The 72089-nt window shown below is 38.7% G+C and overlaps 1 protein-coding gene across 9 annotated transcripts; it reads right to left on the reverse strand.

The window, feature by feature from the left end:
• Positions 1–6887: 6887 nt before the first annotated feature.
• ANKRD50 (ankyrin repeat domain 50) lies at positions 6888–56983 on the reverse strand. 9 transcript variants are annotated; one of them, XR_006280692.1, is made up of 7 exons: positions 56806–56939; positions 56054–56355; positions 54411–55662; positions 31733–31962; positions 12665–16212; positions 11598–11683; positions 6888–9654 (listed from the first exon to the last, which is right to left on the reverse strand). XR_006280692.1 is itself a non-coding variant. In XM_043512957.1 (7 exons), the coding sequence occupies exons 4-6, from the start codon at positions 54887–54889 to the stop codon at positions 12668–12670; spliced, it is 4254 nt and encodes a 1417-aa protein (XP_043368892.1). In that variant the 5' UTR covers positions 54890–55662; positions 55808–55943; positions 56054–56355; positions 56806–56938; the 3' UTR covers positions 8899–9654; positions 12665–12667. The 9 variants fall into 9 exon arrangements, 7 of the variants coding, with proteins under 7 accessions (XP_043368892.1, XP_043368891.1, XP_038255675.1 ...); XM_043512957.1 differs by lacking the exon at positions 11598–11683 and adding an exon at positions 55808–55943 and having other exon boundaries at positions 8899–9654; positions 56806–56938; XR_006280691.1 differs by lacking the exons at positions 11598–11683; positions 56054–56355 and having other exon boundaries at positions 6888–7423; positions 9546–9654; positions 56806–56983.
• Positions 56984–72089: the final 15106 nt, after the last annotated feature.

The following is a 72089-nucleotide window of genomic DNA, read 5'->3' on the forward strand; positions in this document are numbered from 1 at the left end:
TCCGCAAACCTGTTCCTGAGCTCTGTTTCTCCTTCACTAGCCCATCTTTTCCTCTTCTGGTTCTCTTAGTCACATTCTTCCACTGTCCACTTTCCTCACCTGGCAGTATCACCTCAGAGTTCTTTGGTCCTGCTTCCATCTGCAAGTCTGAGCTCTTCTCTTCAGCCTCCTCATGTCTTTGCTCCATCATTCACTCAAACCCCCTTCTAAATTCAACCAGAGTTTCCACCTGCATCTCCAATCCTTGGATCTTTTCTTCCATCATCTCTATTAGGTGGCATTTCATGCAGACAAAATTCTTTTCAGGTACCCCTTCCAGGATCATGTACATGCTGCAGCTTCTACACCCAGTCATCCTCATTGTGTCTTCCACTACTTGGGTCACTACCACTGCTGCCAATGTATCTGTCATTGCCTTCTCACCTAAGTCCTGTTAGTCTGGGAAATACAAACCAAACCAAACCCCCAACGAGCACGAAAACGCTACCAGACCACCACACAGTCCTCTCACTAGCCTGTCTATTCCTTTGCCTGGCCTCTCTTAGTCTTCCCCTCAAACTCCCCTGTTTACAGTTCTGTTTGCTGGCTCCTGTGCCACTGCCTAACTGGCTGGCTACCTTTAGAGGGCCCCTGGTCAGAGAAGCCCCGCTCCCTAATCAGAGGGCCCAGCACACTGCCCCTACCAGCCTCTATAAATACCATTACAAATACAAATACCTTCTCCTCCAACAGAACTCCCACTCAACTCCCCTGTTTATAGCTCTGTTTGCTGGTTCCTGTGCCACTGCAGCAGTGCTTTTGAAGTACATTTGGTATTTCCCCCAGAGAATTGGTTGTGGCTCGGCTTTAAATTGGATCATACTGCTCAAACCAGTCTTCTATAAAAGATAGTGAAACTTATCTTAAGTGACTGCCCAAGGAACTAATAAAACCTAGTAGCTTTATAGATCTGTTGTTCTAATAAAACTTCTCATATGGGATATAAGATGTCTACATATACAAAATTAGAGTATTTTACATAAAATCTATTGTACAATAGATTAATTCAATATGGCAAATTTTAGAAATGCTAGAGGGACATCTTTAGCTTTTTCTTAATGATTGCTAGAGATCAGATGCATTCTTTTCACATTGGCCTCGCTGAAGTTTGGCAATCTTCTTCCTCCTGCCAACCCTACCTAATAGTTTGGCGAATTTGAAAGTGTATCTGAATATTGAATTGCAGACAATTTTCTAACATAGGTTTTTTGGGGCTGACTAGGTTGGATAGAGTCATCTGCATTTTTGCTACCAGGCACAATTTCAAATAAGTCTTCAGTTTCTTAACCTCTTTTATTTTGTAATATTTGCACTCATTTTTCCCTTTGGAAACCTCTAGCTTTGCTGGAGTGTGCACTTGTGTGACCTCTCTCCTGTGTTTGTGCTGACCAGCATTTGAAAATTTAATGGCTCATACACAAATTAGGTTTTGATGTATAAATTGCTCTCCACTGGTTCAGTTTGTTGGGTTGTCTGGCTCTGATGTGAAGTCATTGTCCCCTGATGTCTGGCAAGCAAGGATACATTAATTATGCATTTCTTTGTCTTGAGAGTGACTTTTGTCTCTTTGCTAAAAAGACTCAGTTGTTCCTAACTTTCTGGGTACAATAAGACTCTCTAGTAGTTATGTGTTTTTTCTTGCTTGCTGTAAAATAAAGTTTTCACCAAACATGTTTAGAAGTTCTTTTGTTTCAAGGAACATTTTTTTCCATTCTATACTGTATAATTAGGGTGACCATATGTCCCGATTTTATACAGACTGTCCCAAGTTTGGGGTCTTTTTTTATATAGACTCCTATTACCCCCCACCCCCTGTCCTGATTTTTCACATTTGCTGTCTGGTCACCCTATATATAATATTAATACAAATTACCCTAAATGCATGCCATGGCAAACACGATTGCTTAAACAAATGCAGTTGGGACTTATTTGCTATAGGATCTTGATATCAAAACACTCATTAATAATAATAAAAGCCTTTTATGGCTAAGTCACTTTTCTGATCTGACGCAGGTCAGTGGTGACCAAAAGTAGTAGTCATTGTCATCATCATCATTATCTGCCAGCTGTTCAGCAGCCTTTGTATAATGAGCTGGCAGTTTCAAGTCAGTTCCTATGAACCGACATAATAAAAACCACCATAATTATCATGAGACCTAGTTGAACAATATTCATTGAGACAGGTTTCAGAGGGGTAGCTGGGTTAGTCTGTATCAGTAAAAACAACGAGGAGTCTTTGTGGCACCTTAGAGACTAATACATTTATTTGGGCATAAGCTTTCGTGGGCTATAAACCACTTCATTCATGCATCTGATGAAGTGGGTTATAGCCCACAAAAGCTTATGCCCAAATAAATTTGTTAGTCTTTAAGGTGCCACAAGGACTCCTCGCTGTTTTTAATATTCACTGAGGGTCGGATTCTGCCACCCTTACTGTAAATGGAACCTTACTGTTAGTAGCCCTATTGAAATCCATGTGACTATTTCAGGAGCAAGATACTATCTATTGTAAATAGGAATAGCCCTGAATAATTTAATTTCACACATTTAAAAAATTATTAGATGAACCATTTAAAAAACTATTTCAAACAGGTCTTAATCTCCACAGAGGCCACGGAGACTGAACTATATCTCACCCATCCAGAAAAGAGTAACAGGACAGAGTGGGAGGTTTTCACTCTTATCATAACTGAACATATTCTGTGGACAAAATGAGGACTTTATTTACCTTTGCTATCAATTATGTATCTATCTCTGGCATTAACATTCATTTTTAGGATAATCACTTCTGGAAAGGGCAGATAGTGAATTGAATAAAATAAAATAAATAATAACTACTTCTTCCCTTTAATCATGCCTGTTCTTTAATGGTTCAACACACTCTTTTCTGCTCTACTGTTTATAGATAAGAATAAGTGGAAGGACATACAAATCTCCCTGTAGATATTCTTGTCCTATATCTGAAAAACTTCAGATCTCAAGATTCATTATCCTGTACAAAATCTTGTCTCCCATATTGTAAATCTCTCTTAATTGTCAGAATCAAACATTAAATGCAGATCATTAAATCTACACAAAGTTAGACACCTAATCAAGATGAGGGAACCATTAAAAATCACCAGGACAGGAAACACCACATAGTATTTTGATTTTTATTATATTCATAACAAAATATAAGAAAGAAATGGCACAAAAATGAAGGTTGAGATGCACAGTTGATATCATTTGCCATATCGTTTTGAAAAACCCAAACATTGGCGAAGCCAATTCTCAGTTACATTATAAAACTTGGTGCATTAAAATGGATGTAAAGAGGTCTTTATGTAACTGAGAATCAGGCCCTCTTATGTATAATGAATACTTACTCTGCAAGAAGATTGAGGAGACATATGATTGCTCTCTATAAATATATCAGAGTGATAAATACCAGAGAGGGAGAGGAATTATTTAAGCTCAGTACCAATGAGGACACAAGAACAAATGGATATAAACTGGCCATCAGGAAGTTTAGACTTGAAATTAGATGAAGGTTTCTAACCATCAGAGGAGTGAAGTTTTGGAATAGCCTTCCAAGGGAAGCAGTGAGGGCAAAAGACCTATCTGGCTTTAAGATTCTACTCGATACGTTTATGGAGGAGATGGTATGATGGGACAATGTGATTTTGGTAATTAATTGATCTTTAAATATTCATGGTAAATAGGCCCAGTGGCCTGTGATGGGATGTTAGATGGGGTGGGATCTGAGTTACTACAGAATTCTTTCCTGGGTGTCTGGCTGGTGAATCTTGTTCATATGCTCAGGGTTTAGCTGATCGCCATATTTGGGGTCGGGAAGGAATTTTCAGTACTTGTTGCTTCTGAAGGACCAAGATTTTTATTTTAAGTCACTCAGGTACATTTAGCCACAATTGCACCTGTAGATGGTAAATCAGTATTCTCTCATCTGATTGTTAAGTAAAGAGCATACCAAAAGTGTGTCAATGGTTAGAGAAGGAAAACCACAGAAATAATATACAAAAGGTGAATGAAAAACTACTTACAGTAATTATGTTTGCCCTTTTTTCCCTCCTAATCCTACAAACCAACAAAGTCATAAGTACAAGGACTGGAATGAGTGCTTACCAGGAAACAAGGAGGCAAACCTAAACTGTCAATGACAGAAGGCAGATAAATAGCAGAGTTCTTCCTTGACACTCAGAAATTTCCCACACTAATATACATAATTTTGATTCTAAAGAAGGGAGCAGAATATGATTAGAGTGGAAGAAGAGGTTATGACAATTACTGGAAATTCTTCCTTGTTGACCATCTCTTCTTCCATTTGTAAATGTACAAAGAGTCGATGTAGCAAGGAATACCATAGGGCAGGCCTACATTAAGCAACAGCCTGAAGAACTCCTCTTTTGGTGGCCTCACTGGAAGAAGAAAGCCTGTGTTCGAGTGGGATGCAAAAATATGCTCAAGTAACAACATGACTTGGCCTCTAGAGAAAATGTGCTTTTACATAACAAAAAGAACAAAGAAAATCACAAATACACCTAGACATAGTACTCTGAAGTTTTGATCCCTTTGCTAGGCCTTTAAACAAGCCACGCACTGTTCTTCAAAAGATTTTAGCCCACCCTAGTAAAAATTCATAGCCGTTTTTGTGCTCAACAAATGCAGATTTTGTTCCTGGAAATTCTGATTTGGGTAAAATCATGTCTATGCAATCACTTCATTGGCACAGAGGTATGAAATAACTGGAACACTCTTGGGGAGAAGGATATATGAAAAAATATATTTTCCAAAAAATACCAAACCCCTTTCAGATATAAGGGAATTATAGTAATTGGGGTGTTTAGTTTACTAGCCTTCCTGACAGATGTAATGGTATACCGGTCATCTTGAAAGAAAGTACAATGAAGTTCTTCTTTGAGTGATTGCACATGTTCATTCTACTTCAGGTGTGTGCATGCCCAGTGTATCAGAGATTTTTCTCTAAGCAGAGTGGCAAACGTGCCCCTCAGAGTGGTTCCTTAGATGTCTCACCATGAATGAAAAAGCACATCAGGAATGACCTCCTATCCCAAAGATGCAAAGAGACTAGACTGTTTTGGTAGGAAGATTTATTCCATAGCTGGGATAAAATTTTGCATCTTTAACTAGCAAATCTTATTGGCTGGATAAAACTTCAATTCTCGTTCTGGGCGCCGATGGATGCTTTCCTACTCTTTCTTGGAGAGACAAGCTTCTGTATGCCTACCCTTCTATTCTTATCCTACCCAAGATGTTATCCAAACTCAAGCAGGATCATGCTCACATGATGCTCATAGCACCAGTTTGGCCTTGCTACCATTGGTTATCCAGTCTGCTGAGCCTCTCTGCCAGGGCTCCTATGACAGTACTTCAAGATCAAAAGAAGATCTCCCAGGGCCACAGATGTTACACCCCAACCTGTCTATTCCGTCTCATGGCTTGTCTGCTCCATGGTTAATTCCTCAAGAGACAGAGTGTTCTGCAAATGTGCAAAACATTTCTGAACAGCAGGAAGCCATGTACTAGGTATGCTTACCTGATGAAGTGAACACTTCTTCATAAGGTGAAAGCAGAGAGGTGTTTCACCAGTCCTGGCCTCTATCCAACATGTTTTGGATATGTTTCACCTGAAACAGCAGGGTCTATTGATTAGTTCCATCAGAGTTTATCTGGCAGTGACCTCCACTTTCCAATCATCAGTTGTGAACCACTCAGTATTTTCCAACCCTATGTCTATCAGATTCTTAACAGGTCTAGACAGGTTATATCCCCATGTCAAGAATCCCATTCCTCCCTGGAACCTGAATCTGATGCTGGAAGAGTTAATAAGTCCACCCTTTGAACCCACATCTACTTGCTCCTTACTGCATCTCTCTATGAAAGTAGCATTTTTGGTACCAATTTTATCTGTAAGAAGAGTAATGAAGTTACGAGGGTTGGTAGATGACCCTCTTTACACTTTTTTTTTGCTTTAATAAGGATAAAGTATATTTATGTCTGCATTTGAAATTCCCGACTAAAGTAGTTTCACAATTCCACCTCAATCAAGCCATATACTTACTGACATTCTTTCCTAACCCTGCTCTCATAAGGTTGAAGAAAGGCTCCATGCCTTGGATGTTCAAAGGACTTTGTCAAATTTGGATCTATAGTCATTGTTCAGACAGATTCCAAAACACATCTCCAGATTTAACTGCTCGGGGGTGACTTGAAGTGAAATGGATGTGCCATCACTTGAAGAAAAAAGTTACTAACCTGTTCTGTAACTGTTATTTGAGAAGTGTTGCACATATCCATTCCATTCTTCTTCCCCTTTATGTCAGGATCTGTCCTTTAAGAAGGAACTGAAGGTGGCTCCACCCTTCATAGCATTGTGTAGCAGCACGAGACTGCTGAGGATGCATGTGTTTCCCCTTATGGGCACCACTTAAGAAAAAAAATCTCTGACTCTGGTGCACGGGGCATGCACACACTGGAACAAAAATGGACATGGGCAACACGTCTCGAAGGAGAAGTTTTTTATTCCTGCTGGTTTCAAGGCTCCGTAAGAATGTGAAATACTAAATCTGAAGTCACTGGAAGCTGCTGAGAACTCAGCATTCTTGAAATATCAGGAAATAAACAGGTGTCTAAATATGGATTTAAGAGCTAACTTTGGGCATCGTTTTGAAAATGCTTGCCTCAAATGCTTACGACCTTTCTAAATCATAGTCTAATTTTCATTAGGTTTTATTAGATGCTTAAATAAATACTAGTCAAGTTTTCCTAATTTTTAAGAACCTTTTCCTGAAATGTCCCAAGAAAGGAGGTTGTAAAATAAAACAGATAGCTGCTGAAAAGCAAATATATTTATTATGCACTTTCATATACATAGGGTTTTTCGCTTAATATAATACAAGGAATAAAATAAAAATTTTACAATGTGAAATTCATTCAATGTACATTATAGGCTATATACAACCCAATCCAGGGAGGAAAAAAAAAAGAGTCTATCTGCAAAAGTTAACTGAACAGATCAGATGGAGGATATTAAGCATAACACACATTTGCATAGCAGATTAATGAGGGAAACAGCCTTTTATTTTTAAATCAATGGTAATACTTTCAATACTGATCACAAGGAGGACACAAGGGCATCACTGTACCTCAATACCTTTTTAGTTCTGACAAATTTCAATACTTTTCTCTTTTGAAGATTTTCTCCACAAGTAAATGGTATTGATGTTAATATTCACAAGACAGTCTTTTCTCTAGCTTTCCCATCATGAATTTGTGATCACTTCTGGAGACGGTTGTTGGACAGACTGCGTGAAATGTGAGGAGGAGGAGATAGGACTAGTCGCATAGTGGCTTGTGAAAACAAGATCTGAAACAGAGAAATATTTGACAGGCTAAATTCTGGTCTGAGTTACAAGTGTGCAATCCCACTGACTTCTGTGTAATTGTACAGACAGCAGGACATCAGACAACATTTTAAAAGTCCAAATTGAATTGCTAACATTTGGGGGATATTAGTTTTACTTTCTTAGCATGGTACAGACCACATAAGGTGTAATATTAAAATCACACAAAAAAGCAATGCGGAATGTCTCACACCCTCATCAAAGTGGATATTTTAACAGAATAATTTATGCTCTATTCCAAAGCAATACTGAAAAGCTGCAGGAACTGTTATTTTGATTCTGAAAGTAACTTTTCAACAGGTCTTTCAGTTGATTTATATGTGGGGTTTACCCACCAACTGTTTCAAATGTAAATATTATTCATACAAAAACTTGAAGCTGTCTGGAAACTGTAGCCCATTGTGAAATGGGCCCTCTGACCCAATGTGCACTTTGTAACAAAAACAAAACAAAACAATAAAATTAAATAAATATAATCCCAACGACAATCAAGTAGTAGAAAATGTAAGCCTTCAGGGATATCTTTCTACAGAACAAAACATACACCCAATAAAAAAGAGAAAGTTGTGTTCTTGCACAGTATTGCAAATGCACTATACTTAAGGTTCATAACAAGTTTGCTGAAACTTTCTGGTACTCTCTCTTTACTGAACCATTAACATTCTTAAGGCTATTCTGCAAGAGTTCCATTGTGTTTATTTTATAAATATCCCACAGGGACAAAAAATTAAATACTCAAAACATTCACTTCAGAATTATCAATATTGCTATGGTGTCAACTTCTAACATTACATTTTACTACACATCATATGCCTATGAAAGATTTTCTTTTTACATTTGATAATACGAGTGAATAAGAACGCAATGCATTAATTAAAAAAATCAAATTTAATTATGTTCTGATGACTGTTCACCACAGTAGTAAGCTATCGAGATCTTCAGTGTCCCATAATATACAACATATATGCATCCAAGGGCCATTTATCTAAATTTATAAATAGATTATCATCATGACTTTGGATCACACTATTCAGGGAATGCACAGAATCACAATATGAGAAAAGTTGAATTCAAGTCTTTAAAGAAAATACTTAAAGAAAACGTTAACTTTTATTATCTAGAGTCAGACTATGTAATAGTAAAAGGTGCAATATACTTATATTTTCAGGTGTTAATCATTTTTATGACTCATGAGCGATAGAGTTAGAGTTGTGCATGTTCATCCCTTGTAAATGGAGAAAATTTCATAGTGTACACTGTTACATACAATGGATGTTTTTGCTTGCTTGCACAAATATTATACAGGTGTAAATTCACTTACTTTAATGGAGTTATTCCTGAGTTCTTACGGAGGTGTAAGTGAAAGCAGAATCAGGCCTTAAATTTTAGCACATTACACTTAAGCACCTAATATTGAAATTAATCCAGTTTTTTTTTAAACATACTAGACTATTTAGTATGGACTAAGTTTTGCCCTTGGATACACATGCATAGCTCTATCGTTTTCAGTGGTCGCCAGTCTGTACATCCAGATATCAAGCTGTAATTGTAGAAATTAGATTTTATTACAAAAAAATCCCAGAGGTGTGGTGTATGGTTATAATCTTGCATCTCTATCATTGAACAGAGTAGTTTTATAGACAGAACATACAAGTACTGCAAGTTCATCAAATATTGTTACCAGATTTGTTTTTCTTGAGAGAACTTTTGAAATACACAGGAAAATGACCATACATTATAGCAATGCAAATATGGTACAAACTGTATGTTTAGTTTCTTTTGCCACAGGAAAATAAAATAAATACAAAAAGCACCGTCCTCCCATACATAGTTCATCGTGGCACATGCACATTTATCAAGCCTTCTGGAATAGGATATCAGAAATCCTTGATCTTACAATTTCTCAGGTGTTGTCAGGGAAACACAGCATATATTATTCTGCAATTAAGAAAAAAGTGCTTATTCTGTGTATTACGTACAAAGTACACAAAATAAACTTCTGAAGCACAGAGAGTTACACTGAGAAGGCAGCCTTAAAATTTAGGCACATTACAGTAATTAAGGTAATTGTACTGCGGTAATCACATTCTTAGTTTTCTAGGTGGACTACCAAGCATTATATGCTTTCATCCCAGGCAGCTGATTAAACCATTCCAGGCAGAAACTCTTCTGTTCATAGCATCATGGAATTGGCCTAAAAGTGCAAAATTAAATAGTTAAATGTGAGAATATTACATATACATACAGTATATTCAGAAAGACAACTACACACATAGTTTCTAACTAAAGATATTTAGAAATATGAGTCTTGAAATAGACGAAGATTTTCTTTAAAAACAAAAATACACAATTGCATTCACCAGCCATCCTGGCACTCATATGGCTCCAATACCTATGGAAACTTTTGAAAATATTGCCAAAAAAAGGCAACAAGTGGTGACAGCTGGAGTTCCATTCCTGGAAATTCTTGGAGATTAGACTGGCAATGAGATTCTACATGATGAAGTAATATTTTCTAACATGATGCTCCATAGGTAATTCACTCAAAATAATCAAGATTAATCTGTGAAATATTTTTTGGGGCAGGCACTGAGCTGAATTTCAAGAAGTATTCAATCTCTGTTTTGCTGGTTAGTGGAATTTTTTTTTTTAATTGGGATGTGGCTAAGAAATAGAGAAGACTTCAAAGTAAAAGATAGTTTTGAGGCTGCACCATGCAGCTGTCACCACAACAACTGATATGCAAATTTACATTTAGAACATAGTTGTAAAAAAGGATTAAAAATGCAAAAGCTGCTCTTTCACTTATTTCACTTTAACACTATGCAGGTGGGCAGGTGTTAAATGGAAAAAGAGCTAAATGAACAGAGTCAACATGCAGTTATAATATTACGCATGGGGTTATTTCACAAACTTTTCTTGTATTTTAAATCTATTTAAGTCACACAATTCTAATGAGTTAGCAAATTGAATGATTGTATCTACACTCCTGCAGAGTTTTGTTCTGGTGGATTCAGTTTGGTGGAGTCCTTGACACAGCTTCCACAGTTCCATCATGTTGTTTCAATTTCATTTCTCTTAGTTATTATTTAAAGACAGTGTTTGGGGTGCTCACATTATAGAAGAGTTATGAAATAAAGGGACTTATTATGCAGCATGTTAACCTTATAAAATATTATATGCATCGGGGAAAATTTTCAAACACACAAAAGTGCCTTAGGAACCTAAGTCCCATTTTCAAAAATGACTAGCATACTTTGGAGTCTAAGTCCTGTTGACTTCTAATGAGATTTAGTAACCTAAGTAACGTAGGTGCTTTTGAAAATTTTACCCCAAGACATCTACTACAAACTAGGTTGCAGCTATAGTTGCTATATAACTGAAGATAGATAGTAATACTGAAGTTTTATATAGAGGCAAGCTCTGAATGGCCTTTGTCTGTGCCATCAAGTTGTTTTAACTGGTTAGCATTAGAGTTACATCAAACATTTGGGGAAGCAGCTTAGGATTTTGTATAATACTTTGGCTTTCTTCCCTTTACAATAAACCTCAGGAACTAAACTTGTAGCCTAGGAATAGTAGGAAGGGACAGACATGTCGGTGAAAATGACTTCTACATTCCAAGGCAGCCTGGGATAAAAACTCTCTTCTTTTTTTTGCTAGAGCAAGATGTATGAACGTCTCACCATCAGGTAACTGACACAAAACTAATAATTCATGGAATATCAGGGTTGGAAGGGACCTCAGGAGATCATCTAGTCCAACCCCCTGCTCAAAGCAGGACCAATCCCCAATTTTTGGCCCAAATCCCTAAATGGCCCCCTCAAGGATTGAACTCACAACCCTGGGTTTAGCAAGCTAATGCTCAAACCACTGAGCTATCCCTCCCCCCCGGGGAGCAACTGTTCACAAAAAAAATCCTTGTTGACTTGCTGCAAGACTAAGCTAGCTAACAAGAACATTTTTGTTTTAAGAAGGAACAAATCTGGTCTGTCAGCATTCTAATGTTAATGTAAACAAACAAAAGAAATATTATGGGAAATAAGCAATGTATATGAAGCTTTTCCATTTCAAAGAGATGCTGCTCCTCTGAAACTCAAAAGTTTATTGGGATCATTTTTAATAAAGTCAAAATACCTTAAAAAAACCTCAAACTTCATCAGGATGTAGCAGGTATAAGGATTGGAGTAGAGTGAATTAACTAACTAATTCCTGGATAATTTCTGTAGGGGAAAAAAAGCTATTGAAAGCTGCAGAATTTCTGGTTGAAAATATATTATGTAGAGAGTGAGAAGCCAAAATTAATTTCATTTGGAGTCTTAGATTATACTTAAGAACTTCTGTATGAATACACAATTCCCACACTCAGAAAACTAGTCCAATAATCTAAAATGAGATGCATGAAGGCCATTTAGAATCCCATCTCCTTTAAAGGGGCATTGTTCTGTACTTCTCTCACTGCAGGATATAGGCCACATTAAATATTTCAATTTAAAGTTGTACAGAACTTATTCTAGTAACTTGAAAGAATATTTTACAGTTTCTTGAAGAGTGTATATGTAAACAAATGAATTTCAGCGTAGCACTGAAAATATAGCAAGGTATTTTAATGTTATCCTTTCAGTTGAAAATAATGCTGTGAATCAAGTCTGTATGAAACATGCTACTTATTCAGCTACTTATCAAAAGTACTGGAGCAACACCTTGCCTTTAGCTTTATATCAATTTACAAAAAAGTGTACTGATCATCCAATTGTTTTATGCTGATGTTTTGAAAAACATTTGATAATGCAGAAATCCAATAAGCATGTGAAAAAAATCTGACACTTCACAATTTTTATTAAAAATTTGTAATTCTTTAAAAAATTTACACTAGTTATATTTTATTTATTTAAAATGCACATATTTTGTCTATGGGTTGTCTACATGGTGCATTATTGTATACCTGCTAAGCTGCAAGTTCTAGTGAATACAGTGTGTCACAAGCTATCCATGTGGACCCTGCTGGCGTGCATTAAAAGCTCCCTAGTGTGCAGTGACATAATACTATTTGGGACTATGTCAACATGCACTAAGGAATTTGTAGTGTACGCCAGCAGGGGCTCCGTGGACCATGCAATACAATGGTGTGCACTAGCACTTACACCCCAGCTGGTGCACACTAATGCACCATGCAGACAAGTCCTATGTGATAAGTGGTTTACCTATTACAGTGGTGTTTCTTTCTTGTAGTTGAAGCTTGGGTCAGTTCCCTCAAGCTGAAGTTTTAAGGCTTGCTTAAGGCTTAGTTCTGTATCTGCAGGATAGCCTTCCAAAACTTCCTGAAGTCCTCTCTCCTGTCCTGTTCGTGGGACGGAAACCCTACCAAGAAAAACCTGATTGCTTTGAAGGTGATAATTTGGGTTTGTCATTATTCCATTTCGCTTTTTCTGTTCCCCACTCTGTTGGTGAATTAGGAACTGTTGCTGAGGTCGACAAACTTCTTGCTGAGATGGAGGGACCAAAATTTTGCATTGTGACTCTGCTGGCATTGATTTAAGTGACACACTGGTCCCAGATTTGGCAACAGGTATTCGTTTATCAAACTGAGTCATTTCATATTCTAAAACTTTTGGTTGGGAAGAGCTGCTCTGCTTGATCTTTTTCCCAGCAGATCCAGATTTGCTGGAGTTTTCTGTTTTCCCCCCTTTGTTTGCTTTAGTTGATTTCAAACTGGGTTTTACTTGGCTCCATTCAAATTCACTACTTGGTGAATTATGATTCTGACTTAAGGAATGAGTTGTGGAAGAAGGAGAAACAATTGACTGCCTGCTTCTGCTACGAGGCAGTGAATGCTGCTGTATTTGTTCTGTAAATGACATACTATGGAAACTATCAATAGGCACTGTCTGAGCAGTTGCTGTAGATGATGTAGTACGCAGAGAAGAGTTTTTGGAACTTTTCAGGGAATTATTTGATAAAGACGACTTCTGGCGGTCCACTGTAGAATCTGGAGATTCTGAGGGAGAACTGAAAGCATGAGCAGGCCCATTAGACAAACCACGCATAGTAGGCTGCATATCTCCTCCACCAGTACTCCCTGAACTATTTGATTTTATTGTTAATGACTGCATTTTTGAAGAGACTGATTGCAAGGGTTTTTGCTCCATTGTGTGGACTGGTGATGGAGTGCAGCCATTTAGACTAGATGCACCATATTTTTCCAGTAATTTAATAATCTGAGAATGTCCATTTTTTGCTGCAACACGCATAGCAGTACGTCCAAATTGATCTGCATGATTCGGATCAGCACCCTGCTCCAGTAATATCTGCACAACATCAATGTGTCCTTCTTGTGCTGCAATGGAGAGTGCAGTAGCACCTTGATTACAGGTGTGGTCAACTAAGGCTCCATGCTCAATCAAAAGCCGAACTACTTTCACATGGCCTTGCCAAGCAGCAGATTGCAAAGCAGACCGCTTCTCATTGTCTGCAGCATTCACATCAGCATGGTATGTTATCAGTATCTGCACCATCTCCAAATGGCCCTGCCAGCAGGAAACATGGAGTGCTGTCCTTCCTTCTGCATCGCTTGCTTCTACATTTGCACCATTTTCTAAAAAATACTCAGCCATTGTAAGCTGGTTTTCTAATGCCAAGATGTAAAGTGTTGGCCGGCCATCAGCATCTTTGTAGTTTACATCTGCTCCATGGTTGAAAAGTAGTTCAACTATATCTCTATGACCTTCTAAAGCAGCAACTCGGAGAGAATTTCTCCCATCGTAGCCTCTCTGATCAATATTAGATTTATTTTCCAGTAATATCTGTACACAATCATAGTGACCTTCTTGTGCAGCCAGTATGAAAGGAATACGTCCATCATTATCAATTTCATTTGTTCTAGCACCTTGTTCTATAAGTGCTTCACATATCAACCTGTGACCTTCAAAAGCTGCCATGTGCAAAGGTGTCCATCCTGCATCATCTCTATGATTTTCATCTAGTCCTCTGTCCAGCAGAGTCCGTACTACTTCAACATTACCTTGGGCAGAGGCTATACTAAGAACTGTTCGCCCTTCACTATCAATACTATCCACAGCAGCACCCCAAAATAAAAGAGTATTTACAACTGAAGCATGGCCCATAGAGGCTGCTGCCAGAAGGGGTGTACGACCATTATTGTCAGTGTGATCCACATCAGCTCCTCCTTCTAGAAGTAAGTCAACAACATCTACATGTCCTTCGTAGGCAGCTACCAGCAGTGGAGTCATACCATCTTTGTCACAATGATCTACTTCAGCACCACGGTCAATTAAAAGGCTAACCACTGAAGCATGCCCCTTACTAGCAGGTACACAAAGTGCAGCAACAGACAGAGCAGTCCTTCCATCCACATCCTCATGATTTACCTCTGCACCATGGTCAAGGAGGTGCTCCACAATCTCTTTATGTCCCATGTATGCTGCTGCAATCAAAGCCGTTCTACCTTCATTATCAGCTTTGTTGACTTCAGCTCCATGTTGTAGCAGATTCAGCACTATATCTTCATGTCCTCCCCATGCCGCTGCTCTCAAGGCTGTTCGACTGTCAGCATCTGCACAATCCACTTTGACTCCAGCGTAAAGGAGTGCAGAAACCACTTCTGTGTGTCCACCCCAAGCTGCAGATCGTAGTGCTGTCCAGCCATCATGATCAGTGTGATTTACATTAGCCCCACATCCAATCAAACAATTGACAACCTTGGTATGTCCTTGTCGAGCAGCTAAAGTAAGTGCTGTCTGCCCATGAGTATCTTCTATTTCTAAATCTGATCCTCTAGAAACAAGTAAGTTAACAACATCAAGATTACCACTATATGCAGCATTAGCTAACAGTGTTCTCCCATTTGAATCACACTGATTTACTGATGCCCCATTATCTAACAGGGTCCGAATGGAATCTTCTCTTTCCAGAGCTTGTCGTACAATGCAAGATGTACGGTCATCTTCACTGTTGACATGAGCACCAGCTTTTATTAGCAGCTGTAGTACTTCCTGCTCTTTCGGGATTAATGTGGACAAAGAGTCTTTGACTGGTGTGCCATTCCATATCATCCACAAAGCCAACTCAGAAGTCTCTAACTGCAAATTTGAATTAATTAGATGCAATGCAAATTCTTGGGCCTCTAATGGTGTCAAATCCTTTGCTCGACAGGTGTAACTCATTGCTAACATTCTGTGTCCCTCTGCTGCATTACATAAATATTTCTGTGTACAGTGCTTTACATCCAGCAGCCATTCTGCAAAACTGTAATGAAACAAAATTTTAGTATTTCCTAGCCCATCAACAAGAACTTTTGACAAAACATCTAGTTTGCGTTGAAAGTCTTCCATAGACAATGTCATGTTTTTGGTCCACACTGCATGATACAATTCTATTGTAGTCAATGGCCTACAAGCTGCAAGAATTACATTCAGAATGGGCTGGACCTTTGCAAATTGTTTTCTTACAAAAAGCCTCTGACAAAGCCAGAGATATAGGCCATTTAGTGTTCCAGGAATGTCACGGATCTCTCTTAACATGATAAAATTTTCCACAACTCCATCTAGGACACGTTCTAGATATAAAAAGCAACCACTGCTTTTGATGTGAAGCTGGTTTAGCATTTCTGCAGTTTCTTTTGTGAGATGTTGTCTCAGTGCTTCTTCTTGATCTAAACGATGGAGAATATACTGCTGCACATCTTTCACAATATATGCCTTTCGGAGATCATCTAGACTTATTTTTCGAAAACCTATTAAAAAGAGACAAGAAAGATAAAGGTCAATGAACAATTCTATGGTTTAGTTTTCTACTGGTTTTGGTTGTTTAATATTACAAAAGAAAAAGAAGGCTTTTGGACACGAAGTTTGGGAAACAGGAGAAATGATGTATGTATCAACACAGTATATCTGAAATTCAATGATAAATATCTAAACTAATAATAGTAGCTGGGAACTGTGCTATAATATATAAAGAAGCATATTTTTTCATATTCCACCAAAAGAAAAATGTACATTGGTAAACAAAACTCAACTGGACCATAGGACAGGGATTGTGACACTGTCAGACAATGCCAAGCACACTGACAGCACATAAATAAATAATTGGAAATAGTTTAAAAAAAAAAACCTGATCCACACCCTTAACATATCAACCCATTCTATATTAGGAATATGAGAAATTTAGGAACATAGTTGTCTTTGTTTGTTTGACGGACCATCTAGCCCAACAGCTCAGCCTTTGGTTCATCTTGACTCCACTTCCCACTTTTTAAGAATACTCTTGAATTCATTTGAAAGTTGAAATCTAGTCTTGGCTTCACAATCATCTACTTAATAATTTTAATATACTTATTATCCTTTGTGTGAAAGAGTTCTGCCCAAATTTCCATTTACTCAAAATTTCTTACTTTTCAGATTATGACATTTAATTTTTCAACCTCTTAGAAGTCCATAATTAATCATGATTAATCTGTTGCATAATTTGGGGATTTTCTATTAGGTCACTTGACACCGCTTTTTGAACAAGAAAGACTTTGTTTAGTTTATTTGAGCATAAGCTTTCACTTGAAGTGAGCTGTAGCTTACGAAAGCTTATGTTCAAATAAATTTGTTAGTCTCTAAGGTGCCACAAGTACTCCTTTTCTTTTTGTGAATACAGACTAACATGGCTGCTACTCTGAAACCTGTCATTTGTTTAGTTTAGATTCTTTAGATTTGTTCCCCTCACCTCCCCCAAACCTACACTGAAACTCTTCAAGGCAAAAAACTGTGATACCACAATGACTTAAGCAAATGAGTAGTACTAAAGTCAAGGGGTACTCGGCGCATACTGAAGTCAACAGATGCAATGATGAATTCATATTACATGAGGATGATAAAGTAGTTTCTAGTTCATTAACTGAGGAGGATGTTACACTTCATTTACTAGGCATAATCATTTAAAAATCAGTAGGACTGGATAACTTACACCCAAGAGTCCTAAGAAGAGTTGGCTGAGGAGATTTCTGGCCCACTAATATTTTTAATAAATCTTGGTGTAACGTGCCAATATTTAAAAAGGTAAGCATGATGACCCAGATTATAATAATCAAGTTAGCCTGACATCAATTCTGGGCAAAATAATGGAATATCTGATATGGGGTTCAATTGATAAAGAATTAAAGGTTAGAAATACAATTAATGCCCATCAACATTGCAAACAAACCTGATTTCATTCTTTGATGAGATTACAAATTTAGCTGATAAAGGTAACTGCCTAGATATAATATACATACATTTTTGATTTAGCACCACACAAAACAGTCTGATTAAAAATAAATAAATACTCTACAGTACTGACAGAGCACACGTGAAATAGATTAAAAACTAGCCATTTGACAGATCTCAAAAAATTGTTGTCAATGAGGAATCATAATCAAATGAAGTGTTTCTAGTGGGGTTCTATCTATACTAGGGATCAATACTAGGCCCAATCCTATTCAACATTTTATCAATGATCTGAACGTAAACATAACATCACTGTTGATAAAATTTGCAGATGACAGAGTGGTGGACTGTTAAATAACGATGTCAGTCATACCGAGTGATGTGACTCACTTGGTAACTTGGGCCCATTCAAAGAAAATACATGTGAAAAAGACACTCCTTGAGCAACACAAGCTACATTGTCCTAAGCACTGTTCACACCAGCGCTATGTTGGTGGGAGAGCATCTCCCGCCGACACAGCTTCCGCCTCTCTCAGAGGTGGAGTAATTATGCATCTTCACCACACACACTACAGCTGTGCCAATGTAGCGTTGTAGTATAGACTTGTCCTGAGAAACTTAAATCTGTTTAATTTATCAAAAGAAGAATGAGAGGTGACTCGATTACAGTCCACACATACCAGGGAGAAAGTACCAAGTTCTAAAAATCTCTTTAATCTAGTGGATGAAGGCATGACAAGAATCAACGGCAATCAACTGAAGCCAAACAAATTTCAATTAGAAATCAGGCCTTTTCTTTTCTTTTCTTTTTTTTTTTTTTAAAACAGTGACAGCGATAACCACTGAAACAAACTACTATGGGATTCGCCACCTTTTGATATCTTCAGATCAAGATGGTGTCTTTTTGACTAAACCATGTCTTCCAAAAACAAATTATTGAGCTCATACAGGAGTAACTGGGTGAAATTCAATAGTCTATGATATAAAGCTAAACGTCAGACTAGATGAGGCCTTAAAAACTCTATGAACCTATGACTATTCCTGTGCTTAAATCTTTGCAGGCCCAGGGAATCTGACATGATGACCTTGTGTGAGTGTAAAAGTACAAGTAGAATCTAAAAAAGTACCTAACAGAATAACACGTTCAATAACACGTTAATATTTATCTTCCTCATTAAAACATAGTAAGCTATTTGCCTTTTTAAAAGTTGCTAAACACTGGGGTGAGGATTTCAGTAGTTCCCCACTATTCTGTATTATCTAAATAACCTTGTTCTTTAAAGTGCTGACTGATTTCTGTATTTAGCAAAAATAAAATTTCAACACAAGTATTAAAAACCTCTCTAAAAAGGATGACTAATCTGAATCTTAAAAAATGATCCAGGCAGGTAAGAACAATTATAATTACTAGTATTGCCCTCTGAAAATTAAAATTTTAATATACTCTAATGCTGAGAGTTGAATACGCTGTACATTTCAGAAAGAATTAAGCATACCATTTTAATATTTTACTCGATTTTTGTTTGAAATTAATGCAGCTATTTTGATTTGGAACAATATTATAGTTATATACTGTAGAAAAAGATAATTCACTCACATTAGAGGAAATTATGGTTAACAACAAATGCATAATGATGGAGAATTTCCAAGTTAAAAATAAATACAATTTACTGCTCACAGCTTAATCTCCTTTAACAGCCTTCAAAATATTGAAAGCAGACACTATCAGAGAGATATTTAAATATCTTTTTAATCCTATAAATTGCACAGTATATGATTCTGCAAATGAAGGTTGTAACGTAGATCAATTTCCAACTTCTTCAATAGTACATTGAACCAGGTTTCCTCAATGTCATGTGGTCCCTTTGGCTTCCTCTCTGTTCTTAAGAGGAAGAAGGGAAATTATTATACATACAAGAATGCTATACTTGGAAATATGTCAAAACTGGACTCTTGGAAGTTTTAGTAGCCAGCCTATTTCCAGAATGTAGCAGATGGAGAGAATGTAGTGTATAAAAAAATTCAGTTACATGTAGCACACAATCGATCTCTGTCATTTGAAACATCAGCCTTGAGAGTGCCAAGTTTTGTATTTGCCACAGATCCAGTTTTTTTCCTTAACAATAAAACATAAAACTGCTTGCATACCATTTTTCTGGAAGCTACCGAACTTTAAGAAACACCAGAAGTCACAGAAACAGCAATTTAAGTTGCTGAGTAAAAAAAAAAAAAAAATTCTAGGCCACAATTGTACCTCACCATTCCAGATAGAGACAGTAACCTCATCCATGCACAGTAACAACTTGCAACCATTTTCTTAGAGTCAGCTAATCTGCCTTAAAAACTTTATTTTTGAAACCAAAAGTGGTCATCAAACCGCAATTTATCTTGGGGGAGAAGCAATCATGTGGTAACCAGTTCAATCCAGTTTTGACCATTATTCCACAGAGCTAATAGTTTGAAGTGATACTATGAAAAATGGCATTGTTTGGATCTATGTTTGTGTTTAACATGACTTCCAGATCTAAATACTCAGTTTACAAATTTGTTCTAGCTCCAAATTCAACTTGGAATCTAAGACTTAAGACTTTTCAAGCACCCTCAAAAATGGTTCCGCATCCCATATTAGGCCCTCTGTGGTACCTGTGCAACCCCAACTACCTTCATTGAGGTTGCATAACTAATACTGACTAGAGTTTAGTGAACAATTCTGTTAATACTGCTGAAGAAAGAATGTAGTCTAGTTTAGGGATGCAATTTCATACCTTTTGGAGCTTAGGACTGGACGTAACTACACACATTGACATGAAATGCAGCTATCTCTAGAGTGGAGGGTGGCAGCAAGCCAGCACACAGCCTGCATCATCACAGTGCTATAATGAGGGATAGATATTCTGGGCAAAATAATCAGACTAAAACCCTTACTCTCGATAAAGGAACCAGAATATCTTTCACCTCCAAACAAAGCAGAAAGGATCCTCCTGATTCCACCCCATTTTTTTTAAAAGTTTCATAAGAAAGCAGACTGCAGAATACTTAAATTAATGGCCTTGGAAGAATGATGGACTGAGCTGTCTCTGTCAGGATCTTAACCCCATACTTCATAGAGATTTAGGTATTTTAAATTGAAGCTCAGACTATGTCATCCTCTTTATCATATATAAATGCCATTCTGAAAAATAACTGAAAAAAGTCAGAGTTTAAAGCCAGGAGGAACCATCAGATCATCTAGTCTGACCTCCTAACATCACAAGACACCACTCTAAAACCAACAACCAAAATTAGACCAAAGAACTACAGCCAACAGGAAACTAGCCTATTATATGGCACAGGCAGAGAACAGGAAGGACAGGGGTGCAACCAGTGCCAGAGTCTCCTGCAATGATAGCAAAATGATTAAATTAAATATGACCAGATAATCCCAGCAAGTGACTAGCATTCCATGATGCAGAGGAAGGTGAAAAAATCCTAAGGGTCACAGCCAATCTGACTTGTGGGAAAATTCCTTCCCAACTCTACATATGGAAATCAATTAGACCTCAGCATGTAAGAAAGAACCATCCAGCTGAGAGATCACGCTTAGACCCACCCAGAGCACTGACCCACCCTGTCCAGTGTCCCATCTCCAGCCATGGGCATCTCTGATGCTTCACAGGAAAAAGAAAAACACCCACCTGGGGGCAGGGGAAATCCCTTCTTAATCCTTACAGGCAACCAACTGAAGCCCTGAAGTATGAGCTTTTTGGAACATAAGATGTAAAGCAAAAGGGACCACCAGGGCTGCTGAGCCCTGCCCATATCATCATGAGCCACCCCATCGTACAATCCCATTCATAAATTTGTTCAACTCTCTCAAAACTAATTATGTTTCTTGCCCCACAACTTCTATTGGGAGGCTGTTTCAGAATCTGACCCCTCCTGATGGTCAAACAATTTCTTGTCATTTCCATCATGAATTTGCTCCCAGCCAATTTATAACCATTTGTTTCTTGTGTCAACAGAATCCTTCAATTTACATAGCTCTTCATCCTCCCTGCCCTGGTGTTTACCTTTCCCCGTCAAATGTCTTTATAAAGCAATATCATATCCACTCTCAGCTTTCTTTTTGCTGAACTCTTCTAGTCTTGTCTCAAACTACATGCTCTCCATTTCCCTTTGTAATAAGCTTTATACACAAAAAGTTAGAATTACAAGAATTGAGGTTCTAAAATTCCCATTGCTAGCTCAGACTGAAGGAGTAAATTAGACAAAGCTGTGATATTTTCTAAACATTTATCTAAAAGGAAGGCATTTTACGTGTCTAAATAAAAATCCTGCAAACTTGCTTTCCAACTACATCAGACAAAATAAGCCACTTCCATTAGGCTGTCATGGATGAGAAGCATCAAAACATTATGAAAAAGCTAATTTTGTTTCAGATACATTCCCATTACCTTCTTGAGCTCAGCAAAACATGAGAGCAGCAGACACAACTCACAGTCCCATAACCCCGCTTTTGCATTGTTCAGATTTTTCTTACAACACATCATTTTCTGTCCAATATGGATTTTCCTGATTTATTAAGTTCCTGGCAGATCTCTAAACAGTTCATTTACAAATGTAATTCTTGGCATCCCACTGAGGTCTTGGGTCATTCAAAACAAAACAAAAGAGTATCTTTGCTATACAGATACTTTAAGAGTAAAAGGACCCCTTTCAAAGCTTAGTACAACAAATATACATTCTGAACAAACAAATTGTGTTAAATACCCTATTTTTTCCTCTCAAACATTTATCTTATTCATTTTATTAAAGAAAAATGTAAACCAAACATTGTATATATATATTTTATATACAAATACACATATCCTTCCTTCACTTAACTGAAAGCATCTTAAATATTTATGATGAAAGAGAAATACAATATTTTAGCTATGAATAATTTACACTGCTGATCTCAGAAGGATTCAATTAGGTATTTATGTGAACTTTTATGCATAACCTCCTCATAAGGAGCTGTGCGATTCACAGAATATCATCCACTTGAAAACTGAAACACCGCATTTAACGTTTTTGCCTGAGCATGTGCAGCACACTGTACATTCCACATTCCATCACACTCACCAGACACACCTGCAATATCAAAATATGACAGAATGAGTTAGAAAAGCCTCAGCTTTGAATTTTGTTGCTTTCATCACCCTCTGTCATTGCATAAATATTTATTTATTCCTTAAAACTTTATAAAGAGAACACAGGCACTTTAGAACATCTTACTCCTCCCAACCTGTAAGAACTATTAATTACTAATTGCTTACGTAAAACAATATTAGGGAAATATTTTACAAATACATATGGAACTTCATGTTAGTTAATACATTATATTCCATGATATCAACCTGTGCAAAAGTGCAAGAAGAGGAGGCAAACATCAAATAGCTAACTAAAAATCATACCCACGGCGAACACTTCCCCCAATTTTAGCCTCCAAACCTTTAAGTAAAAGTTTAAAAATTTTAGTATAAGAGTACAAAAAGTTCACATCCACATAGATATGAGACAAAAGATGTTTTATAATCAAATTGTACAACTTCACAAAGTGAAATCCACTATTTGTTACCATCCAATTTTTAAGTTCTCACCCATTTTGACTTAATAAATTACACCAGTGAGACAGCAAGGAGATAACAAGCATCTATGCCCATGACAAGTCCTAGACCATCATGATGTCAGAGATAACTCAACCAATTACCACACTTATTCCATAGCTAATTTTGCATGCAACAGTTTTATTGGTTGTATGAGGAAGACTGCACAGATGGTGAATTACTTGGCTTAACTGCCACAGTTCCTCAAAACAATGCACACAACACAACCACACACAATAACTCAAACACATAGAGCACCTTACTGCAGCATCTACCCATCATTTGCTCACCTGTACAAATCCACACAACTCTCCCACCACAACACAACCATGGCACCAATCAACACAACCACCCACAGAACACAATCAGCACACATAATAACCCCAAACATCACTCAGAAGCCTAGAATGGCCGTTGAGTCAGTGTGAAGCAATGAAAACAGTTACAAGCATGTCTGAGAGCTCTTTCTGTTCAGAATAGCACTAGATTCAATCACCACTGAGATTCCTGGCCTGTTACCATCTACATTTTTATTTCTCAGCTCTTTTTATTTTATTTTATTTTTTTTAAACACAGGGATTTAGGAGTTACATCCATGCAATAGCATGGGCTTTCAGCTGCTTTTATCTATTTTCTTTGGATGACAAAGAGGAAACCTCAACTCCACAAGGGACAATCGATTTTATTAGTGGAATTTAGGAGTAGGATAGACAAAGTAGTTAGAGTCAGACAAACAAGTTGAACTTTTGAACTTCAAGTAAAACTTGATTATAATTTTTTCCTCAATTTCCTCAATTGCTAAGCACCTTTTCATTTCCTAATTTTAGCCAGGATCACAACTGGAAGGACTAAAATACAGGAAGTCAGGCTATTCTCAACATCCTACCCAACCAGAACCAGGAAGCAGCAGAAAATGTATTAGATAGCTTATGCTCCCTAGATTTCTAGGCCAGAAGATGTTCAGATAAACTTCAGAACTTTTTAATGATGACCCAAACATCTGAACCAAAATGCTGGATAAACTGAAGAGTGAACAAACTTGCAGTATTTCAGGGGAGGCAGAAACTTTGCATGAACCACAGCGGTGCAGAGGAAGGGATGGATTCAGATATGTTTTAGAAAGAGAAGCCTACAGAGATGTTTGGGCCACTAACTGCGCTTTAGATACCAGGGATCTTAGCTCCTCCCTCTGATCTTGTGGAAGGTTCTCAATGCATGGCAACAACTGGCCCCAGTTCATATATCTGTAGTTTAAGAATATTGTCTGGTAATTGTAAATATGCATCTGGAGACCAGCGGAGGAATAGATCTTCCTGCCAAACAAATCAAGCTTTTTAGGGTCTTTTTTTCCCTAGGAGTCATCTTGGGAAGCCTCTGTTGCTTGGATCTTTCATGTTACTAACATTACTTGCAAAATTAATTCCATGCAAACTCCATGAAATTTAATACTTTGCCATTTACACTGTTGTGAATTTTCTAAAAAATAAAGATCATGATTCCCAAAGGGCCCTAGCTATAAAACATGCTTTTCAATCTTCTACTCTTTCTTGCATCTCTTCAATGAAACCTCTCCAATTTATCGTCAACCTTCTCCAATTGAGGACACCAGAACTGGACACAGTATTCCAGAAGCAGTTACATCAATGCCACATAAAAATGTAAAAAACCCCTCTACTCCTACTTGAGATTCCCGTTTATGCATCCAAGGATTGCATTGGCCTTTTTGGCCACAGTGTTGCACTAAGCGCTCATGTTCAGCTAATTAACCACCATGACCCCCAAATGTTTTTCAGGATCACTGCTTCCCAAGAGAGTCTCTCCCTATTCTGTAAATCTGTCTTACATTATTTTTTTTCTAGATGTATAACTTTATATTAAAACATATTATTGATTGCTTGTGCTCAGCTTACCAAGTGATCCAGATCACTATGTATCAGTGAGCCAACCTCATTATTTACCACTCCCCCAATTTTTGTCTTATCTGCAAACTTTATCAGTAATGACTTTATGTTCTCTTTTAGGTCATTAATAAAAATGTTAAACAGTATAGGGCCAAGAACCAATCCAAGCAGGACCCAACTAGAAACACCTGCTCAGTGATGATTCCCCATTTACAATTATATTCAGAACTGTCAGCCAATGTTTAATTAATTTACTGTGTGTCATGTCAATTTTGTTTCATTTTCATTCTTTAAGCAAACTATTAAGTGGTATCAAGTCAAATACAATACAGAAATCTATTACATCAACACCATTACCAACCAAACTTGTAATCTCATCAAAGAAATATCAAGTTAGACACAATTTATTTTCCATAAGCCCATGTTAATAGGCACTCCTTTAATTCTTTATTAATTGAGTCTCGTATCAGCCATTCCATTATCTTACCCTGGCTCGATGTCAGACTAACAGGGCTATAGCTACTTGGGTCACCCCATTTACCTTTTAAAATATTAGCAAGACATTAGCTTTCTTCCAGTCTTGTGGAACCTCCCTAGTGTTCCATAAGTTACTGAAAAGCAACATTAATGGTCTAGAGAGCTTCTTGGCTAACTCTTTTGAAACTTCTGAATTCAAGTTATTCGAGCCAGCTGATTTAAAAATGTCTAACGTTAGTAGCTGCTGTTTAACGTCCTGGGATGGAAAGTGTTTCATCATCATCAGATCATACGAATACATAATCGGTTCCTTCGCCCTCAAATACAGAACAGACACATTTATTAAACACTTCTGCCTCTTATGCATTATTACTAATAATTCTACCATTTCCATCTAGTTATGGGCCAATACCATGGTTAGGATTATTTTTGTTCCTAATGTATTTAAAATACTCCTTATTGTTCTTAAATCTGCTAGCCATAGATTTCTCCTTATGTCAGTTTTCTAAAATTCCAAGCTTTCTAATAATTTCTAAATCATTTTATGTATTCTAATTTATAAAACTCAGAACCTAAATGGGAACGGGGGTTGGGTGTGATGGAGGAGAGGAAATGGAGGACTGTCATTATTTGAGCCATCTCAACATTTTTTATTCAAATATAGCTAGATATAGGGTCCAAATTGTTTTGAATTCATATAATTGCTCTCTGTGACAATAAGCTATTCTTTCTTTGGCTGCTAACTCAGAAAGATCTGAAAACCATTACACTATTCTGAATATAATACATGTTTGTTATCTAACAAATAATGTTAACAAAAAGCCAATTTGTATTTGAAAAAACAATTGATCTCAATACTGGAAAAAATGTTTCATTTAGTAAAACTTGTTGAATAATTATGCTATAGTTATCTTGCGTCTGTTAGTTCTTTTGTCACAACTGTGATCTAAATGTAGGGATAGTTGTTTTCTACCTAAAGTCTAAAAAACAAAAATTAAGTAAATACATACCTAGAAATCTGGCCCTTTGAAACAACAGTTAGCAACTTATTTGTGAGCAGAAATATTAAAAAACTAAATGGCAAAGTAAAAGGTTTTGAAAAGTAACAGTAAGTATTGGCTTCTCAATGCCAAGTATCTTTAAATAAAACTGCCTTGTTTTAAAGTACCTAAAGTTATTAAGTCTATTAAGTAGCTGAAAGCCTATGCTGTTGCATAGGTGTAATTAATAAAGTCACACATGTAAAAAAAGACCAAAAATGGCTAAGAATTTATAAATTGGATGGTAACAGACAGCAAATCCCAGTGATGATTGAAGCTGGTGATATTCTCAACAAAAAAAGCTTTCAACCATATGCATACCTGTTTCCATTGCTTCACACTGACTCAGACATTTTAGACTTCAGAGTGACACACAGTAACAGTCCCGGAATCTTATATAGATATCATGGATTAATTACCTGCCAAATGCCATGTTTAACAAAGCAGTTTATTTTTAGAAGGCTAGCCACCATATTTTTACCAGTTAACTTCATTTTAAAGGGGAAAAAAATCCTCTATCACTTATCAGACAAAGTCTTTTTTTTGCTTTGGAAAGTAAATACACAAAAATATTTTTAGCCTATTATGGTCTATGCAAATATCAGCACCAAGCACATTAGAAATACCTAAAAACATACAGAATCTGTAAAGAAAATGCTAAAAATTCCTAACAACCCCAGTAAGTATAGTGAAAAGACTATGTTTAGTACTGCCATTCACTTGCCCACTTTTTAGATATTCATAATTAGACTATAGGGGAGGTGCACCTGAGGGGTAATGAGCATTATGGGAGCAGGGAGAATGAATGGGGACAAGTGGAATGTTGAGTACATGAGAAGGGTGAGCAGCCATGTGGTGGAATGCACAAGAGAAGGAGAAAGGGGAACACTGCCTCTTCCCTGACTTTTCCACTCAGAGAACTGACATTGGCTCCCCATGGAAGGGAGTCACTGCTCCAAGTGAGGGCATATCAGTTATGAGGAACTGCTGGTGTTCCCTCTCTTCCAAGGACACATATTCTTTTTCACTTCTCAAGCCACTACTTCAGTCCATTTTCCCTCAATTCTCCTTGCCCCATATGACTCAGCATAGCTATTTCCACACCTTTATGCGCCTCAAAGTTCCCTCATGTCATGTCCACCATCTGTATCCTTATAGTCTCTTGCCCACAAATATGCTCACTCCTCACTTCCCCAGGCCCACGATCACTTCCTGTGTCCCCAACCCAAACCCATTTTCTCCAGAAATTTTTTGCACCAGTACCTCCCATATACCAATCTACTGCCTTCTCTTTACTTACCAAACTTTGGTGTCTCTAACCCCGTTGGATTCACCATGTCCACTTATTGATGATGTCCCCACCCACAACCTCCCCAGCCCATTGCCACTTCATCTTCTATCACTACTGCGAGGTTCAAGATAGATACCTTTGTTCAAAATTCTGAATTCCATTAAATCTTATTGGTGCTGCTTCCTATTACTCAAGAGGGAACTGAAACCCACCACTCTACCTTGGTAGATCTGAAGGTAGACAAAACGCCCCAAGGCCTAATTCTCCCTCACTTGGGGCTACCTCTTAGGTAGAGTAGAGCAGAACGTGTACATGGGTGGGAGAATTGTGACACAAAATAAGAACAGACAAATATTAGTAGTTGGAGACCAAGGGCAAAAACTTCAAATGTGCTTGCTCAAGAAACTCTGTATTCCCAATTTAAAATGTAAATACTGCTATGACCATGCACAAGTTGGGGTTTGAGCACACAACCCTGACATATATTCAGCATAAGGGTTTGTATGTACAATGTAGGCACTTTGTGCATAGCCAATTGTGTAGAAGTGTCAAGGGACATTCACTTTAATTTTTAGCAAAGTGATGTAGGGATAAGTCTAATGTACTTGTACCTGTTGCAACAAAATTAAAAATGGGTTGGTTTCATTGTTTTTTGTTTCACCTTTCTCTGTCCGACTATGCACAAACACACACTCCCAATACACAGACCATGTGGAAGAAGAATTTCCAAGGGAATATTCAGCTTCAAAACTGATTTTTTAATTAACTGAATGACCTACAGGTTGACAACTTCCCTTGAATGTTGAGAAGACTGCACGAGGCTAAAGCACACTAAGTAAGACTAAGAAAGATAAACAGTATCTTCCGCAAAGTTCTAAAACATCATACCATTGGGAAAGAATTAGCATTAGGTAATTGTTTATTTCAAACAACATACTCAGCTGGGCACTGAACAAATTACCAAACAAAATTTAACAGACAAAAGACAGATAGAAGCAAGTTTGGCAACACTGATTAGGTTATTTCTTTTAGAGACAAAAGATAAATTCAGGCTACAAAGGTAGGCAGGGGGTTCAATCTGTGCTACAACAATTAGAAAAACCACCTGAGAAAATGTTTACCAAGACAGAAAGCCTGTAAGAAAGTGAAAACACATCATGTGACATTTCAGTTTCCTAGATACTCAGTGAGAGTGTGTTTAAATAACCTAAGGAGCCCGAGAGAGAATATGGTAATTGTGGTAATATATTTTATTGGACCAACTTCGGTTGGTGAGTGAGACAAGCTTTTGAGCCACACAGAGTTCTTTTTCAGATCTGGAAACAAAGTTCTCCCAACTAAACAATCTGTTCCAGCTGGCATTTTGCTGTGATGCTTGGAGTACTCTTCTGAACACCTGAAGAGCCCACTATTAAAATACTGTTCCCCATGTAAGTTCTTGAACATCCTGTTCATGAAGTACAAGTTGGCGGTTGTGATGGAGAAAAATTTTCTTGGATTGGAGAGGCAAGTAAAGATGCTACTGAGAATGAGAGAAGCTGAGGACTTCCTAAACAGCCAGGGTTGAGAAATATCAGTATACCACATTCAAGGAAAAAAGGAACTGGCAAGACAGACAGACAGACAGACAGACAGAGGAGTCCTAGCTGTTTGTAATCACCAGAGGCAAAAGGTCATGGCAGCATTCTACATGGTTGGAGAAGGACAAAAAAGGGCAGGCAGTGGCCACCAAAGGAGGACCAGGAGGAATTCTACACAGCTAGAAGTTTCCAATCAATAGCACGTTCTCAACATGACAACTGTGGAAGAGACAACCCCTCAAGAGCCAGATGGTCCAAGGGAATGGAGAGATGTACAGGACACAACTGTGGATGGCATCTTGGCTACACCTGTATGAAAATCAAGCTTGAACACAGATCTCCAACATCCAAGAAAGATAGACTATACTTGTTAGGGATTCAATATTCAAAAGAATTGAAAAAACTTTCTGAAAGGGACAGGTGGACCACAGGAAGGTGTGCTGCCTTCCTGGAGCCAAGACACAAGATGACACTCTAAGACTGACAATGCTTCTGGAGTTGATGGGCATGGATCCATCGCTGATGTTTCATATCGTGTCACAGGATAGCTTAGTTTTACTACTCAGAAAGTATTACTCGTTGTCGCAGGATATCTTAGTTTTACTACTTGTATTTACTACTTAGTTTTATTACTCATGTCGCAGGATATCTTAGTTTTACTACTCAGAATTGCTATATATCTGGAGCTTCAGGGAGCTTCAACACCCCCTTCTGCCCACACCAGACCCTACATGAACACTGAGTGCTGCAGCGAGTATAATAAATACTCTAGCTAGTGACAAACTGGACAATTTATTAAAAGTTATAATATTCTTCTCTGGTGGTGATACAATCTTCTCCAAATATACTCACATTCATTTCAAGTTGTGTCATTATGTTGGGTTTCATTCTCTCTGGCTATATGTAATAGCCAGAAAAGAAAAGATTTTAATGGTTCCACAGAGTTGCAAAATTTCAAGCTAACTTCCTTATTATGTTGTTCATCAAATCACCCTCTGCGGAAATGAGAAGCTAATTCATTCAAATGAAATTTATTTCAAAGCTTATACATTAGTTCTGCTGATTTTTCTTGTCAGAAACTCCATCTGGAAATATACTTCGAAGACAACAGAACAGCAATTTTTCAGGACTAATCTGCAACACAATGTGATTCAAAAGAATGGAAATAAAATTGCTCTGAAGGTAGTTTTTCTCTTCTTTTCTGACAATGGCTAAATACCTAAGCAGCCAAGTTTTGAAAAAACTATTCCCACACATACACCCAAAGAAACTCTAAGAAGCCACCCAAAGCTTCTCTTAATTTTAGTTCTCAGAGTCTCCCAAATACCATTTTCATATTTGCCACTGATTAATATAGTACTTGATTTCAAAAAGCAGTTATCACATTGTTCTTTGGCCACTGTGAAAACTAATAAGCCTATCAGAAATTTGGGGCTCTATTCCATAATCACATTTTCGTTCCAATTGTTGCCTTAAAACACACAGGCTTTATACGCAGGCCAGGAATGCAGTCTTGGTGCTTCCCTTTATTAAACTTCAAGAAACTCCCAGTAACAACAGCATCACACTGATGAAATGATCTTATAACACAACAAAGACTGGATGAACAAGTTGTAGGAGATTCTTTACTGTATAACCTTTGCCAAGAAATATACTCCCAAAACCTAATTCTGCACTCAGTTACACCCATGCACTTAGCTTGCAAAGTTTAGCCCTTGCTTTCTCAAATAAGATGACATCTTGATGTTAGATGAAAAAAATCTCAGAGACTCTTGCAGTCTGTGTGTATAGGGGAAGGTATATGAGGGGGGAACATATACTATACATGCCACCTCTACACTTAAAAAGCTATGTCATGATTTTGTAAGACCAGAAAAAGAAGAAAGACAGCTTTGTGCCAACCTTACCTGGCAGATCTAATTTTCCAGTGAAGTACTTTGATACTATATATTACCTGCTGATCAACACTATAGAAAACCCAAAGAATAGGAATATATATTTAGAATTGTCAAGGTTTTTAACTCTTTAGCAACAAATTTAGAGCAATAAAATGTATACTTTGCACTTTCAACCATTAGTAAGGTTCCTGTAAAATTATGTTTGTTACAGTGCATAGGTAGCTAACAATTCACAATAGCTTGTACTCACCTGTAAACATTTTTGTAACAGTTTTACTCTGCTTGCGAGCAGAGCAGAGGAGGAGCAACCATGGAGGGAAGAACTCGTAGTGATCAGCTAAAAGCTCTGCAATAGTTCCAGATATGCCTGTAGAAGTCTGTTCACCTTCTGCAACATTACAACCCTCATCAATCGAATCTACAAGCAGAAAGAGGCTCTGCTGGGGGGGCTTCATCCCCAAAAGTGGAAGCAGAATGCACCTGTAAGAATTATTAAACAAAACAAAATAAAATCAATATTCTAAATATATTGGTCAACACGCAAGTTATTGTAATGGTCATTCATGTCAAAGTGACAACCTTTTAAAAGTACACTATCATTTTTAAAACCATCTGAGGAAAGGATTTTAGATGGTACTTTTAATTGAGTATATACTGACAAAGACTAAGGTTTTTATTAAATAAAGGTATTCTGAATAAAGGCAATCTGATCAATTAGTGATGTTCATCTTGACTAAGCAGTGCTAGTTTTCTGGCAACATCAATAAATTACAATGTTATGAAAAGCATATACATTCTTCAAGGACCCTTAGAAGAATTTTAGCTTACAAACTAGGTTTCTCTCTTCAAAGTTTAGAAAGTTCACTAACATTGTGTACCAACTAATATTAAGTACTTTTTATCACAAACTACGCGCAAGTGATGATGGTGAAAAGTCTCAAATAAGAAAAAAAGCATACCTAAGCCTTCGAAGTTGTCAGTGTTATATACTTTACAAAAAGTTTAGTTTTATAAAGAACCATGATCCTATATTTGTATTTCATGCTGTCAAGACCAAAAATAATTTAACTCAGGTGTACTATAGTCATTTTGGTGGTGCATTTCCTTGGGATAATGAAATTGTAGTTTTTTCATTCCTACTCAAGTGCAAAGATTGCAAGGTTGTGGAACTGAATTCGCAACAATGATTCCTGAGCGTGCAAGGGTCCACATTAGTGGATTCAATTGTAGGATTCAGGCCTAAATATATTGTAAAGAATAAATACTCTAAAAACATCTAAGGCAACCAGATTTAAATGTATTTAACATTGTTCTCATACTGAATGGCATTATTAAAAAAACCATGTATACTCCACTTTAAAATACAGTCTACCTTTGCATTTATGTGTATTTGTTTACAGTCAATAGTACACAAACTATACTTCATAATTGCTAGAATGTAACTATTTATTCAGCACTTCCATTCTACATCACAAAGACATAGGTTAAAAATTTCCAAGCACCTGAATGATGTAGGAGCTTAAGATCTATTGATTACCAACGGAACTGAAGCACTTAAATGCCTAAACTGCTTTTGACAATTTTACCCAGAGGTCTTTTGACAATTCAATTTTACAATGAAAAAATTCTGAATAGGATGCTGAGATATATCACTGTGATGGGTTAGTATCAAGTAAGTACCAAGATCGATTAGATGTTTACATATTTTTGTAGGTTTGCTCTTTTGGTACATCCCCTAGGTAAATAAATCATACAACTATTATAAGTCCAGTTTTAAAAGGCAGATCCTTTCATTTGTTTTACTAAATGAATTTAACTTGTAAACGTTTTAACTAAAATTTAATGATTAGTTGCCATGCGGTCAAATTAAAATATAGCAAACTCCTCCCCACTAATGGGGAAATACTGCCCTCTTTTCAGATGTGAAGATTCTCCCTTAGCAGTACTGAAGTGGTTTTCTTCTTGAGAAGGTATGGTGGGGGGAGGAGAGGGATGAGAAAAAGAGTAAAAAGAGAGGCTGTGAAAGAAGCATCAGTTCCTGCACAGTATGGTAGCATGTTCCACCAGATTTCAGTGTGTGATAGTGCACTGCACTACCAAAAATACTCCTAAGGAAAAGCGAGAAGTATAGGATTATACAGTATACACCTTTTTCTCTCATACTTTCAGTGTATTTAACATTAAATTAACTTTTAATTCTCCCCTACCTTTTTTCAGGTTCCCAGGGATTATGTGTAACAACTTCTCTAACCCTTCCTATCCACCAAAAACTCAGTTGCCCCTTCAGAAGCATTTAGTTGCCCAAATGTTTCTTCCAAATAAAGTAACTTACTTTTGAACACATTGGAAGCGTAAAACAGCTAGCAATTTACAGAAAAGAAATTAAAGTAGCAGAGGATCAAAATTATTGCTTTAAGGGATATCAGGCTCCCAGAGAAAGAAGACAGATAGATACCCATATTCTACTGCCTCTGTCCCAAAATACTGCCTCTTCCCTGTCAGTTATTTATGTATGTTTCATTGGTGGATGAAATTTTTGCCCTGGATCTTTTTCTATCAAAACGATTTTTTCTTTTCATGTAGTTCTCTGTGTGAAGTTAGTTTTACATTTCAAAGTAATGTGCCATATCTGAAATTAATTGATAGTGATGGCTCCAATTTTTAAATGATAAAAAAACCCATTCTAATTCAAAGCAACATAAAAAAACAAAAAGAAAAATGCAAGTGATCTTTTCAGGACACAGTACGAAGTGTATCTGGGTTTCTCGTAGTTTCCTTTTTAATATTCACTTATTGTGAACACAACTAAATAGAATTATCAAGTTTCATGTTGGGGGGGGGGGAGTCTTCACTTATTTTGTTTGATAAACATTATTTTATTTCTGAATCTTAATCTAATTTAAATTCTACCAGAAAAAAAAAGTGATGAATTACAGTATGAGTTGCAACCAGTTCTCCAAGGTTAAAGGATCATAGCAGAAGAAGAGTAAGTAGTAAAGGAACCATTTATTACCCTCTCTTTTCAAATGAGTTTACAAACCACTTGCTAACCTCCTCTTCTATCAGTGCGATGGCCTATACAATAGATTCTTTAATCAGACAGCTGTTCACAGAGTGAAATAATGCCTGAACAACAGGCTTTTTTAAAAAAAACAAATTTATTCTGTTTTTCAAGAGGAATGAACTGTGATTCTTCATCTCTTCTTGTTTCAGGTCAATACAGACATAGTAATATGTCTGGAAGAAAGAGAATGTGTAATTGTACGGAAGTGACCTAAAAAAAGTTTTGGCAGTGGAAAAACATGATCCCTAGATATTACATACACTTTCAACACAGAGATGCAGTAAGATGGTGGCTGAATTTTCAGAGCACATTCATGAATGCAATACTCAGATTTCAGAAACTATTCATTTTTACTTCTATATAACTTATGCACTTGAAAAAAATTAAGAGCATATTAAAAATTCATTAATTCAATGCAGAATTAACAACTTCTCAAAACCTAGTGTGCAAATGTATATAATTACTAGGGCTGTCGATTAATCGCAGTTAACTCACGCAGTTAACGCAAAAAAATTAATCACAGTTTTAATCGCACTGTTAAACAATAGAACACCAATTGAAATTTATTAAATATTTTGGATGTTTTTCTACATTTTCATATATATTGTATCCTGTGTTGTAACTGAAATCCAAGTGTATATTATTTTTTATTACAAATATTTGCATTGTAAAAATAATAAACAAAATAGTATTTTTTCAATTCACTTCATACAGGTACTGTAGTGTAATCTCTTTATCCTGAAAGTGCAACTTACAAATGTAGATTTTTTTTTTGCTACATAACTGCACTCAAAACCAAAACAACTGCACTCAAAAGCAAAACAATGTAAAACTTCAAAGCCTACAAGTCCACTCAGTCCTACTCCTTGTTCAGCCAATTGCTAAGACAAAGAAGTTTGTTTACATTTTCAGGAGATAATACTGCCCTTTTCTTATTTACCATGTCACCTGAAAGTGTGAACAGGCATTTGCACGGCACTTTTGTAGCTGGCATGGCAAGTGCCAAATATGCTAAACATTCGTCTGCCCCTTCATGCTTCGGCCTCCATTCCAGAGGACATGCTTTCATGAGGATGATGCTCGTTAAAAAAGTGTTAATTTAAATTTGTGACTGAATTCTTTGGAGAATTGTATGTCTCCTGCTCCGTTTTACCCACATTCTGTCATATATTTCATGTTATAACAGTTTCAGATGATGACTCAGTATGTGTTGTTTATTTTAAGTACACTTTCACTGCAGATTTAACAAAATGCAAAGAAGGTACAAATGTGAGATTTCTAAGGATAGCTACGGCACTTGACCCAAGGTTTCGAACCACCAAAAATGTTTTATCCCAGCGGTTAGAGACCTCACCGAGGATGTGAGGTTCAAATCCATTTTTGTCTGTCTTCTACCTCTCAGGAAAGTCCCTAAAGAACTGAGTTATAGGTAAGCTTGGCAGAGTTTCATTTTTTAATTTTTTAAAATATTTGATCATAGCTGATTTTAAGTCCCCCCACCCCAATTTTTATATAACTATTTACATTTTCTTAGCTGCATAAAATTACAGAAGGTCAGATAATATTATTTAATGACAGTAGATGCTGAGATTCGAAAAGTTAAAACTTTATAATTGTTTAAACAAATTTTCAACATCATATGTCAAAAATATACAAATTAAGTAGCCTTAATTCAAACTTTAATAAATTCTCAAGTAGCATTTTTCTTTCTTTGGTATTTGTAAATTTTGATCATCTCTGGAAATATTTTTCCATCAGTTTGTATGTGTACAATGATATCAACATTTAGATAAAAATCTAATCTTAACAAATTTAGTTATAGGGTAATCTATCGTGGGTCTTTCTCAATCCCCCCCATTGAAACTGTTGCACTTTGTACAAAAACTTAATATTCATTGGAACAGGGACTTGAACTTGGGTCTCCCACCTTCTAGGTGAATGACTCTATAGCCAGCAGTTAGGGTATTCTCACTCTCACTAGCCAATGAGTATTTAAATATTTATACAACATGGAACAGTGGATTTGGGTTAGGTGCCTAAACACAGGAGAGGGTTAACACCTGGGAATCCTGAGAAGAGTTAGGCACTCAGCAACTTTTGGCTCTCCTCACCATTTCCTACTGGCTCACTTAGATGGTTCCCGGCTCAGCTTGCTGGCTTCTGTGAATCCCACTTAGGTGTCTAACACTTTCCATACCTGAGGAAGCTAATTTAGGACTAAGGATTCCAGTAGGCAGTAAGGTGTCAAAACTTGGCTATTGTAATGCTAAGCTAAATTCCCTCAGTGGATCTAGCCCCCAAAAATCACTAAGCACATACCAGCTAAAGTTACAGAGCAAAACTTTTTCTGTTTGGCCGCTGGTATACAATTCCCTCAACATACATGCAATACAGCTATAAAACAAAGCCAGGTTTGTAATTTCTTGTGGACTGTAGGCCATTGGGAGGAAATCTCTCTGTGTGCATTTATTTTGGCTATGGTTATAATTGTGGCTTTAAGGTTTCTCTCAATAATCTCAGCAATTATTTTGTTTTTGCACTGGTAAAATCCCACTGCTACATATGTTGTAGGCAAACACTACAACTAAGTAAAATGATAATATTTAACTTATTTAGAGACATGTCAAATTTCCAGTTAGCCCAAAGGAAAGCACAATACATAAGAACACAAGAATAGTCATACTGGGTCAAATCAATAGGTTATCTAGTCCAGCATCCTGTCTTCCAACAGTGGCCAGTGACAGATGCTTCAGAGGGAATGAACAGAACAGGGCAATTATTAAGTGATCCATCCCATCATCCAAACCCAGCTTCTGGCAGTCAGAGATTTAGGGACACTCAAAGCATAGGTTTCATCCCTGACCATCTTGCCTAATAGCCATTGATGGACCTGTCCTCCATGAATTTATTTAATTCTTTTTTGAACCCAGTTATACTTTTGGCCTTCACAACATCCCCTGGAAATGAGGTCCAGTTTCACTGTGTGTTGTTGGAAGAATTCCTCATGTTTGTTTTAAACTGCTGCCTACTGCATTTGGTGACCCCTTGTTGTGTTATGTGAAGGGATAAAAACCACTTCCTCGTTCACTTTCTCCCCACCCTTCATGATTTTATAGACCTCAGTTTTATCTTCCCTTTACTCATCTTTTTCTAAGATGAACTGTCCCAGTCCTTTTAATCTCTCTTCATAGGGAAGTTGTTCCATACCTCTAATCAATTTTGTTGTCCATTTCCCAATATATCTTTTTTGAGATGGGGCAACCAGTACTGCACATAGTATTCAAAGTATGGGCATGCCATGGATTCATAGAGCAGCATTATGATATTTTTGGTCCTATTATCTATCCCTTTCCTAATGGTTCATAACATTTTATTAGCTTTTTTGATTGATGCTGCACATTGAGTAGATGTTTTCAGAGAACTATCCATGACGACTCCAAGATCTCTTTCTTGAGAGGTAACAGCGAATCTAGAATCCACCATTTTGTGAGTATAGTTGGCACATTTTCCAATATGCATTATTTTTCACGTATCAACACGGAATTTCATCTGCCATTTTCCTGCCCAGGCACCCAGTTTTGTCAGATTCCTCTGTAACTCTTCCCAGTCATCTTTGGACTTATCTTGAGTAATTTTGTATCATCTGCAAATTTTGCCACCTGTTTACCTGCTTTTCCAGATCATTTATGAATATGTTGAAGAGCACTGGTCCCATTACAGATCCTTGTAGAACCCCACTGTTTACCTCTTTCCACTGACCACTTATTCCTACCATTTGTTTCCTATCTAGTTACTGATCCATGAGGACCTTCCATCTTAGCTGACTGCTTACAAGCCGTTGGTGTCAGACACGGTTAAAGGTTTTCTGAAAGTACACTATTTCCGGATTATCCCTCCCATGTGCTTGTTAACCCTCTCAAAGAATTCTAATAGATTGGTGAAGCATGATTTCCCTTTTCAAAGCTGTGTTGACTCTTCCCAACATGTTGTGTTCATCTATCTGTCTGATAATTCTGTTCTTCATGATGGTTTCACCTAATTTGCATGATACTGAAGATAGATTTACTGGCCTGTCATTGCCAAGATCGCCTCTGGAGCCTTTCTAAAAAAAATGGCATTAAATTAGTATCCTCCATTCATCTAGTACAGAGGCTGATTTACAAACCAGAGCATGTAGTTCTGTAACATCATATCAGAGTTCCTTCAGAATGTTTGGGTGAATACCATTTTGTCCTGGTGACTTATTATTGTTTAGTTTATCAATTTGTTTCAAATCCTCCTTTACTGACACCTCAATCTGGGACAGGTCCTCAGATCTGTCACCTAAAAGTATGGCTCAGGTGTAGATATCTCCCCCACATCCTCTGCAATGAAGACTGATGTAGAGAATTCATTTAGCTTCTCGCAAAATGAGGCCCATTGTCAGTTGTCCTATATGCCATAACACACACCATTAAAGATTGAGAACTTCCAGCGATGATTTCTAGAAGCACAGCATAAAATTTAGTGGAGCTCACAGGAAGCAGAATTTAGGGAAATATATGCTTTCTTGTAGTGGGAGGGCCATAGGGAGTATTTTGCAAGTAACCAGATTATATATTATAAGTAGGAAAAGAAAGAGAAGATAACGAAAATATGACTATAGTAGCCACACAGTGGCTGCAAATTCTTTCCTCATGCCCGTTAGAGGACTGGAGTAGGCTGCTTATCTTATTATATTTACAATCATGTGTAATATGATCTCTTTACATAACCTGTCACCTTGATTTCCAGACCCTTCTTTCCTGGATCTTTCACAGTGACACTGATTTTGTCGCACAAATTAAGATCTATACCTCAGATGACTAAAATAACTTACACTAAATGATTACCTTTTCTTTTATGGTTGTTTTCAACTAGCTTCTAAATATCCCCTTGAATCTCTCATGCTGGCTCAGAGTAATTAGGATTAACTAGATTTTTAAAACCTCACAGTTAGTATTTTAATGTTTATTCAAAAGCAATCAAGTAAATATGAATAATAGATTAAGTCCATGGAACAAAAATGCCCTATCAGTTTATTTTTAGAAGATCATATGATTGGAAACCAACCCATAAACTAGTTAAAGTCACTGTTTTCTGTGTTCCCCCCCGTTTCCCCAATCTGTAAAACTGAAAAAACAACAACCTTCTTTGGAAAAACACTTTACTGATAAGTCACTATAAAAAGAATGAGATTATTAAAAAAAAAGTTGTTGACCAATCAGTGCTCTCATTTTGACATACAACAGAACGTATAAAACTGCAGTTAGTTTTACAGCAACTTGGTAACCAAATGTATTCCAAAATTAAACAATTTGGTCTTTTTATTCTCCTCCAGTAAATAGCCAGCTCCCTTAGCCATATAGACTCAATCTTCACTCCCAGTCAATGGAGCTGCTTCAATGACCAATGTTAGTTGAACATACTAACATTAAACTGAATCCAAGTTCCCACAGCTTTATGCATTCTAGATTAGTCACTTTACGAAACTATGGAACATAAACTAAATTGATAAATCTGACTAGTCTGGATTTATATATTGCCCAGACAGACAATAAGCAGAGACTGACTTCTGTATAGAAGATCATAAATATTGACTTTCAAAGCAAATATTAACCACAGAAAAGGCGGGGAGAGGGGAGGCTGAGGAGCTGGGGCACTGAACTATTAGAGGAGAATGCACTCGACACTGACTCTTGACAAATGTATTTTGAGTTTATATTCTAGGTAATTACACTTCTGATTGTTCTGTAATCATGTAATAAAAGGCACTACCACAACGCAGACACACAAAGTGACTCAGTAATGGTACAGCAGGTTAACAATCTGGGTTTAATGTTAGATTAGTCTTTCCAATATATTTAATCTCAGGAGAAAAAAATACAATAGGGAGCTATGGAGACTATTTCTATGTGACATGGGATTCTTCAGCCACCTTGGTACAGCAGCCTGGGGTCTAGACCACCATATGTCTAATTACATATCTTCTGGGGTTTTCAGTGTATAGGCTGGATAGTAAAATGAAGCTTTTGACAAGTCCAATTCCACAAATACTGGTTAACATGAAAGAGTTCTGCTGGAATTCATCTCTTACCTGGTTGTATGCTTGGGGTAGAGTATTCCCTCTTTTGTTGCTTTACCATATACATCTTCTCCCCTCATGTACTAAGTCAAAATGATTGCTTTCAATCTTTAATTTCAGTGGCCCTTAGCGGCAGAGAAGTATATTCCATTCTTTCTTTGCTCCAATACACTCTATGTGGTTATTTTGTTTATCTTTCTCTCCCTTCTATTTCTAGCAGATAGTTCCTTACATGAAGGTTTTATTAACTTTCCATACATCCTTGTATAGTATCTACTGTCCACTCTGCACACTTAACTTTGGTATGTATTCTATAGTTTATTAAGTAAGATCCATTTTTATCATCATCTATAATAGAATAGGGCAATTGATAGCTGTTATATTGTACTACCACTTTCTTTTTTCCCCCCTTTACAGTATACAGGAACAAATGGGTTATAAATGGGGTGTCTTATGGCACCAAAGACAGGAGTGTTTTTCCTTTTAAAAAAGGAAAAGTAAACAAACAAGGAAAAATGTCAGCATAAAATATATTTGGGATTAGTGAATCAAATTAATGCAGGTGTTACAGAATTTTCCGTAATTTATGTTTTCTGGAAAATAATCACAGTTCCATTTTTGTGGGATGAGGGGTGAGAGAAGGCTCAAACAGGAAGCAGCAGCATAGTAGGATACTATAACTAATGGAGCTGATTTTGAAATTGCGGTATACTGCTGGGTATGCAATAGGTTAATGAAATGGCTTGGATAGTTTACCTGATACTAACTAGCCCAAGGACAAAGCTAGTATGAAATATACCTTTACCACCATTGCCACTCCTCATGCCCAAGATAACATCCCCTGCAATTTTAAGGCAATTCACTGGAAAAAAGTTTCTTGCTTCCCCAGGGTTTAAAATGCCAGTCATTTTAAGTTTCTTATTAAAAATTATATAGCAGAGGAGGTGAAAGGAATAGCTAGCATCTTCTTGAGTTTGGTGAGACTACAAACTTTCACCAATTGCATCCAACATCTAATATACCCATGAATAGACCCTCTCCTGCTGTCTCCTAGGAGACTTTTGTGAAGCTACACAGGAGAATGATGTGGTATCTAGGTATTTATATCATGCTCATCACTGATAAAATACCAAAAATATAAAACAATGAGGAAGGGATGTACATATCAATAGAACAATCTTTGGACTGTAACCCTTCTTGTGTGGTCCCACTATTTCCTCTCTTGCTCTCCCTCTAGAACATCTACAATGCAACTGTCAAAATCTTCTTGCTTGACCCGTACATGGACCACAGTTACCCTCCCCCTTTCTGAAAATCCCCAGTAGTCCCCATTGGACCCATCAAATCACCTATTAAAAGCAAACAGATTCCTGTCCTTGCTTTCAAGGTGTGGCACGCCTACATGCTAGTAAGTCTCTCTGGTCTTTTGATCACATCCTACCTGCCACATCTTGAAAGCAAAGGACAGCATCGTAAGGCCTTCTTCCCTTCCACCTACACCATGAATTATCTTAGTGTAGTGACAGGATCCCACCCTCTTAAAAACCCACTTCCTTTACACCACCTTCAAAGGCCACCTCCCATGCAAACATCCCCATCACCACTCCAACTTTTTATTTAAAAAAAGACACAAATAATCACCATCCTCTGGGGCTCCTAATCTAAAAGACAAATGGAAAAAAGAGAATAAATTCTTCAAGCAGGAAATATATCTTTGTGGATGTTACGTAGTATCATTAATTTAAAATGAATTAATAGCTATTACTATCTCACAGGACATGGCAGATTTCTCAATCTTCCTGATATGGCCATTCCACACATTAACATCCATTCCAGGACAAGAGCTAGGTCGCCTTCAGGAGTATTGCTCCACTTCTGCTTTCAGCAATAAATCAGTGGTTCTCAAACTTGTATTGGTGACCCCTTTTACATAGCAAGGCTCGGAGTGCAACCCCCCCCCCCCTTATAAATTAAAAACACTTAACACTATTATAAATGCTGGAGGTGAAGCAGGGTTGGGGGAGAGGCTGACAGCTTGTGACCCCTCACATAATAACCTCATGACCCCCCTGAGGGGTCAAACCCCAGTTTGAGAACCCCTGTTCTAAATGCTAGTTTCTCCCAGAGTTCTAGGAGCTTGTGTTGACATACTCAATTCCTGCTAGCTCACAGAAGCCTGTTCTAAATCTTTCATGTGGTTAAAAAAAAAAAAAAAAAAAAGAATTTGAACACTGAGTCACCTGTCTGACAACTAATTAAAAAAGTAACTCTCAAACACTGGCACAAGTCCTGGTTGTTGGGAAAAAATAAATCAGGACAACTAGTTAAGTAGCACCATCTTAAAACAAGTGGACAGAAATTCATTATAAAAATACTAATCTTGTTTTTTATGTTTATAGTTAGTGTGAAAAAATTGACTACATAAAAGAGGTTTCAAAACACTAAAATATATACTAGTCTGTTCTAGTCTAGTCTGCAGGAGCTGTTAGACTTGTGAAATACTTCACAGGAAAAGCTGGAAGATTTAAGATTGCACTAGGTGGATGAAAGACGAAACATTAGTGTCTATTAAAATAGAAGATGAGAAAGGTCTATAACTTGTCATAATTAAAATTCCCTAAGGGAAACTATCTTAAAGCAATTCAAACTGAATAGGTTAAAATCTTAAATGGTATTATGTTCAATGTGTTCATAATGATTCCATACATATAAAAGAGAAGAATCCAACTTACTCTTATAAACACTATTACATCACCAGAGGTTCTAAAACAGAAAAGCTTCTACAGAAATGTCACCAAGTACTTAAACTTAATACTTAACTTTCTAATATTCTAGAGCATCAAGTTGAAGAGTGAGAACATGGAAGTACAGTATTCTTTACACAAGACACTTATTAATTGTGGTAAGTAAAAACTTAAACAGGCAACCCAGAATAGTCGCATTTTACTTTCAAAATGGAGTATACCACCTATTGCAAAGTAAGCAGGGTTTCATTACAGTTAAGTGGGGAAATGTACACTAAAAAAAATAAGAATTTTCTTTATGAAACATGCAATTTTACAACAGAAAGTTAAAAAAGGTTCAGTCGGAACTACAATTTGAGTGGTCAATTTCCCTTTAATCTTGTGTGCTGGTTCCTTGCAGTGAAAGAATTATTTCTTCACCTCTGCGTTGGAGTTATCTTCAGTCTGTGTCCTGATCCTTGCATTATTTTCAGTAACATCTACTTCAGAATAAAGTTACTGAATAATTAAAGGTAGGGGTCAAATGCTATGTTCTTTAGTGCAAAACCCAGGAAGTGAATTACTAGATCATGTAATTACATATTTCTAATTTAGTCCAGTTAGTTAAGCACAGAGAAGAACGGTATTCATGATAGTCTAAGTGAACTGCTGCAGAGAGTAATAAGTTAAATTTAAGACAGCTAGTGATTTATAAACAACATTTAGCATTTATATACTGTAGTCTTCAAAGTATGTATATCCACAGAGGATACAATTACAGTTTAGTTTTATGGGCTTATTTTATTTTGCTTTGTTCCTTATTTCTCTCACCGAGGTGGTCTTGGTCAGTTTTGGGTTGTTAGCTAGATCTCAAAAGATCTTTTGATCTTGTAGGCAATAGCACAGTTTACTATAAACAGAGAAGGTCCTATATTGCAACAGAAGACAGAGCCTTCAAAAACTATTTAATACGTAGGAAGAGATTAAATATTTGCTATTTTAAACTTCTTCAATCAAAAAAAATCAGCATTGTTTTGAAAGTCTTATTGTCGACAGTTTATTTTTAAAATTCAAGTTTATCATATCCACTTGATGAAGGTGGATGTTCTTGGCATAGCATTTCAGAGCCAGGAATCAAGAGTTCAAAACAAAACTTTTTTTTTTTTTTATGGTTGACTCTTAGGTACTGGAGTTATAAAGATGAGATTATCTGTTTTAAGTATTGTTACATACAAAACATGCATGCATGCATATGTGGACTTTTATACCTTTTTTTTAAAAAAAGTGGCTTTTTTTATTTGCCTATTATGTGTTCAGAGCTTTCCTAAACAGCAGCAGAACGAAATTAGTCAGGTCAGTTTCATTGCTGCTATTTAGAACCCAAAGGACTCAGCAAGGCTGAGAAGAACCATGACTATTTCACTCTACCGCTGCTTGGGAAAGCTGTGATCACAGCAGACACTGCCTGGAGCTATTCACAAGGAAAGAGGATAAAGACAACACCACCACCACGAACACCCACACAGAAGCCAGGGATGATCGTGGTTGTGTCTTCCAGCAGCCAGGACCTGGAAGGAGGGGGAAGGATGTAGGGGACCCTCACTGCAACAGCCAGGAGGCTCAAGTAAGAGAAGACAGGGTATGAAGAGTCAGGTTACCTGACTTTTCCAGAGGAAAATACAAAAGATGACAGAGCAAAGTGCAGACAATACACTGATAGAAAAATCAACATCCTCCTACTTCACAGCAGCCTAGCTTTAGGCTACTGCAACTATCCACAGACTAGATCTAGCTGGTTCCCACAGTCTAGCTGGTTCCATATCAGCCTTTGGCTAATACACATCTAGTAGTTTATTCCAGTCTTGATGGTAGTATGGTCTTTCACTAAACTTAGCTCTATTAAAAAGGAAAAGCTTGAACACCAATGTGCCATGCCCTCACCTTTTACTCTCAAAGTTAAGACCTTTCTCACAGCTATCATTCTGAACTTATGAGTATCAGTGAAACTGTCAAAGATAGCATCCACTTCATACTGCTGACAGCTGTGAATAGCAAAGCAGGCAAACAGCATGAAGTGGACAGCACTGTAGTTATGCATTAGGGAGGTAGACCCAAAACACTGGGGAGGGTTAAAATAGTAAAGATCCATCCCACTCCCCTTCAAAGCAGCCAGGATCATCTTTAGACAAAACTCTTGCCTCAGCAGCTAGTGATGTGGAGCTTTAGTTTCAGACACTCACTGGTCAAAGTTCAAGCAGCAAGAACCTGAAATGGCAGCAGTCATTCAAAAGGAAACTGACTATTGCCTCAATGGTGAAGATCTACCACAATCAGTATTTTAAAAACTGAACAGTAAGCACCATCAATCTAAAGCACAATCTAGTTCATATATTTCCACCATGCTAGCAAGGTGCCTCAAAATAATAAATTTAAGATGCTACAGTCCAAATAATGAAACATACTAATTAACTACTTGATAAAGTCTGTGTAATTCCTGAACATTCAAATTACTATTATAAAAAGCACAGCTTCTTCATAGTTCATTTGACTAGTTATATTAAAATACCAATACACTTAAGCAAATAAATCCAAAGATTTTTCCTCATTTGCTTTTAAATGAGACTATGCTCAGAAAAGCAACGGTAAAAAATGGGATTGTGATGGTAGTGTATATTTATGGTCTCTCAGTGGACTTCCACCCCACTTTTGCTCAGTAAATAAGTAGATTTTTTCCCCCCAAACTGCAAGACCTGTAAAACTCATTCTGAAAGCAAAGCATGTTCTCACCACTTAAAAGGGAGGTAAAAGCCATCCTGAAATTGGAACTTTGTTGACAATACAGCAGCCAGAAAAAAATCCAGCTCATTCCTTGAGAGCACTGCAGAGACAGTATTGCTAACAGGAGGGGAAAATATATATAGTAAACTTTCTTTGTCTCTAAAGAAAGCTGACTGAATACACAGATTGAGTAAGATTTTAAATCAAATTTCTGACCATGAAACACAAAAGCCCTAGTCCTTTACACATTTTTCAAACACACGTCATTCCAGTGAACACCACAACTACTAATGTAGGTGAAGTTACTTATGTGCATGTAAATGTACAGGATGACAGTTTTTACAATCTACATACCACACCGACTATGTTGACAGCTTGTGCCACACGCTCTCAAAGAAACTGCGGAACCACCTGATCAACATCCTCTACAGCAAACAGGGAAACATGAAGAAGGAGCTCTCAAAACTGGATACTCTCATAAAAAACCAACCTTCCACACAAACTCCCTCGTGGCTGGACTTTACAAAAACTAGACAAGCCATTTACAACACACACTTTGCTTCTCTAGCAAAGAAAAAGGACACTAAACTAGATAAACTACTACATGCCACAAGGGACCACAACAGTGGTTCCCTTAACCCACCCAGCAATATTGTAAATCTATCCAACTATACTCTTAGCCCAGCAGAAGAATGTGTCCTATCTCGGGGCCTCTCCTTCTGCCCCTCCACCCCCACGAACGTGATATAGTTCTGTGGTGACCTAGAATCCCATTTTTGACGTCTCTGACTCAAGGAATATTTCCAACACACCTCTGACCAACATACTAACCCAGAGACCTTCATACCAAGACTACAAAAAGAAAGATTCTGGATGGACTCCTGAAGGTCAAAACAGACTGGACTTCTACATAGACTGCTTCCGCCGACATACATGGGCTGAAATTGTGGAAAAGCAGCATCACTTGCCCCATAACCTCAGCCGTGCAGAACACAATGCCATCCACAGCCTCAGAAACAACTCAATCAAAAAAGCTGACAAAGGAGGTGCTGTCGTCATCATGAATAAGTCGGAATATGAACAAGAGGCTACTAGGTAGCTCTCCAACACCACTTTCTACAAGCCATTACCCTCTGATCCCACTGAGGATTACCAAAAGAAACTACTGCACTTGCTCAAGAAACTCCCTGAAAAAGCACAAGAACAAATCTGCACAGACACAACCCTGGAACCCCTACCTGGGGTATTCTATCTGCTACCCAAGATCCAGAAACCTGGAAATCCTGGATGCCCCATCATCTCGGGCATTGGCACCCTGACAGCAGGATTGTCTGGCTATGTAGACTCCCTCCTCAGGCCCTACGCTACCAGCACTCCCAGCTATCTTCGAGACACCACTGACTTCCTGAGGAAACTACAATCCATCAGTGATCTTCCAGAAAACACTATAATGGCCACTATGGATTTATAAGCCCTCTACACCAACATTCCACACAAAGATGGGCTACAAGCCGTCAGAAACAGTATCCCCAATAATGTCACGACTAACCTGGTGGCTGAACTTTGTGACTTTGTCCTCACGCATAACTATTTCACATTTGGGGACAAGGTATACCTTCAAAACAGCGGCGCTGCAATGGATACCCGCATGACCCTAAAGTATGCCAACATTTTTATGGCCGACTTAGAACAATGCTTCCTCAGCTCTTGTCCCCTAATGCCCCTTCTCTACTTGCGCTACATTGATGACATCTTCATCATCTGGACCCATGGAAAAGAAGCCCTTGAGGAATTCCACTATGATTTCAACAATTTCCATCCCACCATCAGCCTCAGCCTAGACTAGTCTAGGCAAGAGATCCACTTCGGGACACTACAGTGCTAATAAGCGATGGTCACATAACCACCACCCTGTACCAGAAACCTACTGACTGCTATTCCTACCTACATGCTTCCAGCTTTCTCCCAGATCACACCACACGATCCACTGTCTACAGCCAAGCTCTACGATACAACTGCATTTGCTCCAACCCTCAGACAGAGACAAACACCTACAAGATCTCTATCAAGTATTCTTACAACTACAATACCCACCTGCTGAAGTGAAGAAACAGATTGACAGAGCCAGAAGAGTACCCAGAAGTCACCTACTACAGGACAGGCCCAACAAAGAAAACAGACCACCACTAGCCATCACCTTCAGCCCCCAAATAAAACCTCTCCAATGCATCGTCAAGGATCTACAACCTATTCTGAAGGATGACCCATCACTCTCACAGATCTTGGGAGACAGGCCAGTCCTTGCTTACAGACAGCCCCCCAACCTGAAGCAAATACTCACCAGCAACCACACACCACACAACAGAACCACTAACCCAGGAACCTATCCTTGAAACAAAGCCCATTGCCAACTCTGTCCACATATCTATTCAGGGGACATCATCATAGGGCCTAATCACATCAGCCACACTATCAGAGCTCATTCACCTGCACATCTACCAATGTGATATATGCCATCATGTGTCAGCAATGCCCCTCTGCCATGTACATTGGTCAAACTGGAACAGTCTCTACGTAAAAGAATAAATGGACACAAATCAGACGTCAAGAATTATAACATTCAAAAACCAGCCGGAGAACACTTCAATCTCTCTGGTCACTTGATTACAGACCTAAGAGTGGCTATTCTTCAAAACAAGAAAACCTTCAAAAACAGAATCCAACGAGAGACTTCTGAATTGGAATTAATTTGCAAACTGGATACAATTAACTTAGGCTTGAATAGAGACTGGGAGTGGATGGGTCATTACACAAAGTAAAACTATTTCCCCATGTTATTTCCTCCCCCCACCCCCCATTTTTCCTCAGATGTTCTTGTCAACTGCTGGAAATGGCCCACCTTGATCACCACCACATAAGGTTTTCTTCCTCCCTCCCCTCCCCCCACTCTCCTGCTGGTAATAGCTCATCTTAAGTGATCACTCTCCTTACAGTGTGTATGGTAACACCCATTGTTTCATGTTCTCTGTGTATAGAAATCTCCCCACTGTATTTTCCACTGAATGCATCCGATGCAGTGAGCTGCAGCTCACGAAAGCTTATGCTCAAATAAATTTGTTAGTCGCTAAGGTGCCACAAGTACTCCTTTTCTTTTTGCGAATACAGACTAACCCAGCTGCTACTCTGAAATCTCCCTTTAACATTATTTTCATGCCTATGAATTTTCTGGGTGGATGGTGTATATCTTGATGCAACGTTAACTGTCGCTAAATGTAGTTCTGTTTATTAATTTCCTTGTTTTGCCTTTAAAATTTTTTTTTTTTTTTGCTATACCTCAGTGGACAACTCCCCAGAATCAAGGAGAACAGCTGTACCTCCATAGGAATCAGAGGGAGAACCTGTGATGCCGAAATTGCTCCTGTGACAATCCTCCTGAAGAGCTGTGACATGCCACACTAGGTTATGCTTCCATGAAATTTTAGTCCCTATTTAAAAGCAAGTGTACGAAGATCAACCCTCTACGTTTAGCACAGATGACAACCTATCAGCTACAGGAACTTCCATGAAGTATTCTATGAAACACAGACTCAGAGCAGCTCTTCCCTTATCTTCTCATATTTTGGTGTTCATGGCCTTAGTCAATAACAAAGGTAGTTAACTACCTGGGATTTGAATTCTTGTTGTCCTCTTTCCCAACTCCCGGAAATTTCTCCTGGGCTATAAATGTAGTTGACAAATTTCTCTCCCCCTGCTCACTTTCAATTCCATCCTAAATGAAGATTCAGCAGGCTTGCTTTGATGCAGCTATTTTCCATTATGGCAAAAATATTATAGAATATACTACAGGCAAAAACTACTTCTGTATAATGGATATTCTAGAAATCGGCATATGAGGAGCAATAATATGGCCAAGGACAGATCCCAGAGTATTTGAAATTTCTTTAAAAAGGGGTACAAAGGAAAGCAAGGGGCCAGGAGAACTGCCAAAGGTGACGATATATAAACTATCTGTATCAATTAGTTTCAAACGACCACGCACAATTCAAATAGCAATCCAAGTTTATATTTTGTTTTGATTTTTGCCATTTCAATGCTTTGTCTTGAAAGAGATAAGCTCCCATTAAACAAAATTTTAACTTGTGTTGCAGCTAACCATTGCACTGCAACATCCAATAACTACTCAATTTAGGGAAATTAGAAGTGAAAGTATTATTTACTATCCACATAGCATGGCGATAGGTGCATTTTAAATACCTACACAGTAGTGCTTGATAAAAGTATTATATTCACAGCAGTGGAGTCTGGTCCTATACTCGTAATGCAGGTACAGCAGTCACCAGAAGTACAAACTACAAACTACTACCCCATCTTGCCAATGTACCTCACTGCCTGACCTAGGACAATACTGAATGGTTAGGGAAACAACTATTCTTCCAACACTGGCTGAGACGGTCAAGTAAATAAGCTACTTTATGCCAGTTAAAGTAAAAGGCTGCATAATGTGGACTTGTGAGCACTGAGACCACTGAATCTTTCCCTCTCACAGCCACTGACCATCCAAACAGCCACCATATAGTAAGCAGTAAAAGTATTCTAAACCTATTTGAATTTTAACATGAGGGGAAATACTTTATTAAGATATACTAGAAGATTCAAGTTCCCACTGACTTCAATTTTTATCCCTTGGGCCTTTTTAAATTCCCTATAATATTATGCACTCTTACTTTTAGTGTCCCCCCTTGCCTCCTCCCTTTCATTTTATTAGTTTCTGGTCTCTTACTTCAACCTTTACTCTATTTTCTTTTCATTTAAACTGTGCTAGGCATCTTTAAATCCACAACGAATAAGGATTTTACCTTGTTTCAGGAGCAAGGGAATCCCATGGAAGATTACATCTGTACCCGAGTTGCTCCTTTGTATAAAACACTTAGTGGTATCAGCAGAGCAGAATCTTGTTACTGTCATAATGCTCCTGCTGGCACCAGTGGAAAAGGTGTGTGCAGAAAGAGCATAGGCATGTTACTCTGCTGAGATTGGAGGTGTTCTGTGAGGGATAAGGAAATAGGATAAAAAGAAGAGGCAGACTTGCTTCTTCCTTCCTGCTTTCCTCCCTCCATTACTGGATCTATACCCCGAGCCCTCAGCTGCAGAAAGGGGCAACTGCATTTGCTTCACTGTTAGTGCTGCAACAAGCTCACTAGTGAAGCACCATGTACAGAAGTGTGATCTGAGAGGACCGGGAAGCAAGAAGCACAGACCTGGAAGAGAGACAGTAAAAAGACAAAAAGAGGAATGGGAGAATCCAATACAAGTAGAAAGAACTGAAAGTCTAACAGGAGGGAATACTGATTTAGAACCATGTTTAGTCTTCATTCTCTGGGCCAACAGGGACTATTTTCAATCATTTCACATTTAAACTTTGAAGACACAAACAAACAATCTATATAATTTTGAAAGTTTATATAGTTTCAAAGTTTAAAAACTCGGGATCAACCTAATATGAAAAACTGCTATTCCAAATTAGGACTTTACAAGTTATTTAAATAACCAATATATATTTTTCAAGAAAATGAATACTCTACCAGTAATGTAGTGCTTGAAGCACAAGGGTAATTTTTTATTAATACTGCCCATGTTTTTCAACACTGGATGCTTAAAGTTAGGCTCAAATCCATACTAAGGCCAGGTCTACAATATAAGCTTCTGCTGGCATACTTAGCTCAGTCAGGGATGTGAAGAGGTGTCATCCCTGACTGATACAGCTGTGCGGGCATGTCTCTCCCCGGGGGTAGTTTTACTATATCAGTACAAAGCATAGGTCTGCCACTATAGCTGCATCAATATTAGAAGCATAACACACTAACTAAACCAGCCGAGTGATCCAAGGTAGACAAACTAAGTTACATAAAGTAGTCCAATTTTCAAGCTTCTAGGATTTAGTCATAATGGAGTGTCTAAAAATAACATATGAACCTAACTTCAAGTACTCATTCCAAAAAACTCTTTGCCACTGTTGTAGTCTCTTTTTTTAATTTTAGACTTCTAACAAGTACAGACAGGATCACAGATTTGGGTTTTTTTAAGTAGAAGCATAGCTTCATCTGACTTTTTCTGCAATTAAATTAAATTTAAAGCTTTGATCCTTGCAGAGTTTTTTGAATTTAGAACATCTAAAGGAAACAGCAACAAGGAGTGAAGGTAAGACAGACAATCTAAAGCAAGAACTTCAGCTGCAACTGTGTTCATTACCGAACTATTTTGTGATAAAAAATGTGCTTATCAAGACGAGTGCCCAAAAGCAGTAATACCAGCAGCAATTCCTTCTTTTAGTTTTACATCCAGTGACTGACATTTATCAAGAGGCCTGCTCAAGTTTTCCACACTCTTGATCTCATTTCTCTTTCAATTGTGCATCAGGTTTTAGGAACAATTTCAAAAGTTCATAAATGGGTGGGAGAAAGAAGCTAAATATATTAAACTGAATGAATTAGTTTACTTGATTTTACCTTTTTGAAGAAAAGGAATTAAAAACATGAATACATTTGAAAAGCCTCATTTTTCTGGGTTACAGTTATACTGTTCACTATGCATAAATAGTTTTAAGCATCTACAGCTCCTAATCTCTCTCACCTTTTTAACTTTGTTTTTCAGTACCTTTACAATCTCAAATTCTCACATCCACACTTCATCTTAGTACTCCCAGTGCTAATTCCATTTCTCTGTTTACAGCTACCGGAAGTGAAAGTGACCAATACCTATCTTTAAATCAGGCACCAGCACTAGCCCCTGATGGGCAGAGTCAGTGGATTCCATGCAGAAGCAGGGTTCTGCCCATGCAGACCCTGTTGCAAGTTCATAGCCTAGAATGGAAAATATTTTGTTTATAAATCTAAACAAACTTATAATAGTAACTATTTTAAACTTTAATGGGGGGGGGGGGGAGAGTGAGGAGGGAAAAGAAGGTATGATCAACTTAATGCTTGTGAAAAATGTGGGTTTGAAAGCACTGGAGACTTAAAATCCTATTTATCCACAGGGCAAAAACAGAACAGGTACTGTAATGCAAGCTTCCCTCATTCCACTTTGCCAATGTGATCAGGTACTGTTCTTCAGTCTCAGTGGCTGTTTAGCTAACTCTCTGGCTGAGACTGAAAGGAAAAATTCTTATGGTGATTTTCGTAATGTGAACATTAATCCACTTAGACTTCAGAGACCCCTAAAACATTCACACAGGCCACTTGAAAGCCATGACATAGCTACTGTTAACTTGGGAAAGTTTCACAGTAATGACCTAGTGGTAAAAATGCCAATATTCCACTACAAATACTGTATTGAGTCACTATCTTTACTGTTTTTTCCCTTCATTTTAATTGTTAACATTAAATTAAACTCTTATGCAGCTATACCAAAAAAGGAGTGTCTAGTGCTGTGATCAATTATACACTCCTGAAGATCTTTCTGTAAGTTGCTTTACAAACAATGATCATCAATGTTCCTGCTGCGGATAAAGCTTTCAACAGTATGCTGAACACATATTTGTTTTGCAAGGGGCACTGATGGCAAAAATGAATACTGCAATGCTGAGCTAGTGATTTCCCTCAGTTATTCAGTTTCTATGATTTTGCTTATAAAAAAAATCCCCACATCTCAAAGTTATTTCTACACAGAATATGGATTCCCAAGTTTTTTTAAATATCAACTGAAAGAATAGTTACGATTCTGTACCACCTTATACTGTGAAAAAGTGGTAATTCCATAAGTAGTTATGTGAATTTAGTGCAATCCATGCATATTTAAGTGAGATAGATTAATTTTAACTTAACATTTTCCTACCTGATCTTGTGGGATACAGGCTGGGGTTTGATACAGGATGGCAATTCTTAAGGTCTACCTTGTCCACTATCCTGTCTGACAGTGGCAAGTACCAAATACTGCAGAATTCTTGCAATTCCTCTGAACTATGGAGATGTGGGATAATCTGCCTCCCCCCTTGGGCTTTAGTAGCTATTCTCCAAGGCCCTATCCCTCCAAAAATATAAAATTATAGCTCTAGATTTTTTTAGATCCATAACTATATTTCAAAAAGAATATCTATGTGAGCTATGGGAACAGGAAGTTACATTTTTCCCCCCCATGACAATTTTGGAAGCTATGGGAGCAATCCATGAAGATCAACAAGCATATTTTTCCTGTCTGTAAGTGCTTTAGGCTCTTTGAATGAAAGGCACTATATAAAAACACAACGTGGTTTTATTTTTACCTTTTAAATGCTTCAGCAGGATTCCTCTCACATTCCCCAGGTTGCAAGAGACTTTGAACTGCAGGATCTCTTAGTTTGTCTTCATATCCCTGGATGAGTCCACTGCGGCAGATTTGGGTAACTAAACTTCTAATAAACCCTCCCACACACAGTGTGTCAGAATCTTGGGCCCTGCAGAAGTGGAAAGCTAGAGCATGGCAATGCAAGCCTCTTTGTAGGCTTGCAGGTGAGCTTGGCCACAATAATTCAGTACTGAGGGCTGTCTTCCCACTACCAGGCCCTCCTACCAACAACACCCCCCAGGCAGCTCCTTTCCCAGAGACAACACCAGCATTATTCCCAGAATTTGCTACAAGAGATTGTTTGTTGGCAGCAGTGCTGCTGCAGTTAGCTTTCTCCTGAAGGCAGTGCTGAAGCTTGTGGAAAACCCACTCCCTACAGTAAAACTGCTTCCCTTGTAGCAAACTTGTTTGAGCCATTTTGTAGACCTTTGTCCCTGGGATTGGTCATAAGCAGCAATACACCTTCAACATCTTAAAGTCTGGATATAAGGATCCATCTTGCACAGATTCATCTTCTGCATGGAACCAGCCACAGGGTGACAATGAGTTAACCCTTCTTGTAAAAGAATAGCCTCTTTATAAGACAATCAGAGGCATTCCATTCAGATGCTTTATCATGATTAGAGTGTAGCGTGTTCAACTGCTTACGTGGCCAAGCGATGCCTGGTACCAAAGGCTCAATAATACTTCTCATATGGCTCAAAAGGTAACAATTCCATGACTACACCTGTAGTTTATACAGTTGTGTATGTTCCCAAAGTACAGAGGAGACCATGAAACTGGTGAAACTGAAAGACTTTTTTTTCCAGTATGTATTAGATGCCTCTCAATTCCAAACATTAAACTTTATGGATTCACATTGAGAAAAAGCTGTCCACGGTAAAATATAGCTTCTGAGGAGTCTATACAGAAGATTTTTTTCTTCACAAAGTAAAATTTATATTGCAAACACGTAGATCTGTACCACTTCTTGTGAACTGGTCAGTATAAATACCAAACCTTGCAGGCTTCATACATCTGGGCAAGTACCAGGGAAGTGCTTCAAATTATGGTCTCTTATGTAGCAGAGCTGAAAATGTTAACACCTCCTTAATGTAGGACAAGTGCTTCCTTCCAGATCTTGAATTCTTCCTCAACTATTTCTCAGAGATCTCAATTGCAAGATGTAAAAACAAAATTCTTCTCTGGACCTATGAAATAAAGAACAAGACAATGATTTTCACTCCAGGTGCAATATATCACATCATGATTTTACTATACATCTGCTAAAACCAAGAACTCATATTCCCCATTTGTACCAATTTCTGAAAGTCTTAAAGTTAATCTCAAATTTACTGAGGAGAAATAAGTTTAGTCAAGGTTCTTGTACTTCTGCTGTGGGTACGAGTTGCAATTAGTCACATTCACATCCTATGATTGGCTTTAAAGTGACCTCAACACTACATCGAGGAAAGTAAGCCTCCCCCTGATTCTAAGGAGACACATGCACCCTATTATCCTGAACGTCCTTCCCGACCAACATTTGTTCATTTGAATATCCTTTGACTTGCTTTCTCTACTACCAGGTGCATTTTTACATACCAGTGCTGTCCACAGCTCTCTTTACACCACTTCTTTGTTCATGATTTGTATGCATTAGGGCACACCGCAGCCTCTTGGAGTCCCATTTTAATTCATCCACCGCTAACAACCTATGGTTTATTCTTGTGCAGCACATTTCTGTTATCGGTACTATTCCCCCTGGCTGGGTTCAGTATTCTTTCGTTTTTGGTTCTTTGCTTTAGGTCCCCAATGCGGGGCTTTACGTTTCAGCTGATACGTAGGCAGGGCTAAAGAGTCACTTCGCCAGGTCCTGCTGGTCGAGCTACATTTTTACACCAGCACTGTCGAAGTGAGCAGCTGTGAGCTCTCGCCCCATCTGCTTCTCCTACACACCACACTGGAGACACACGCCCTGTCCCTCCCCCCCGGCCCCACGCAGCAGAAACAGCCTGTGAGCACACAGCGCCCGGCACAAAGATCCCAGCCAGCAGCAGCAGCAGCCCCGCGCCCCTCCTCCTTCCCGGGTGCGTTCGGCTTTTCCAAGCCCCTGGGCCCTCTGAAACTCCCCAGCTCCCCGCCCGGCCCACGCTGGGTTTCGCCCTACCCCGGCAGGGCGGGGGGGGGGGGGGGCAGCCGCCCGGCTCGAGCGGCAGCCCCGGCTACAGACACAGGCTCAGCCCCCGCTCGCTCTGCCGCAGGCTCGGACGGAAGCAGCAGCGGCGGCGGCGGCTCCTGCTGCCGTCGCCGCCGCCCGGCTCCTCGGCAAGGGGCCTCCGCGGCTGCTCGGTTACCTTCCCCGGCCACCTCCGCTCCCCGCCGGCCGCTGCTCCCGCACGGCGCGTCCCTGCCCCGTCCCCTCCCTTGTTCTCGCTGCCGAGCCCTGACGCCCGTGACGGTCTCAGCCCGTCTGGTCCGCTCGGCTCGTCCCTGACCCGCCCCAGCCCCTGCGCTCGGGCCACGCCCCTTCCCCCGCTCGGCCCCGCCTCTTCCCCCTCCTCTCGGCAGCGGCCCCGCCGCCCCGCTCCTCGCGCGTGCGACGGCGGTTGGGGGGGGGACGTGGTGGGACAGATGCTGCGTGACATCTGGGGAAAGAAATAGTTCGGGGCGGAGGGAGATGAGCTGAGGCGCTGGTATCCTTCCACCGCCTCATCACTCGCCCTCCTCCCCCTCCCCCCCCGCGCCTGGGGGCTTTGTCCTGCCGCGTGCGTCGCCTCCCCGCCCCAACTATCGGCAATAGCCGGGGATCTCTGCCCCGCCACCTGTAGCGCGGTCGCAGGGGTAGCAGCAACCTCCCCACGCACTCCAATGGCAGGTGGGGGCTGCCTCCCCCCATGCACTCAGCGGCCGTTCACAGGGGGGCAGCCCCTTTCCCTCAACAGTACTTCTCGCCCCATAGCTATTGCATGGCTGGCACCTGCCGCTGGGGGCTCCTGCAATAGCTGGGGGGTGGGGGGGGGTGATCATAGGAGCCCCCTCCCGAGTCCCGCCTGCCCATTGTTTGTGGGGAGGGTCACATCCTCATTTTACAGCGTTAGTAAATACCCAAAGGTGGGCTCCCCTGCACTGCTAGTGCTGAATTTTTACAAGCGGTCACTGCAGGAAGAAAGCCCGCAGCCTCAGCACTTTAATGGGTCCTGCATTTTTAAATCCCAAGGTGCACCCCACATTTGGGCTTGCTGATCCTGCCAGCACCACGACCACCAGGATTTTGGGTAGTGGCACACCGTTTAATAAAGGCTCCACCAGCCACCACCACCCCCCAGCTCACCTACTCCCCTGCACAGCCTCCCACAGGCATAGGAGCTGGAGGTCTTGCTGCACCCCCTGGGCTTGAAGTGGTTTCCATTACATACATGGTTTACCGTTTGGTTCAATGGCTCTCAGCACCCCTGCTGTACAAATTTTTCCAGCACCCCAACCCATAGAGGAGGTGTGGCAGGCTAGAAATCTTCCTAACGCTAGTTTTCCTTAGAGCAGCTTCTCTTGTTCAGCTGGGGAAGCCCTGCAGGTGGCAGCAGCCCAGGGTTGGAGGCTCTGCTCCACGTGCCTGTTCTCTGTCTGTTTACATGGGTCTACAAACCACCACCCAAAGCTGTTAGTTGCCAGAAACACACAGTTCACAGCAAAGTACAAAAAATTAAGATTAAACAGAAAGCTCACAAAACAGCAGTTCTAACTGTACAGATGCAGAAATAATGCATTTAGATTTGCTATATCCCTTGAATTCTTTTTTGTTAAACCCAAACCTGATAATTTCTCTCTCCCGGCACTTCATTGCCTTTTCTCATTTTACACTGAGTTGTCCCATTTCAGACACCAAATTTCATTTCGCTGACAGAAAGCGCAGCCTTGCCAAGCCAACTCTCACAAATTACTTGCAGTAATGTGATTTTGTACAGTTTTCCCTTGCTGCTCATGATTCATTTAAGCTGAAATCATAGCTTTTCCAAGTCTGCTGCTGCTAGGAGGGATGGTATGCTGTCGTTCAGCAGAGCCAAAGAGCTCACACTTTATGGGGAGTGAAAGAGTACCACTTGTCCCATTCATAGAGCATGGGAAGGGGGGATCAGAGCAAGGGAAAAGCACTAGTGACAGTCTCCTATGGGGCAGATGACTTGCCATCTGGAGTCACTCTGGGGAGCGAGGATAAGGCGGTGCAATACACTTGCAAGGACATCGCTTCCCTGCTTCAAGCAGAACAGTGGCAAAAAAGAGGAAAAATGAAATAGGGTGACAAGGAATAAATCAACCATGGAGAGAACAGGAGACAGTGATTACAGGGGGCAGAGGAAGTACAGAAGAAAGTGGTGGAGTGACAAAAGGGAGAAGGAGAGAAAGAGCTCTTTCCTCCCCATTGAGGGCAGGTGGGGTGCAGGAAAGAACGGAAGTGCCTCTCAGAAAAGCAGAAAGGATGGGAGTGTGGAACTCAGCCTCCCATTTTTGCGTACGATTTCAGATTGAATTTTCAACATAATGCACACACAATTTGGATAGAGAGAGAAGGGGGCTGCATTTCACCACCAAGTTCAAAAATAGACAAGCATGTTATGTTTTCTCTATCATGATTTTCTGACCTCTTGTAGTTGGTTGAATTGTTTATGGGAGGTTTTCCATCGATTTCAGTGGATTGTGGCTCAAGTCCTATACAATCACCACATAGTACTAGTATGCACCTGTGACTTTTCACATGTCAGGATAGTGTAGTATATGCAGACATCCAAATCCTCATAGGCATTGCAATGCTCAGCACCTCACCATCTAACTTGTAGGCACTTAGAAAAATCATTGGAATAATATTGGTATCCACAAAGTCTGAGTTAGACAGATAGGCTCCCTATTCAATGCATGGGGAGAGGCACCTAAGAATGGGATTCACAAAAGCCAGCACAGCAAGTGAGGAGCCGTTTAAACTAGCCACTGAGAAATGCTGATAAGGAACATTGTAAGCCCATCCCCTCAGGGAATTTGGTGCCTAAGTCTAGGCTATAGGGAGGCTCCTATTTCTGCTTGTGATCCACAGTTTGGAACCCTTCTCCTAAGCTGTTTCTGAAAAGAATAAGTTAGGCACTTGCCTAAAACCACACAAAATGGCCATGAGGAGAAGGACCTCCCTTAAAAACTTTAGCCCAGTGATTTGGGTACTCACCCAGCGTGTGAGACCCTAGCTGAATATCCCCTCTTCTTAATATGGAGAAGGGATTTGAACAGGGGTTTGTTTCCCAACTATCCAGTGAATGCCCTAACCACTGGACAGTGATTTTTACTCATTCTGGCCCAATTAATATTTAATTAAATTAAAGTCAGATGGCTTCAACAAGAGAAAGAGACCAACATTAGAATATCCTGTAGTTCAGTGATTAGAGCATTCACCTAAGAAGTGGGCCATGCCCACTCAAATCCCTTCTTTACATCAAGCAGAGAATTGAACTAGGGTCTCTGTGGGTGAGTACCCTAACCATTGGGCTAAAGATTATAAGGAAGGCCCTCCAGCCCACCGCTGGCCATTTTGTGTGGAGTTAGACATGTATAGAGCACAACATTCCAAGTGGCTCAGGCCTTGTGGAGAAAAACAGGTGTTGCAATCCTATCTACCGCCCACTTTGTGGATTGTGCTGGGATTTAGGTATGAGACAGGCCTCTGGAGAGAGCAGTGTGCTTGTTCAGATGCAGACATTTAAGCACCTAGGGAACTTTTACAGCAGAAATTTAGGTGCTGAGTGAATGTAGAGGTCAGCTGCAGCTGAGCAGGGTATTTTGTGGACCACAAGTGGTGGCTTAAATCTGGGACTTAGGTGCCTAGCATTGGAGTTTAGGTACTGAAGTCCCTTGGTATCTGGTCCAAAAAGATGTTTTGCATTCTGTAAGTGAGGAGCTTAGAAAAAACCAATATTTGTCAATAGCAGTTGAGAATTCTCAATTATGAGTGAGTGATAGTTACTTGATTGTAAAAATGACAGCTGCAGTTAAGAGAAGTAGGCAGAGTATGGTGGACAAACAAATGTTGTTGATTTCTATAATGACAATAAGTCCAACACATTACCAAAGAGGCCATGGGATCAATATCACAAGTTGTCAGATCCAGTCTATGCATTGTTGTTGTAGCCATGTTGGTCCCACTAGAGAGACAAGGTGGTTGAGGTAGTATTTTTTATTGGACCAACTTCTGTTGGTGAGAGAGACAAGCTTTTGAGCTACACAGAGCTCTTCTTCAGGTCTGGGAAAGGTACTAAGGGCTTGTCTACACTGGCACTTTACAGCGCTGCAACTTTCTCACTCAGGGGTGTGAAAAAACACCCCCCTGAGCACAGCAAGTTTCAGCACTGTAAAACGCTAATGTAAACAGTGCACCAGAGCTGGGAACCACCCCTCTCATGGAGGTGGGTTTTTTTTAGAGCAGTGGGAGAGCTCTCTCCCAGGATTCTGCTGTGACTACACAAGCTCTAGCAGCACTTTAGCATTGCCAGTGTAGACTAGCCTTACGAGTGTCACAGCTATATACAAGATAGAACAGATAGTTTAGCATAAGTTGTTAGCTCATATGCTAAGGGATCATTCAATGAGAGGTGGCCCATTAACACGCCTATAGTCATAGAATAAAAAGGGAGGGAAATTAGTGGGTTACATATTGTTGTAATAAACCATTAATGCAGTATCTTTATTAAGACCATGATTTTTAATGTTTAACAAAGTAATGAATTTAAGCTCCCATGCTCGTATTTTCAAAGTGTTGTACATGTTTCCTTTTGAGGGTGAGGACTGATAGGTCAGATATATACTGATTGCTTTATGAACAGTGTTCACCCACAGGTGATGTGGTGGTTTTGTCTTTTATCATTTTCCTGTATGAGTTCATTCAAGAGGATGTATTGATTGTCTGGTTTCACCCACATAAGAGCTATGTATGATCTTGTATTTAGCTGATTTCCTTTCCCAGACCTGAAGAAGAGGTCTGTGTAGCTTGAAAGCTTGTCTCACTCACCAGCAGAAGTTGGTCCATTACCTCACCCACCTTCTCTCTCTAAAATCCAGTTTAGTCATTTTCACGTATTTAAACTTTCTTTATGGAAAGACTGGAGTACATGGTAGTAGTTTATCCTTTTTATTTCCATCATACTGTGTTGTGCACACTGTATGACTCACACTCTAAAATATGTATTCCCAATGCTTGATTATGCAACCTTTATGCGCACACATTCCATTTAATTCAATGCAGGTTTCACATTAAGGTCTGCAGATTCAAACCCTTCATACTCTTATAAAGAGCCTCATAGGTTTCTACTATGTACTGTAAAACTTTCAGTATGTGGTGATTAATATACAAAATTACATGCTTAATGAAAAATACTAAGGTGGGCCTGGGATAAAAAAATGCATATAGTTACATTTTCAATTTAGCCCTTTTCATTACTTTTCCATGTATAATTATTTTGCATGGTAATTATAGCTTAGTTAAAAAATGCTGTCATGCTTTGTTTTGTTTCTCGAACAGATCAAATTTTTGATGAAGAAGATGAATGGTCTGTTGCAAAAACAAGGGGATATATAACTAAGAATATTAGGATGAAATCAGGGAAAAGCAAACGTAATCTGAGTATCAGGAGACTATTAACAAAAAACATCTTTTAAACTGTGTGATGGTTTCCTCAAAGGAAGTGATAGAAACTACATCATTTCAAATATTTACTGGCAAACAATGTCCCAGCAAAGGATTGGACTTTGTAGTGCTTGTCAATATCTATTTTCTATGATTCCTTTATACTAGGCCCCAGCTCAGCGAGGCTGAGCAGTTCCCCTAATTTCAATGGGTCTATGCATGTTCTTAATTTTAAGCACATGCTTAAATACCTTACTGAATCAGGGGTATTAGTGAACAAGGGGGAAGCAACGGCCTGAACTAAGTACTTAATTTGTGCCAGAGCTTGCCATGGCTGAGCCTCAGCACCACTCTAGGCTTAGCAGTTCATAACCTTGGCACCTCTAGGCTTGCTGCGTCAGTTATGAAAGTAAAAAAAAAAAAAATGCTGGAGTCCCAGCACCTCTTTCATTACAAATTAAGCACTGCCTGAACTGAATTATTTCTTCTAGGTCAGAAATTATTTTGTACATGCAATCAAGAGGCTTTAAAGACTCTTCACTCAATTGCACGTTCAGTTAGGCAGGTAATTGTGCAAGGAAAAAAATTCTTTTCATACAATATATGTATGTGCTTAAAATTATTATTTTTCAGAATTATTCTGTAAGACTCTGAGCTAAGTTTTCATCAGCTGGTGAGGTAAAGGTGTTCATGAGGAGGGAAAAATAACAATCAGACTAGATAAGTGTTTTACAGAAGTAGTTTCATTGCCAGGTAATCTAAAGCGTGTCTAAAGAGTGCTGTCTCTTTAAGGGCCAAACACAAGAGGAAACTTTCTCAGTTTTTCACAGCCCATGCTTCCAGACAAAATGTGATTTACCCTAGCCAAGCCCCAAAAGAAAATAATTCTTAATAATGCTACTTCTCCGTTGCAGGCCTGATGTGGACTTACAGAAATAAATAGCCCAGTTTTTCATTAGAAAATAAAAACAGGTGCCTCAAGGCTGCTTCTTAGTTTCAGTTTTGTTAAGAGTTTACTTACTTCCCCTTCCCCTTCCTAATGTAACCCTTATGTAAGTTGCTAGGAGAAGTGCCTTTTCTTTTCCACTGTTGTCTCCACCCTCTCCTGAGTATCTATGTAGTAAAGACAAATGTGGGACGGTGATTAACTGCTTTCTTGCCAGTCAAGGGAGAAGATCTCTACACTGCTTTGCATATGGCATCTGACTTACAACTGCAAAAAAACTAAACAGACAAACAAAAAACCTGTATGTATGCAATTTTATTTGCTTGTGCAAATACACATCTGTATTGACAATTATTTTAGACATGTCAGATTATGACATTCTATTCCTTACTGAGTCAAGGTATTGACTCAAATGTCATGCTTTTACAATATTCCCATTATCCATAATGGGAATGCTGGTACTACGGGTGCTGCACCCTCCTGGCTTCAAGGGGTTTCCAACATATACATGGTTTATAGTTTGGTTCAATGGCTCTCAGCACCCCCCGATATAAATTGTTCCAGGACCCCTGACATTGTGTTATTGAATATCAAAAAATCCATTGACCTTGAGGATTTGCTGCAAAATCCATCTACTTGCTCTGACTTTGTGAAGATCAAAGGGTATATGTGTTGAGTGTCTTTGGGAAGGGATATATTTTATTTTTAATAATTGACCAGCTGGTACTTTTTTTTTTTTGCATGTGGGTTTAGCAGTGTGGCTGTAATTTGATTTTTATATGAATTGTTATTTTAAGCTGTATATCATTTTGTAATTTGTCACTACCAAAAAGAATAAAATAAAATGTCACTAAAACAAAAGATTTAAAAAAAGCATAGCTATGAAAGTTTCAGCAATTCATATGAACACAGAGCTCCTGTGATATCCATTATCTGTCCAATCCAGCCTATGTCCTTAAACATTGATGTGTACCCAGAAGCTTGTATATTTCATCTTCCCTTCCAGCCCCAGAATAACATATCTAATATATGGTTTCAGAGTAGCAGCCGTGTTAGTCTGTATTCGCAAAAAGAAAAGGAGTACTTGTGGCACCTTAGAGACTAACAAATTTATTTGAGCATAAGCTTTCATGAGCTACAGCTCACTTCAATATATGTGTGATATAAATTATAATATAATATTACTTGTTCCATTTAATAACAGTTGGCAATACACAAAGCAGGTAAAAATTAACAATAAAGTGTAATATTCTGGAAATCAGGTGTTGCTGCTGATAACTAATTCTGTTAAATGAAATGTACGAGGAACTGCAAAAAATTTAAATGCCATTAAATGACGGTATGAAAATACACATGGAGTGGAAAAGAAAATCAGTCAGCAGTAAGCCATAAGAGAAAACTAAATCAAGAAAGTGACCTTTCATGTAAGTTGGACCACAAATATATTCAATATAATTCACAGATGGCATATGACAAGGATAATCAGATGCTTAAGCATAAGGAATAATACTTATGTGAATGATGAAAATGACTACAATAAGAGAGGAAATTGTTAATGTAAAATCTTATGTAAGTTTAGGGAAATCTAATGCAAAAGTTTGTTTAAACTGTGTGCATCCAGATATTTTTTGTGCCTAAATTGGCCTATGTGTACTATGAACAGCTGACAATCTCATTGGTTTCACTGTAATGTATGTATTCTGGGATTTATAAAGCAACACTCAGAGACCTGAGTGCTAGTCCCAATTCTGCCACTTGTTGTTTGACCTTGGGCAAGTCATGGACCTTTCTGTGCCTCAGTTTACCTATCTGTAAAATGGGGATAATTCTCTTTCTTTTTTTCCCACCTCCTGCCTACCATGTTTGTTTACTTTGTTAATTAAAAACTAGAGTGAGATTTATCAGTATGCTCTAGCTGCTTTGCGCAACTCCAGTAGCACAAAGCAGCCATACATTTGGACTAACTGGATAGTTAAGCAGGATTTATGGCTGCTGAGTATCACTGTAGGGCAGGAGAGAGTGCAAAGAAGCCAGAGTATACCAGTAAATCTGGCCCTCAGTTTTTAATTTATTCTGTTCTGCCAAAAATACATAAGGGTCTCCAGACACAGTATTTGAACTTACAAATGTGGCTCTACTTCTATAGATACTCATGTACATTCATGAAGTCCCATTGACATACAATACTGAATCAATGTAACTCATTCTATCTCATGTGCATTTTGTGGTATTTGCGAATTCATACATTCCAAATCCAAATCCTGCAATCCTTACTCGGACAAATCTACCAAATCCCGAGAGATACTGATCACCCACTGTGCGCTGAAGTTCTTGAGAATTGTGGGTGTTCTGCAGGTCATGCAAAATGACTGCAAGATTTGATATTCCGTTTGGACTGTGCTTTATATGCAGAATTTACTTACATGGGGATCAGTCTGCTCCTTTTGACGTTAATAGGACATTTACTATTAATTTTACATGGTGCAAGATATTAGATCTATAAAATTAAAATTTAATTTATCTTTAATCTAATCTTCCAAGGTCATTCATAATATTGTGTGAGATCCTGTACTACACCTAATCACCTTTACATGACTCTGGTGTTGTAAAGGGGACTTAAAGGTAACTTAAATTAGCAACTGGTTATCCTCCTTATTTAGGGAAATCCCCACATGGCATAAAGACAATATAGCCAGCTCTGCACGAACCATTCCTGAGCCCAAATCACTGGGTAAACATGGCATGTCAGAAGCAGAAGGGAGTATGGCCAGAGTGCTCTATACTCCTGTGATTCCTGCTTGTGCAACATCCTTTAGGGGGCCATTACAAGGTTACTTTGGACCTTGACTTCCCCCAGGATTGGGTATGCAAAAAGACAGCATACAAGTACCTATGTAACCATCATGTACGTTGAGCTGCACCTGAGAATCAAGCCCATTGTTGGTAGTTATATATATGGTAGAGGCAAAAACAAAACAACCCCGCTTCTCCACACACAACTGAGACAATTCCAAGAAATTACAATATTAGCCAGTTATTTCATATAATCCAGACTGAATATTGTGCTACTATTAAAAAACTGAATTATTATTATCAAAATATTGATAATTGACAGTTCACTTAACCTTGATAGAATTTAGATATACCATAGTTTGATGAAATTATTAATAGCAAAACATAAAACACATTAATCATCTCCATCACTCCTCTCTAATACATGTCTACATACACAGAGAAAATATATAGGAAGAGGATGAGATATCTGGACATCAGTTAATTAATGTGCTTTAAAATTAATTTCTAATCTTCTGGATTGGTAATGGACAGCAGAGACAGATTCATGAAGTCGGTGACCCACTTAGAAGTGTTATACTAGCCAGTACAAGTAAATTAATAAAGACATAAATTAACAATGCATTGAAGAAAAAGTGGGTATATTTTAAAATGTACAGTCTACAAAAATATGGTTACCTACTCATACCGGTGGTAGAGTCCCAACCGAATTTACAAACTGGTTTATTTAAAATAACTAAATGCTTTCTCCCTTCCCATATGGAGAATTCAAGTTTAATTCCCAAATAGCAAGTGGATTTATGCCCCAATTCAACAAGGTACATAAATTTATGCCTAATGTTAAGTATGTTAGTACACTTATAAAAATCAGTAAGACTACTCACATGCTTAAGTTATGTACATAAACACTTTATGAATAAACACTTATTCTTATTTAAAGAAATTTCACAGTTTTTCCTCTGAATAGCAGAATTCCAAAATCCCAAAGTAAAAAACTGATTTTAAATAATAGCCATCTTTCTTCATTCTCTGTCTTTCAGATTCCTCATTCTGCATCCTATTTGATTTTGAATAATTAAAGAAATACATTTTTAAAAGGTTTAAAAGAACAGGGCCAAATTCTGCCTTTTAGTGCATGCTTGCTGCGCTCAGTGAAATCAATCAGATCTTCATTCACATGTCTGAGGATGGAATTGTACTAAGCAACTAACATTTCCAGGAGCTCCTTTCAACTGGCAGCCAATTTAAAAAGCTATTCCACCTATAATAATAGAAGCAGCAGTTTCTCTGTGCTTGTCTACCCATGAAAGTTCAATGGTTTAACTGAACATGTGATTTTAAAACGATTTAGTTGAACCGGTGCTAGTGCTGGCTGTTGACAAGATCTCTGCTTCAAGTAAACAGATTTTGAATTTCATAAGTATATATTATATGAAGATTGGTAGGATGTTAAATATGTATTTTAATGGAAGTCCAAGGGAAAGACTGATTTACAAAGGGAAATATCTGCAGAAGTATAAATAATAACAATAATAAGCAATAGTAATAATAACTAGAAGGATAGTAATGCTTCCTAAAAATGTTACCATAAAAGTGTCATGCATCCTAATGGAGTAACAGTGAACAAATAATTTCATAGGGTTTAAAAAATATTAAAATACATTAAAAACATTTTAAAACCAGGTTTATGGCAATGAAGTTGATAACTTATTAGCATTTATTTTATACATGGTTGTAACCAGGGTGGGGTGAGCAGGTTAGACAAACACCTGTCAGGGATGGTCTAGATAATACTTAGTCCTGCCATGAGTGCAGGAGACTGAACTAGATGATTTCTTGAGGTCCCTTCCAGTCCTACAATTCTGTGATTCTATATAAAACTGCAAATGAACACAGCACTGTTCAAGATAGAGAAAGGCCAGTGCCCTCCTCTGAAAAGCAATTCAGGACAGTGACAATATCTTCCTCTGTGTTTGTAAAGTGTTAACCCAATATTGGTTAATGTCACAATTAAAATAAATAGTAATAAATAATAATAAAAAAATAACAACAGCTTCCACAGATGCCTCCTTCTACCTATAGACAGCCAAGAAGCTATTGTCCTTTATTGAGGGACATACTTGGCCAACGTGATCCAGCCATTTATGACCCCCGTTTTGATCAGTGCAATGGGAACAAATGTGCTGGCTTTGAAGAAGCTTAAGAGGGTTTCAAGTGTGGCACCACACCTGCTAAACAATATATCATTCTATTGCTTCTCACATTTCATTTATTCCACATAGAAGTCCAGATTAAATTCAAAATCCTGGTCCTGATCTTTAAAGCCCAAAGGATTTGGGCCCAAAATAGCTCTGTAATTACTTCCTCTCTTGATCAGGAAATACCCTGACAAATTCTATCATTAGGAGCAATGGAAATGTCAATGAGATTGAAAATCAAGAGAAGAGATGAAGATTTTCTGGCAGATGGCTCACGGCTGTTGAACACCCTGCTACAAGAGATTAGAATGATAACAATATGACCATCTTCAGGATAGAAGGCAAAACTCACCTCTTCATTCTAGCTTCCTTACAACAGTCTCCCCAAGGAAGGAACGACAAGGAGAAAAGAGTAGAGGAAAATAAAATATATAAAAATAAGGGGTGAGGGTAGGAGAAGAAAAAATATTAACTTGATAGAGCAGTACCTCTGAAGCAACTCACACTTGTCGCTGTCAGAGACAGGTTACTGAACTAGATGATCCAGTAGGTCAATTCTTGTGTTCTTGAACCAATATAAGACAATATCAGAGTAAAGGAGATGAAAAAAATCCTCTTACTACACACTCAGGGATGGGAGATAAAGAACAAAAGAAGTTGTTTTTAGACTTTGCCGGCTTTATTCAATGTTTGGAAGATAATGTAGTACCACAGTGGTGAGTGAAGGATGGATAGGTTAGATAAAGATTGGGGTGACATTATGTAGGGCCCTGACAGTGAGGACTTGGTAGATCTAATATAATGGAACAGAGAAAAAAGGAGTGCAGGGGTCCAAATGGGGTTAGTGGGTGATGGGATTGGAACAGCAGGAGAGGAACATAATTTTAGCTACGGTGTTTTGGATAAAGTAGAATGGGGAGAGCTGAGATGTGTGGAGGCTGAAGAGAATATTGTTTCAATCATCAAGGCAAGAGATACTGAAGGATTCTACAAGGGTTCTGAGGTTTGGGACAGTGAGAAGCAAAAGATGTGGCATCTAGAAAGACACAGTAAAAGGTAAACCAGGGAAATATGGGAAATGAGAGAAGAGCAGCAGAAAGATCAAGACAGACTGCTTCTCTGATTTAGCTAGCAGGTGGTCATTAGTGACATTGGTGAGAGCAGTTTCATTGCAATGGAGAGGATAGAAGCAAGATTGGAGTAGGTTGAAAAGGCCATCTAGGGAGCAGAAGGAGCAAATTTTGATAGAAATCAGTTATTTTATTTATAGGCTATATTTTACATATATATAAAATCAGCGCCATAACTAGGCATTTTAGTACCCAGGGAGAACAAGCCTATTTGTGCCCCGCAGATTTCTGCCTTCCATTTAGCACAGAGGTTTTCAAATTAGCGAGGCATCTGATCACCACATGGCCCCCCCCATGTGTTGCCCCATTTTTCTGCCCAGCTGGCTTTGTGCCCTGGGTAGCTGCCTTGCTCACCCCACCCTGGTTACAGCCCTGTGTAAAATAAATCCTAAATAATTTATCAATTGCCATAAACCTGGTTTTAAAATGTTTTTGTGATGTCTTTTCAAATTATTTTAAACCCTATGAAATTATTTGTTGACTGTAAGTTCATTAGGATACACTACAGTTTTATGCTAAAGTTTTTAGGAAGCATTACTTTTCTTCCCAGTTGACCTACCAGTCAAGAAACTGTTGCCCTTAAGCTTTACATGAACATTTAGCTGCTTAAAGGCATGTTTATGGGAAGTGTTGTCAGCTTTTTGTCAGGAAAAGGGTAAGCAAAGGGGACTCAAAGTCTTTCTGATTTAAAATGAAGAATTATCTTAAAGCTATTGTTGCCATCCTTTATGTAAAGTAGGGATTTATTTTTCTATCATTGAACAAGTTCCTCAAATTCCAGAAATAATACTGAAGGAAAGGTGAAAATGAAGCTCTATCACTGTAGGTTTAATTAAATAATAACTTAAAGGTGTTTGGGGTTTTATGAATTAATAACTATATTCTAAGCACTATAAATTCTCAACAGCAAGGCCAAGGAATATGGGTCTAGTCTTACTACCATTTAAACCCATTGGAGTTTTGGCTTTACCTTCACTGGAAGCGGGATTAGGCCTTTGATTAGTATAGGGTCTAGTTATTACTGAGTTAGCATGAAACATCTTTAAATTAATAGTACACTGAAGTTTTTCTGCCTAAGCTTTAAACCCTTCACTGTAACTACTATTATTCATCTGCACTTATTGGTTACTGCCTTCAGCCATATGCCCACAACTAGGGTTGCCAACTTTCTAATCACACAAAACCGAACACCCCTGGCCTGCTCCCTGGGCCGTCCCTTCACCGAGCCCTGCCCTCTCCGCCTGTTCCGTTGCCCCTCTCTCCATTGCTTGCTCTCCCCTAACCTCACTCACTTTCACTGGGCTGGGGCAGGGGTTGGTTGCAGGAGGGAGTTGAGGGCTCCAGCTGGGGGTGCAGGCTCTGGGGTGGAGCCAGGGATGAGGGGTTTGGGGTGCAAGAGGGAGCTCCGGGCTGGGGCCAGGGGTTAGGGTGCGGGGGGGGAACTCTGGTGTGGGGCTGGGGATTACGAGTTTGGGGTGCAGGAGGGGGATGGGGCAGGGTGTGGAGGAGGGGGGTGGGCTCCAGAAGGGAGTTTGGGTGCGGGAGAGGAGGTTCAGGGTCCCAGTGGCACTTACTGCGGCTCCCAGGAAGCAGCCGCCAGGTCTTTGCAGCCCCTAGATGCATGAGCAGCTAGGGAGGCTCTGCACGCTGCCCTTACACCTGCAGGTGCTTCCCCTGCAACTCCAATTGGGGTGGGGGCAGTGTGCGGAGCCTCCCTAGCTGCCTATACTTCTAGGGGCTGCAGAGGCCTGGCGACTGCTTCCAGGAGCCATGCAGAGCTAGAGCAGGCAGGGAACTTGCCTTAGCCCTGGGTCCCTGCTGCACTGCCAACCAGACTTTTAATGGCCCGGTCGGTGGTGCCATCCAGAGCCGCCACGGTCCCTTTTCGACCAGGTGTTCCGGTCAAAAACCAGATGCCTGGCAACCACAACAGAGAGAGTTACCTAAACTCACTATGTGCTGACCCAATTTAAACACAGTTTTCTCATTATCTCCTCTTCACTCCTGGAGGTAATTCCTTTTTAACTAAATTAAATTAAATTTAAACATAGCATGGTGATAGGGACTTTATGAAGAACATAGATTATACAGGTTAATAAGGTTGTTAGGAGTCAGGTGGCCTGAAGCTGAGGTAGCCAATTTTGATGGTGGTATATGAATGGAGAATTCTGAAAGCAGTTGCCAAATGAAATCAAAGGCATTTAGATATGTACATTTAATGAGAAATAGCCTTGTAAACACTATGCAAATAAAATAAAATAAAATTTAAGTCAACCAATGTACTGGGAAGAACACAAAAGAAAAGTAAGTGCATAGTTTTGGAATAATAAATACATCATCTCTGTGCACTGACTGGCAGATGCAATCCCATTTCAGTAATGTATTAAATTAATTATTATTATATTAATTAGAAAATGGAGCTCACTGGATTTCCAATGATTCCAATGGATTTCCAATTAATCCAGGAAATCAGATTCCTAAGAACAGTCAAGCTAATGGCTGCTTTTATGTGCAGTAGTTGGTATGACAAGGAGGAGATCAATCAAAATGGACCCAAGTAAAGATGGTCAAACATTTTAAATATTTATGGCCAGTTTACAACCACTATGAGATGAATAGGACAGTTTACATTGCTTAGTGCTATGGTTCCAGGAAGGCTTTATGCAGACCGCCAATTATTATTTATATTACAGTAAAGGCACTAGTTGAGATCAGAGCCTCATTGTGTTAGAGATTGTACAAATACATAGTATGATACAGTCCTGCCCCAAAGAGATTACAAAATAAGTAGCCAAGACAGACAAAGAATTAGTATCATGCCCATTTCAGAGATGGCAACAGAGGCTACATAGAGATTAAGTGGTTTTGCCACGGTCACACAAGCATCATGTGGCAGAGCCAGTAACTGACCACA

The sequence above is a fragment of the Dermochelys coriacea genome, chromosome 4, assembly GCF_009764565.3.
Source record: "Dermochelys coriacea isolate rDerCor1 chromosome 4, rDerCor1.pri.v4, whole genome shotgun sequence".
NCBI classification, from domain to species: domain Eukaryota; kingdom Metazoa; phylum Chordata; order Testudines; family Dermochelyidae; genus Dermochelys; species Dermochelys coriacea.

Bases quoted from the DNA above. Each gene is read 5' to 3' on its own strand.
- ANKRD50 (XM_038399747.2), bottom strand. From the start codon at position 54,889: ATGGCTCAAACAAGTTTGCTACAAGGGAAGCAGTTTTACTGTAGGGAG. The intron at 31,963-54,410 runs GTAAAAATAAAA...TAATTCTTACAG, and splicing joins CCTGCTGAAGCATTTAAAAG to GTGCATTCTGCTTCCACTTT. The intron at 16,213-31,732 runs GTGAGTACAAGC...TCTTTTTAATAG, and splicing joins TGTTACAAAAATGTTTACAG to GTTTTCGAAAAATAAGTCTA.